The 72089-nt window shown below is 41.8% G+C and overlaps 1 protein-coding gene and 1 pseudogene across 1 annotated transcript; both read left to right on the forward strand.

The window, feature by feature from the left end:
- Window positions 1-1376: 1376 nt before the first annotated feature.
- ACBD3 (acyl-CoA binding domain containing 3) lies at window positions 1377-34851 on the forward strand. The gene is made up of 8 exons (XM_068541738.1): window positions 1377-1728; window positions 17287-17428; window positions 18073-18213; window positions 21080-21238; window positions 22969-23143; window positions 26974-27160; window positions 29096-29380; window positions 32959-34851. Exons 1-8 carry the CDS (start codon window positions 1443-1445, stop codon window positions 33168-33170), a joined length of 1587 nt encoding a protein of 528 aa, XP_068397839.1. The 5' UTR covers window positions 1377-1442; the 3' UTR covers window positions 33171-34851.
- On the forward strand, window positions 33412-34851 carry LOC137760760 (uncharacterized; annotated as a pseudogene).
- Window positions 34852-72089: the final 37238 nt, after the last annotated feature.

A 72089-nucleotide genomic window follows, 5' to 3' on the forward strand; every position in this document is an offset into this window, starting at 1 on the left:
TGATGCCATGGGCAGCAGAGGAGAAACAAGATTTGAAAGAAAAGGAGAAACTAGCCCATAGAAAATCCTTCCGACTATCAGAAGTAAAAAATCCTTCCAACTCTAAGTAGGGGATCGAATCTCTCAATGCCTAACCTAAAATGGAGGTTCTCACTCATCAGGAATCTAAGTAATGTCATATATACAATTATAAGTGCACCATACTTACTTTTGTTTGTATGGAATGGAATGGAATATATTAGAATTCTTGTATTTGTGGGACACAAACTTGCAGTTGTACTGTAGTGAGTCTTTATGTGAAGTCACATGTTTTATTCATCTTAATGGAGGAGATTCTGTCTTAACATAGCAGATAAATCTTGTCCTGAAAATCGCTGGAGATCCAGTAAAAACCAGGCAAAAAAATTGCCATTGAAGCAGCCAGACAGTCCTGAAATATTATAGCTCATATGTGAGAGAAACTTGACACGTTTTCCCAAATTTGACAATAACCCTAAAAACATACACAGTAATTCAGTAATAAGTTGTGAAGCTAAAATTTATAAGCAATTAATAATAAAAAAAAGGATCACCATGCTAAAGATACATAATGTTGTCAAGAGCTTTTTCAATCTTTAAAAAATAAATAAAATAATGATGTTCTGGATTTTTGGACGCCCTGTAGAAGTGTGTCAGGCAGTTAATAAAAATGTTATGGTTATCTGTGTGATGTTTGTGAGTTCTGTTAACTTTTCAAAATGTCCCTTGTGAGTTCTTTCTCATTCTAAATATATATTCACTTTCCTACCTCTCTGCTCGTAATTTTTGTGTTTTTTACTTAATGAGGGCCCCACAAATTGTAGGAGCTTCAGTTCCCGAAAAAACCAGGATGTGCCCTTCCACGACAGTCTCAGAAGCCACGGAATTTCTCTGCAGCCTCAGTTTCTTCTTAAAAAAAAAAAAAAAAAGAAAAGGCATTTGCTCGGCATTTCTTTAGAATTGCCAGAGTTCCGCCAACCACACAACTCTCTACAAATGCGGAGGGTCTGACCGGAGGGGTAGGGCGCTCACCAGCAGTCACCCTCCCAGCACAGACCTTACTCGGGGTCCCTCTGACCCCGCCCGACCCCTCCCCTGCCGGACACCGCGAGCCGCCGGAAAGAACGGCGGGGCGGGGGCCGCTGGGCCGTAGTACCCTCCCTCCGGGAGAAAAGAGGGCCGGAGGGGGACCGGGCGAAGGTGGGCGCGGGGCGCTCGGGACCCGCAGGGCTAAGGCTCGGGGCGAGCGATGGCAGAGCGGGGCCGACCGACAGATCGGGGTGGGGGGCGGGGCACCATGCCCGGGAGCCCTAGATCCTACTCAGCGGCGGAAGTTCCGGTGTCGGTAGGCGGAGGTCAGAGGTCAGCAGGAAGTCGATACGTGGCCGCCGCCTGTCCCCGCCGAGGAGGCGCAGCAGGCGGAGATGGCGGCGGTGCTGAACGCAGAGCGACTCGAGGTGTCCGTCGACGGGCTCACACTAAGCCCGGACCCGGAGGAGCGGCCCGGCGCAGAGGGCGCCCCGCTGCTGCCGCCGCCGCTGCCGCCGCCCTCGCCTCCCGGGTCCGGCCGGGGCCCGGGCGCCGCAGGGGAGCAGCCGGAGCCCGGGGAGGCGGCGGCTGGGGGCGCGGCGGAGGAGGCGCGGCGGCTGGAGCAGCGCTGGGGCTTCGGCCTGGAGGAGCTGTATGGCCTGGCGCTGCGCTTCTTCAAAGGTGAGCCGGGCAGGCCCCACCCCCGCCGCCTCTGCCCGGCCCCGGGGAGGCTGGACCCGTCTCGTCCTCACCCACCCGTGCGGGATCGCGGTGACCGGAGCTGGGCTCTGTCCTTGGGGTTACCCGAAGTTTGTCACTACCCGCTTGGCCACTAGCTCCCACCCGTAGGGGCCTGGAACCTTGGTTTAGCAGTCCGGGTCCCGCCTCCCCGAGGTTACCGGGGCATCTTACCTGATTTAGCTTCTCGGTTTTCCAGGAGCCTGGGTGGAAGAATGAGCCCTCTCTCTCTTTCCCAGAGGTTCCCGTTCTGGAATTTTTTTTTTTTTTTTTTTTTTTAACTGTCGCATTCCTTTTCCTGTTTCTTATGGCTTGGCACGTCAGAACCACCAATTTTTGCCCTTTTTCCACAGTGGAAGAAATCTTTCCATGGGTTTCATACATATACTTTCCATTCATTCTGGAGAGCCTAGGACTTGATCACCTGGCAGTATTGAAGTGGCAGAGAGGAAGAAGTAAAGTATTAATCCCCCTTGGCTTGTCAAACTCTGAAGAGAAGGGATGCTCACCATGTAACTAGTAACTTCTAGATGGTTAAAATTTTACCTTATAAGCAATGTCCAAGAGTGAATTCTCAGATTAAGGCGTAAAAGTACCCTCTGTACTTCTCACAGAATTAATTGTAATAAATCTTGTCTTAGAGCTAGATTGTGGTGTGTGGGTTTTTTTAATTGGGTGATTCACGTAGTCAGATGGTGGTGGTACCAGTCACATGACCTTGTCAGTGGGAAAAACTGATGAGAAGAGATACTTAGATCTTGTGGGGTAGATGAGCAAGGAGAAACATCGGCAAATGAAACTTTAGACGTGGTTGCTAGGTTCCGTATACATTCCAGAACAGCATATTTATGACACTTTTCCCAGAGGGATTACCTTTTGGAGTACATATTTTACTAGCTGAAGTTGAGTCGTTGAAAGTAGTGATACATTCGAAAGTTATTTGTTTTCTCTGAAAATGACTCTAATTGTGCAAACTAATGAAAGTCTTTTATAAATTTTCCAGAATATTTGGTCATTCCCTTTCATTGCATTTTTTATTAAAAAGTTTACCATTGAAATATTCATCGTCATTGCACGATGAGTTCAGCCCTCCGTGCCAGCTTGGGGAATTGGTAATGGCTAATGGGTTTTGGATCACTTGACCCTTAGGTCACTGGCTTGAATTTAGAGTTTCCTGAGGTGATGATATACTACCACTTATGTAAAAATCTGGTGGTTTCTGTACAATTCATATAACTACATTTTACTTAATTTTTTTATTCTTGGAACTTACTTTTCCGGTGTACAATAAGATTAAAGTATATTGTAGCAGAATAACGGGTAAGAATAGAAAAGAATGAACTTCTAATCCTAACTTTCGCCATATAACTAACAAAAAAAAATCAATGGATAATTTTATCTTCTGAGCCTGTCTTATTTGAAGATGGTAGTAATGTCTTCTTTGAAAGATTAAAACACTCTTAATGTGCAGTAAATTTAGCATTGCTTGGGAGTCAGGAAGCTCTGGATTCTTTTTTTTTGGGCTGTGCCGCGCAGCCTGTGTGATCCCAGTTCCCCCAGCAGGGATTGAACCCAGGCCACGGCAGTGAAAGCGCCAAGTCCTAACCACTGGACCTCCAGGGAATCCCTCTGGATTCTATTTACCATGTACTCCTAGACAATTAACTTTTCTCTTCCAGACTCAGTTTGTTTATATATAGAGATATAGTATGGCTGGATTAAATGAAATTTGACATCTCAGATTTAAGGTTTAGTGCTCTAAACCTAACATTATTTTAACATGTTTGTTGAGTGGTAAGACTCCTAGGGGAACCTGTAATTTGGGACCTAGTTATCAGTCACCTTAAAGAAAAAAGCTACATTGATAGTTATGATTTACTAAGTTCCTAAGTTAAGCTCTCAAAGCAATATCCAAGTACTTAAAAGGAGAAATAACAGTCTAGCAATCAAAAGCTCCCTTTCTGCATGGATCATTACATGTTAGCAATGAAGAAGCTATTAGTATATGAGGTTCCTGAGTTGGGGTGGAGGAGAAGGATCTAAAAACAGTCAGAAGAATTATGAAAAGTAAGGTGAGTCAAGTGTTGCTGCCTTTGTTTTAATGTGTGAATTTTTCCTGCATAATACTTGGCATTTTTATCAGTCTTGCAAGGACTTTAATAAATCACTGTTTTGTGGTTTTGTATCTCACATGAATTAGAAATAACATTACACTTTATCTTTTGCTGTGGAATAAATATGAATCTTGAAAGCATGGGTATCTTTTTCCATTGACAATAACTTGGATTGGGAATTAGGAACCCTGTTTCTCATTCTATCCCTGTCACAGTGATCATAGGCCAGTGACTGAACCCATTGTGTCAGTTACCTAACCCTCTTAGTTTTTGAAGGTAAAAGTAAAATAATAGATGAAAATACTGGAAAATGTAAGTTAGCATTTTACCATCTAAGCTCCAGACATTGTTGAATCCTTATTATGGATCAAGTTTTATATAAGGTTACCACTGTAAATGAATAGTATATTCCCTGTTGCTATTATGGAACTTAGAGTCCAAAAGAGGAGTTAAAGACCCAGTGGGTACTGCAATACAATGTGGAGGATCCAGAGAGCAAATGTCATTCCAGAGAAGGGGGGGAGGCCAAGAGCCATGAACGGGCAAGGCATGTGTGTCGGGGAAATGGCAAATAGGATGTAGGTACTGTAGTTTGATGGAGAGAGCTGGGAAGGTGAGTTGGTGTCAGATCCGTGGAAGGACTGGAATGCTATTGTAAATAGCCTTTTTGACAGCAGACAGTGAGGAACCATTGAAGGTTTTTAAAAGGAGGAGCAGAGTTGCCCAGTTCTAGTTTAGGAAGCTTAAGCTGGTTTTCTTATCTCTTTGGGTTGAGGAATGAATCAGCTGGCTTTATTGTAGCCTTTATACTTCTTGGATAGAGTTAACCTGGGGAGTTGTGTTTTGGTTTTTAGAGTTCTTGGGGGTGAGTTTTTCCTCCTCTAATACTTTGTAACCTCACTCCATTAAGCTGGTAGATGGTTGCATTAATTTAAAATTCCAGAGTGATAATTGCCACTAGTTATTGAGCAGATGTTCACTAAATATCAGGTACTATTTTGAGAGCTGTATATATACTGTTTTGTTTAATCCTCTACAAGCCCTTCAGTGGGGGTGTTATCCTGGCTTCTTAGTTGAGAAACTTGGCCTAGGCCCATTAGTTATTAGTAGTAAGAGGCAGAGCTGGTCCTGGGTCTGTCTGATTCCAAAGGCAGTTCTTCCCACTATAAGAGATGAAAAGCAAATAGGAACCTTGCTTTTTGATGGTGTTCCTAGGAAAATATTCAAAACTACCTACCTTGTTGCCTTATCACATTTTAGAACTTCTTTAATATATTTGCTTGAAAATGTTAAGAGCTAATGGAAAGATATTGTTTTTCTGCTCATGATCACTTTATCGAGAATCTCTTCAGGTATCTGGAAAGGTAAAGTGTGGGAGAATCATCTACTCTAAACTCCTACATAACATTGTTACCCGGTTTCCAATTTTGGTGGTTATGAAAAAATCCCCTCCAAAGGACTGAAGTAAATGTGCCCATCAAAAATATTGATAAATGCTAAATCTCATTGCTACTAATACATTATTAGACCTTTTGAGAGGCCTGCATTTAGCCGACATAATGATTGTGTTTTACTCTTGGTAAATTGAAAATGGATGTGTGATTCATTAGCAATTGAAAAATGGTAATATTCTAATTGTCTTTCCTTCACTGTAATACTTTTCCTCACATGCTATTTGGTTTGGGGTACAGCTTAAATAAGAAAGAAAAGATAAATGCTTCTTTCCCATTATTAGTTTTCAAAATAATGAGTTGTTTCCCTTAGCAGCCTCAAAAGGTGACAGGTTTCAAAATGTTATATACTCATGCATGTAAACCTTTTTTTTTTTTTTTTTACTTAGGCTCTTATTATTGATGCTCAAATTGTACCATCTTTAGCAAGTGGTAGCCTCTTAAGATTGGCTCCTAAGTTCCTTTGACATGACTAGTAGTCTTCTATAGCTTCCTTGGTATCTGGTATGATGAGACGTTCCAGATTCATCTTATGCATTTCCTGCCTCCATAGGAATCAGCCATTTCTCCAAAGAGACATGGTTCCTTTAGTGGGAAGTGGCATTTGAAGAGCCGTAATCTGGGTGTTAGCAGTGGGCACTCATTGCTACTGGATTGGTCGTTATTTCAGTAGACAGATCTAGGGTGTGTGTGTGTGAGGAGAGTGATAAGTTTTTGAGGGTGTGATATGTGAAAGGAAGCTGTTGTTGAATTTGGAGGAACTTAAGTCTAGGACTCAGTTTCTCTGTGGAATTGTTAATGAATTTCCACTAGCATTGCTGTCGATGACACTGTGTTATGTTGCTGATAGCAGAGAAGCAATCATATGGACATACTGAATAGTTCCATTTCCTTTTGTCCTCTTGAAACATACGCATCTCCAAGAACTTTTATAAATGGCTCCATTAATGTTTTAAAATACTGTACAACTGTAATTTATTCTTTGGTAACATAATAAGTAGTGTGTGCCTCCTGGACGTAAGTGGACTAGCTTCAGATAATTTCAAGTTTAATTGTTACTATTGAATATCTGTTAAACTTTGAGTTTATTTTTCCCTTCTTTCTTTATTGTCTTTATCTTTAGGTATACATGTATAGCGTAGGAGGATGTAATAGATCTAAGAGACACTTATAAGAAAGAAAATTATAGCCACCAAGAATAGTAATGCCTTTTAAACATCTACTTTTTTAATTTGCTATTTCATATTAGATTTGAGCTGAACTAAAATTTTCCTTTGAATACTGGATTCAAGGATATGTTTATATATGTGTTTGTATATGTGTATTTTTGGTATATATTTTGTATATGTGTATATTTTAGTGTAACTGATTTTAACATTTGCCTGAGGCCTCCCCTTTATTTACTGCACGTGCAGAAAAGTACACAAATCATAAGTGGTGCTTGATGAATTTTTACAAAGTGAGTACACTTTGGTAACCAACAACCAGAAGGAGGTAATGTTTACTTTCATCAGTTAGCTAAAACAAGAGCTACTCTGGCTCAGTATTTAGGAAGTTGAGTTCAAGAGTGAACACTACCTGGGGCACTTTTTCCTAGTTTTGCCACTCAGTTGTTTAAAATCTGCCTTCCTTTACTCAAATTGTTGTAAGAATTATAAGAATTATATATATATATATATATATATAAACTCTTAGCAGAGTACCTAGCAGTTGGTATTCTGTGACTGCTTATATTGTTGAAGAGGAGAGATTACCAAGAATTTATTAGAGAGTATGTTGAATTAATGGAGGGGAGATCAACTTTTATTAAGCACTTTGTACATGCTAGACAGTTTCCAGAGTTTCATACTCATTAACTCAGAAATACTGCATTTATTATACTTTCTTATAGGTAGTATAAGAATGTATCAGTTTTTTCCTCAATTGAACATGGACGAGATGTGGTTTTAATTTTAATATTTCCAAAAGACGGATTTTATTTAAAGTGTATTCTCTGCCAGGCAACAGTGATAGGGCCATGAAAGAAAACAGATTTGAGCTTAGGCTGCTTTGGGGGAAATTCTGTATCTGGAATGAGAGAAGGGAGAGGTGGTCCTGCTATCTTCCACACAGTTCAGACAATCCCTGGATACTGCTTTCAGTTTGAGGCATCATTCTTTAGGGTTAAAGACAAAATGGAGCTCATTCAGAAGAGAGCAACTTGTATAGTGTGGGAATTCGAATCCCTGCCATCATTATCATAATAGCTGCTCTTTAGTAAGTGTCTGCTCTACTCAGGCACTGTATCAAGACTTTGGAACACATTATTTCTAACCCTCACGAGAAATGTGAGAAGTTATTATCTCCATTTTATTGATAGCAAAACTGAGGCTCAGAAAGGTTATCTGTGTCTGTGTTATATACTTAGTAAATAGCAGAGCTGGGTCTTTAGGAGGTATGTATGAGTGAATAAGCTGGGAATATTTAGCCTAAAGAATAGAGAACTCAGGGCAAATATGATGTACAGTATTTTGTGGCTTTTTTTGAGGTCTGATCTGTTAGATGTGTTTTATTTAATGCCAGGGACTAGAAATAGACCCTGTGGATAAAATTGAGACAGATCTACTCAGAATAAAGAGCTAAAATAAAAATCACAGCTATCCAAACATGGAATAGGCTGTTTGAGACAATGAATTCCCATCACCAGGAAGTGTTCAAGCATACGTTAGCAGTAACTGGGTGGGTATGCTTTGATTTCTTTATCTTAATCTTTTATGTATCTACTTCAGGTTTTTTCTTTGTTGTTACCGTGAGGCTTATATGATATAGTTATACTATAAAATACTATACTGTAGTCTAAAAATACACTATAGGTTAAGCTGATAACTTCCATAGCATACAGTAACTCTATTCTTTCGCTTCTCCCTCCCTCACATTTTAGATTATTGATGTTACAATATACATCTTTTTATATAGTGTGTCCAATAACAAATTATTGTAGAGCAAGTGGTTATGTAGAGAGGATTTGAACTTTGGTTGTGCAGTTCAGTCGTCTATCTTTAATATCCTTTCCAACCCATAGGTTTTATTGGCTTTCATTTCATCAAATAAAGGCTAGAAGGAACATTGAAATAATTTGTTACCTTCCTCTATCTTTACCTCCAGAGAGAAGAGAAAAATATTTCAGATTACCCTTGATAATCTTGGTAACTGTGATTATAACGCTATTATCAAATTATTTATGCTGTCTTACTAGAACTGTAAAGTTAGATACTTATGAATTTAATAGAAGTGTAATCTAGAAGCCATTTCTGTCTTTACTGGGAAAATGTGTTACCACAAATTTAGTGGCTTAAAGCAGCACATACTGTTTTATAGTTCTGGAGGTTAGAAGCCCAAAATGGGCCTCACGGGGTTAGAATCCAGGTGTCAGCAGAGCTCTGTTCCTTCTGGAGGCTCTAGGGGAGAATCTGTTGCCTTTTCCAGCTTCAGGAGGCCAGCTGCATGCTTTGGCTTGTGGCCCCTTCCTCCATCTTCAAAGCTAGCAGCATAACATCTTCAAATCTCCATCTGACTCTTCTTGCTCTCCCTCCATTTATAAGGACTCTTGTGATTACTTTGGGCCCACATGGGTAGTCCAGGATAAGGTCAGCTGCAATCTTAATTCCCCTTTTTCATGTAACCTAACATATTCACTGGGATGTAGATTCTGGGGATTAGATGTGGATATCTTTGGGAGGGTGGTATTACTATGCCTACCACATGTTATAATGTCTTAATGAGCTGATTACTGAAATTGAGCATATGAGTTTCCTCCTTTTACCTTTTTATCAAAGTGAAAACCAAGGCAATTTAAAAGGTCAAGTTGTACTATAAAATTTATAAGGAAAAATAGCCAACCCCGTCTCTCTCTTTTCCCATCTCCCCAAGACCTTCTCCCCCAAGGCAACCACTTTCCATTATTTTAACTGTTTCTTCTGGTATTTGTCTCCATTTTCCTGCTGCTGCTTTTAATTTATTAATTATCATTATTATTATTATTTAAATATTTATTTATTTGGCTGCGCCAGGTCTTAGTTGCGGCATGAGGGATCTAGTTCCCTGACCAGGGATCAAACCCAGGCTCCCTGCATTGGGAATGTGGAGTCTGGACCACTAGGGAAGTCCCTGCTTCTTTAATTTAAAAAAAAAAAAAAGAAAAAGAAAAAAAGTAACTCACACATGTATGCCTCTCTCTTCCTCCTTCCCAAACTCTTAATTTTATAATATCACATTTGTGATTAAATCAGTGTCCGTTGTTTCTATTTGTGTTATTCATACCTGAGACAGATCATGCACTTTGATTATATTTTGGTTCTTATGCAAACTCTTTGTCTTTTGTGTAGTTAGAGGTAATTATCATTTTTTTCTCTGTCCTCAGGTAAACTCTTTTTTTTAAGAGACATCTCTCCTAGATATCCTTAAATTTTTGATTCAGTCTTAGCTTTCTACCTTCTGAGTCTCTCCCCACTGTCATCCTGAAAATTACCTTCACCTCTCTGTGGTGTTGGAATTCCTTCTCCTGGAATTCCTTACTTTCTTTTAGACTTTCTTTTTTTCTGTTGGGAAATTTCTTTCAGCCTTTTTTTCCCCCCATGTTGGGAGCTTTCTCAAATGTCCGGTGATCCTTGGGTATTCATTCTTGTTAAAGGGTGAGGCACTGGAGAGCCAGTTGTAACCTTGAGTACAAGCTTTTATTGTAGATAATGAGGCAGAAGTTTCATCGGGGAACCCTCAACATCAGTATCTTTCAAACTAGTATGTGTAGGTCTTTTATTTTGGGCCAGTTTTTCATGAAATATTCCTGTCTCCTGCCTGGAATGTATGAATCTAGTTGGCCAGCATTTAGGCACTAGACAGGAGAAGGGAGGGTGGGTGGAAGTTGTTTACCATTTACTAGCGTAACTTTCATTTCGTTTCTCTTTTTAGTCCTGCAGTTCACTCTCAGGCTGGTGTTCTCCCACCTGGAGTATCTGTGATTCGTGTTCTCTAGTATACACATCCAGACCTCTGCTAAGTAGGGGCAGGTAGCCATCTGCCTGCTTGGGATTGCCAAACAAAATGGGAGGTAGGGGTACCTGTTTTTTAGATAGTTTTTATTTATATACATATATATATTTATTTATTTGTTTGTTTGTTTTACTTCTTGGCCACGCCCCGAGGCATGTGGGATCTTAGTTCCCCAACCAGGAACGAATCCTAGCCCCCTGCATTAGAAGCGTGGAATCTTAACCACTGGACTGCCAGGGAGGTCCCTAGATAGTTTTTAAACCAAAACCCCTATTTTTATCTAGACTTCAGCTTTTAAAGAACCTGGTACCTTCAATTCCTGAGCCTTTCCAGGGTTCTCTGAATTGGCTTCCTTTTTCCTTTTAGTGGGGTTTCATTGAGGATCAGATGTAATTGTGCGTGTTCAATTCACCTTGTTTAACGGGAAGTTGAATTTTATGTTTTCAATCCTTTTAATTATATTCGGATTTTTTAAATATTTAGAAATCATTTGGCTTTTGCATTTACTTCTTCCTTTAGTCCAGGGTCAGTAAACGTTTTCAGTAAAGGGGCAGATAGTAAATATTTTAGGCATTAAGGACCATATATGGTCTGTGTTCGTATTCATTGCTTTTTGTCTATTTCTGCTTGTTGTTGTTTAACAGTTCTTAAAAAAGATAAAAACCATTCTTAGCTCACAGGCCTTAAAAAACAACTGTGGGCAGAGTTGGTCTAATTTGCCAATCCCTGCTTTAGTCTGTCTCCTTTAGGTAAAATAGATTTTTAACCTGACTTTTGGTCTTCAATTTTATAGAAAATAAACTTTTTAATATAATTGTTACTGGACAGATGCCAACAAGTGATCCCTTTTAGTCCATTTGATTGAAAATGGCTAGCTTTGTACTCACGCTTCTCCAGGCAATAGAGATGGTAATTTTCTGCTTTTCATTGATGTGTTTTCACACACTTGCATCTGAAAAATAGCTCTGCAGCTTCTTTCCAGCATAATTTATATTTGTCTTTTTGGTTGCCATAGAAAGCACCTTTCCAAACTGATTGAATTGAATGACTTTGTACTAATTAACTCTGTAAGTGCAGGGACCGAGGATGATGCCGCTCTTCCTTACCGGCAGGACTGAAAGAGCTTTCCTTTAGGAATACGGTCTTGGCTAAAGATCTTTGAGTTTCAGCAAGGCTTTTCTGTCTATTGTAGTTATGGTAGTTATAACTTCTTTCCTGCTAACTAAGTTTAATGCCCTTGGAACCAGAAATAATTTTAGGAGAGGGAATTCCCTGGCTGTTGAGTGGTTGGGACTTGGTGCTTTCACTGCCAGCACCTGGGTTCCATCCCTGGTCAGGGAACTAAGACCCCGCAAGTCGTGAAACAAGGCCAAGTTAAAAAACAATAATAATAATAATAAATAAAATATATTTTTGAAAAAAGAAATAGTTTAGGAGAAAATTATTCTCATCTAACGCAGAAAAACTAAATAAACCTTCATGGTGTGTGAACTAGAGCCATCTGAAGAGTAGGAGAAAAGTAACTTTTTTGTAATACTATAATAGTCTGCCTAATGATATTGATTGTGAAGGGTTTTCATTTTCTGTTTTCGTTGAAATTTAGAATGTCAACATGATGTGGGCTGTCCTGTACTAAAGGTGGTTGGGATTCTTAGTATATCCTCCTGGGTTTTGTATATTCCTCAGGAGAGAATAATTGATCTGTTAATCTCGTCCCAAAGGCTGAAAGCTAAGTTGCCTTGACTTTTTAAAAACGTTTGTTAAAAAAGAAAAAACATATGTGTATTTGATATAAAAGTACATATGCACACCGGAAATCTGAGGAAATAAAAAATGAATAAAGAAAAAATCTGTAATCCAATCTTTCAGAAATAATTATTAGAGTTAACATTTTGATGTGTTTCCTTTTCTTTGGTTGTGTGTGTGTGTGTGTGTGTGTGTGTGTGTGTGTGTGTGTGTGTGTTTTAAGACAGATTTAGTTCCCAGCTAGAATAATGATGAATAATTTGAAGATTCAGTAATACGTATTAAAGGAAGGATTATAGAGCAAGTCTTAAAACTAGCAAATGCATACAAGATTCTATGGAAAGGCCAGTAAAATTCACAAGATTGGATGTACTGTTTTGCTCATTTTCACAGAACTTGACCTGTACAGTCAGTTTCTTCTTTAGAGAGATTTGTTGGGCGTGGTTTTGGTGTGGTGAGTGCCTGTTAACAAAGCGTGTGCTTAGTGCTGGCGTTCATGGTGGTGAACAAATTTATGTGAGTGCTTGACAAAAACTTACACTTAAAAACATATTGCCCTTTTGAAAAATTAATTCCGTCAGGCATAAAAAGGGCAGATGTTAAAATGACATCCAAAAATCCTGAAACCCCCCTCCCTCTGTTGATGAGTCACCTTTTAGGGTCAAGGTTAGACTAACACCTTGCTGAATAACGGGTACAGTTTCCTTGTTGACTCACCCTCTCCCATGGTCCCCGATTCTAGTTTGAAATAAAGGAGCAAATTTATCACCTCATAAGAAGTGGACCCTCCCTCCATTAGAATAATTTTATAGTAGTCATATTTTTAAAATATTTTTTTCATACCCACTAGTCCTATCTGTTAGCTTCAGATCATCTCCCTAAAGCAAATAAGAATTCTTGTGTGTGTATGTTTGAAAATTGCTGTGTTACATGACTACTCAGAAAAGTGTTTGGTCTTCCAGTGAATAAAGTTTCTATCTGATTTTATCTTTATTGACGTTTATTTGGGTCAAAGCAACCACTTTCATAGAATTTAGACTTTTTTTTTTTAAAGGAAAAAACAAAACAAAATCTCAGGGATCCTGATTGAACAAAACAAGGAAGTTATGTTCTGCTATGCACTCTATCTATCCCCACTGTACACTACACCTTTTTTTTTCTTGAATGATTCACTATACCTTTTTTTTTCTTGAATGACCAGCAGGATATTTTTCTTTTATAAGGCTCAAGATAAAATGAATAGTTAGGGTGGTGCCATTTTGGTTTTAAAAAACAAAAACTTTCTAAATAATAATCTTTCAGTTAATAGGCTGAGATCAAGGTTGGAGCTGTTTTTCAGATCATCACTTTTGGGGGAAGTAAGAAGAAAGTTGTTTGTGCTATGTTTCTCTGAGACATAATTAGCATAAGAAAACTTTCGGTGATTAATATGTACAAAATTAAGGTAGATGGTAAAGGTAGCTTATGGGCATCTTTAAAATTGGAGAAAGGCTTTTTGGTAAAAAGTTGCCACCATTGTTTCACACTTTTTAGCACCCTAACATCTTAGAATACAGAGTTCTGGCAAGCTAATTTTATAAGAAAAAATCTTAACTAATTTTTAAAAAGAAAGATCTATATGTGTAATCACCCATTTTTACATGGTTATAAACCTAGTATCTAATTTTTTATTCTACTTATTTAAATTAATACATCATAAATATATTCTCTGAAATGCTATATAGCCCTTATATTGTCATTTTAATAGCTGTATAATCTATTCAGTGGATTACTATAAGCATTGCGTTATTGTTGAATAATTAGATTTTTAATTTTAAATAATGCAGCAGTAAACAGGTATAACACCGTGTTTCTTGCTAAGATAATTGTTCAAGGCTGTATTTAGAAAAGATTCATTGGGAAGTGAATGAAATAAAGAGCACCTCTTTTAGGCTTGTTTTTATTTTTTTTTTATTTTTAAAAATTAACTTATTTATTTATTTATTTTTGGCTGCATTGGGTCTTCGTTGCCGCACGCAGGCTTTCTCTAGTTGTGTCTAGCAGGGGCTACTCTTTGTTGCAGTGCGAGGGCTCCTCATTGCTGTGGCTTCTCTTGTTGCGGAGCATGGGCTCTAGGCACATGAGCTTCAGTAGTTGTGGCACACTGGCTCAGTAGTTGTGGCTCACGAGCTCTAGAGCACAGGCTCAGTAGTTGTGGCACACGGGCTTAGTTGCTCTGCAGCATGTGGGATTTTCCCAGACCAGGGTTTGAACCCGTGTCCCCTGCATTGGCAGGCAGCTTCTTAACCACTGCGCCACCAGGGAAGTCCCTAGGCTTGTTGGTTTTTACATGAAAGATGTTGTAAAGATGTATTTTGGTTTTGTAAGCTCTCATCTATTTTGCTTTATTTTGATTATATACTATGTTGGAATTAAACGTAACTACTGGCCCAACCTAAAAAGTTGGAACGAGTCATTTTATTACCTCTCTGACATAATTTTATTTTTTCCTTAACTCTAAAATAATCGTTCCTTTATCTCAATATAATTTTTAATAATTTGTTTGCAGTATATATACCTGAAATATGCACCTAAACACAATTGTATACTGTATTGCCAAGCTATACATCTTTAATTGAGCTCAGTAGTTTGTAAACTCCAGGAGGGCGATGAATCCTAGTGTCTAGCACAATGATTTGCATACAAGGGCCCAATAAATATTTATTAAGTTGAATGAATGAATGTAAAAAAGGGCTTATAATTTCCATCATTGATTGCAATAGACTTCTAAGAGTTAGATTTTAAAATGAGGATTGCCTTTTAGTTGGTAAATATAGACCTATGGATAATCCTGTTCTAAAAGCTTTAGGGGAAATTCCTACTCTTCGTGAATTGTTTAGTGATACTGTTTGCTCAGTAGCCAAGACAGATGGCAGGTCCACAGGTTTCTGAGTTGTTTTGATTTTTATTACATAAGTAAGGTCAGTGCCACAGTTTTGTCTTTTTTCCAAATATTACATGAGTTTGTTCTTGTTGAAAAAAATGCAGATAGAAGTACGTATGTATAATTCTCTTCAGTTCCCACCCGCAGTTTTGCCAATCACTTCCCCAGAGGCAGTACCTCTTAACAGTTTAGTTTGTTATTCCACATATTTTCCTTTGAAAGATTAAAATGTTTCTAGTTTGGGGACTTCCCTGGCGGTCCAGGGGTTAAGACTCCACACTCCCAATGCAGGGGACACGGGTTTGATCCCTGGTCCGGGAGCTGAGATTCCATATGCCACACGGTGTGGCCTAAAGAAAAAAAAAAAGAACTATAAAATGTTTGCAGTTTTCAATTTTCTGATCACCACTCCTGATCTTAGCCCCTCCCACTTTCCCATTCTTATCTTTTTAGTGTGACTCCTTCTAGATCTTTTTCTTTGCATTTACATTCATATAAATGTACCTATAGAATATATATGTGGTATGTTGACATGATGTATTTCATCAATTCTGAGACTTACTATTATGTAATTTAAGAAAGAAAAACTGCCAATTATAGCTAAAATACAGTAGATTGTAAAAGCTAATCTGATTTTAGAGATGTTAAAAGTGTGGGTGGCAGAAGTACTTAGAATTGAGGATATATATTTTGTGTATGATTGTATGTAGTTTTCTGCAGCTTGCTTTTTTCATTTAACAGTGTTCCCTTTATGTGCTTCATTTATACCACAGGCTGAATATGACACATTATTTAGCTGTTCCCTTACTGATGAACTTTTAAGTTGGTTACAGTAACAAGAAAAGAGTGCTGCAAGAATATCCCTATATCCACCTCCTTCTGTGTATGTGAGAGTGCTTATCAAGGGTAGATGATGAGATTTGGAATTATTGGACCATAGGGCATCTACGTTTATAATTTTGGAATATATTGCCAAATTTCCTTCCAAGATAACTGTAAGTTTATACTTTCAACATTAGTGTATGAGAATGGGTACCTGTTTGTCCTGTTCTTAACAACTCTTGATGTTACTTAACTTTTTTTAACCTATCTGATGGCAGAAAACGTCTTAGTATCTAATGGTTTCACTTTCCATTTCCTTGACTAGGGAAATTGAGTATCTTGGCATGCTTATTGGCAACTTCTGGTTTTTTCTTCTCCTCTGAGTTTCCTGTTCATATCCTTTAAACCATATTCTTCTCCCATCATCAGTGATTTTCTTTTGGTGACCTCTGTGTACATGGATAAAATTTGTAGGCAATATATACTACTTTCTACCTCCTTTCTTGTTTGTTTGTTTTGAAATTTGGTAATCTCTTATTATCATTAGAATCAACCAGTAATTAGTCCTGCCATTTATCAAAGAAGTAGAACTATTCTGTAAGGACTTCCCATTTACCCAGTTTCATACTACTTTGGAATGTTGTTGGTGGTAGTTAAGTCTCTACAGGTCAAAGTGGCTTCTCTCGTAATTGCCCATTGGAAATCTGCCAGAGCCAGCCATAATACGAAGGAAGTAAAGGGATCTAACAGTTATTACCATTAATACTATCCTATTACCTCTGAAGTGTCAGGGGACTTTTCAGTTTATTGGTAAACAGACTAAGAGGTTAAATGGTCCTACAGCTAGGAAGTGTCTGAGATGAGATCTAAACCTAGGCTGTCTGATGCCAAAGCCCCTTCTACCACATCATAGTGCCTCAGTGGGATGGATACTTTTTGAATATAGCCTTTCAAAGTATATGTAATTGTCTCTTATGTTAAAAGTGCTTGATATAAAATTATTTTTTAAACTACTTTAAGAAATGATTGCTGAACATTTTTAACATTTGTAAAATATGTCAAGTGGTACACTAGTATGCGTGTCCCTACTGTAGCTTGACAGATTGGTTTTTCTTTAGTAGTGGCTTTTTTTTTTTTTTTTTAATTTAACTGTAGTTGATTTACTCTTTGAAGTAGTTTTAACATAAATATCAGTACTTAAGCTTTATTTAAAAAAAATTAATTCAGCATAAAGTGTTTCTATCTTGGCTTTGACTATTAAAATTTAGTACTTGAAATTAAAATCTCCCTATAGTGGTGTTTATATATATCACAGGCAATTTGTGATATACCTTACAGCAAAATTTCAACATATAATGCTGAAAATTAGGTATTTTGCCAGTGCTAATTGTTTTCTTTGTATTTATTTTTCTTAAAGAAAAAGGTGGCAAAGCATTTCATCCAACTTATGAAGAAAAACTGAAGCTTGTGGCACTGCATAAGCAGGTTCTTATGGGTCCATATAATCCAGACACTTGTCCTGAGGTTGGATTCTTTGATGTGTTGGGCAATGACAGGAGGTAACGGTGTTTTATTGTATAATGAATTTAATGAGAGTAATGTTGAAAAGGGTACAAAGTAAATTGATTAAGATGTAAATAGCTGGCTCGTTAGCTTTAGAATAAGAACTAAACAAACATTTTTGCTTGCAGCTTTTGGAGTCTTCAGACGTTTATCTGTTTTTGGCTCGGAGATGTTTATGGCTAAATATTGTGGAAGAAGTTTACTCATCTGTTTATGAACATACGACAAGTACAGCTTCATTTGATTCTTCCTAAATAATATTTAAAAAGCCATTTACAATATAGTAATTGATTCCCTTATTGGGACATACAGAGTTGTGACAAGAAAGAATATATTAAACATTTTATTCAGTTAAGGCTAAACTATGATATAAGAAAATAAAACTTTGTTACCTTTTACTGGTATGGAAATTATCAGCAGTGCAGTTAAATTGTGGTTTACGACAGTAAGTTTGGTTTGTATGTGGCATATCTAATTTAGTAAATCAGTACATGCTTGTTGAAGTTTTGAACCTTTTGTTTATAGTAGAATCATTCTTCATTTTAGTTATAATTGAGACTTGTTCATATTTAGGTTTAAATGAAATCAAATTCTCATTCTATTAAGAAGAGGAAGTAACTTTTCTTGTTATTCTTTACAGGAGAGAATGGGCAGCCCTGGGAAACATGTCTAAAGAGGATGCCATGGTAGAGTTTGTCAAACTCCTAAATAGGTGTTGCCATCTCTTTTCAACGTATGTTGCATCCCACAAAATAGAGAAGGAAGAGCAAGAAAAAAAAAGGTGAAGTTTGAGGGCACAGAATACTTTATCCTTGAGCAGCCTACTGCATAGTATACTGATGCTTTTGCTTTATGGAATGTCTGTTTTAAATCAGGTGTCTTACTTCCATTGGATCCCCACTTCTTATGGCAATTGCTCAGACTTTCCAATGTGAGCAGGTGTTTTTATTATGAGTTTTGAGGGGAGCGGGTTTGCTGCTTCCGTCTGGCTGTACCTTTAAAATTAACCACCCATCCATCATGGCAGCATTCCTTTTGTGTCACTACACTAGGTTTCTGAGCAAGCACAGTAAGCTCAGCCACCCCCCTCCTCCTTACCCTCTGGTCTGATACACCCTTTGCTGCTGCCTCCCTTGGGTTTCTAGAATATTCATACTCCATATCATGGTTATCAGCTGTGCTACATGGTAGACTTTATATAGGCATTTCATATTGGCTGTGGCTTCCAGATGGCTTATTATTTCCAGAGGTTGCATGGGGAGCTGTTGAATGTGCTGTTTGTATGTTTATGGGATTCTCTGTCATGATTGTGAACTCAACAGAATTATAGTTAGCCCTTTATTTATTTATTTGTTTGTTAATTTGGTTGCACCAGGTCTTAGTTGCAGCAGGCGGGCTCCTTAGGTGTGGCATGCAAACTCTTGGTTGCGGCATGCATGTGGGATCTAGTTCCCTGACCAGGGATCAAACCCAGGCCTCCTGCATTGGGAGCATGGAGTCTCAGCCACTGTGTCACCAGAAAAGTCCCCCAGCATTTTATTTATCTAGAGGTTATATTTTCAAGAACTTTGACAGTCCAAAATTTCTAGGTAATGAAAATAATGCTGTAACACCAATTTTCCCTCAGATTATATTATACTTACTTTAGAAACAGTTGGTTCCCTGGTTTCCCACCCTAACCTGGATTGGAAATAACATTAGAAGAGAAAATAGCCTAACAGTGAGGCAGAAGACAGAAACCATGAAAAATAGATGCAAGAATGATAAAAGTGTGGCAGTCAGGGCTAATGTGAAAGTAAACTCTCTATCACTGTATTATGACGTGTACAATTTTTATGCTTGCAGTTATAACTCCTGAGTTATCAAGAGACAGAGTATTAGGTATAATTTATTTCTCTTTAAGAGAATAGAAAATATCTTAATACATTTCCAGAAGATACTTATCCAAAGGAACATAGTTATAAACTATGCCAGAGAAAAACTTTTGATTCTTATGAGAATGGAATGAGGTTCCTTTACTGTAATCGATTTATGTGCTGCAGTCCATTGTGTAGTGATATTGGATCATTGAGGTGTAGCTGTGTCTTTGGAAGTAGGATATATTGCTTTTTAAGGTCTTTTTTAAAAAATTTATTTATTTATTTATTTATTTATTTATTTATTTATTTATTTAGCTGCGCCGGGTCTTAGTTGCAGCATGTGGGCTCTTTTAGTTGTGGCATGCAGGATCTAGTTCTCTGACCAGGGATTGAACCCAGGCCCCCTGCATTGGGAGCACAGAGTCTTAACCACTGCACCGCCAGTGAAGTCCCTTAAGTTCTTTTTTACTGATAAATTGAATATTTAAGTTACTACTCAACATGTAAAACTGTATTTTTCCTTTTAAAAATATACCTTTGTCATGAGATGAGGTCCATGTAGAATTCTTTTAAAGCATTTAAGACTAGACTTCCTCTATCCTGAAGCTTAAGCTCTGGTTTATGGAACATCTTGCCCCGTGTACTATCTGTGACATATAAAAAGTAGGTCGTGTTATATTGCTGTAGTTTGAGACTTGGTCGTGGCTCTGGTGTGTTAATCACGTATAGAAGTTTGGGGAGAAAAGTGGGGTAACCCAGACACTTCTCATGGTAGGGCCATGAAATGGTGTCTTCTCTGAGACCCCTCAGAAGTCTTCTCTTTCATCCCATCTTCAACCTCCCTGCACTCCTCACAACTCTCAGCCTATATGGCATCCATTCCTAGTGCAACCGAGTCTGCTCTCCCTCGGGAGAGGGGCTGTGGGGGTGAGCAAGAGCTGGCTAAGGGCTGCACCTAGATCCCCAACTGTTCTTTTCTTTTTTTAAATTAAAAGCTTTAATTTTTTTTTTAAATTTCAGAAATTATACAGGAATATAAGCAATATAAATGATTTTCCATTTATGTCAGTATATGAAGCACAAACTGAAAACCTTCCTTCCCACCTTACTTTCAGTCTCACTCTTCTCTCCGTAGATAAAAGCGGACAGATTTAAGGTATATCTTTCCAGGCCTTCTTCTATTTATTTACCTGCTTTTTCCATTAAACATATATATTAAATGTCTTTACATATTGGGCCATGTAGTCCTATTCTTTTTGTATGGCTACATGGCATTTCAGGGTGGATTATTCATTTCTCTACACATTTATTGCATGCGTATTCTTTCCCACACTGTGGTAAGCCCTGAGGATATAGCAGTGTGAGATGGGCAGTCTCTGCCCTTACGGAGCATGTACTTTAGTGAGTAAGGCAGATGTATTGCTAGCTTTATCACACAAATTTAATTTCAACCACAGCAGGTAGTATGAAGGAAAAGCTTGTGGTGCTGTGAGCATATCTTAGAAGGGAGGTTTCAGGGTATCATAATGTTTTAAGTGGTACCTTACTGATGGACTCCTTTTTCTGTTGCTGTGCAGCAGTCATTGTTTTTGCTGTGATCTGTGTATTTTGAGATTGACTCCATATGATAAATTTCTCCTCATGAAGTATGTGTATTTCAAATTGTGATAAAATTATCACATGATTCTCTAAAAAGCTTGTGTCAGTCTTCACTGGGAAATAGTCTTAAATTATTTTTAAACGGGATTCTTTGTTTAGGGTTCATTCTGTCTGTCCTTTACCTTGTAGGAAGGAGGAGGAAGAGCGAAGGCGGCGTGAAGAGGAAGAAAGAGAACGTCTGCAAAAGGAGGAAGAGAAACGTAGGCAAGAAGAGGAAGAAAGGCTTAGACGGGAGGAAGAAGAGAGGAGGCGAATAGAAGAAGAGAGGCTTCGACTGGAGCAGCAAAAGTACGCATGTTGTGTGGCCTGTGTTTAACAATGAGTAATGGATTGCCACACTGTTGTGCTTGACCGTTTACCATTGTGTGCCTTGGAATAATTCTCTGATTTGTTTGACTGGGAAGTAGACCAGCATTAGCTACTTGCCATTTGTACCAATGATGTGTTACCAAGGAAGGCCTCATCTTAAGCATCATTTGGTTGTGAATGAAGAATGTATTAGAAGGATTTGGGATTTGCTCCCAGAACCCAGGCACTAGAATAGGAGCTGAGGTTGCTTGCTTGCTCTCTGTCTTTGGATCCACACAATCTCTTGTCTTTGCTTCTCTCAGCTATGTCTCTGTTTCATTCTTCCTGTTCTCTGCAAATTGTCACTCTGCTTTGGCATATGCAAGGCTGTCCTAGCCAAGATTTATGTGGTCTTTGTTTTCATGCATCTGACAGAGACTGGCTGGCATATGAGAGACCCAGTTACAGATTCCAAGGCCAAAGGATCTGGTTGGGTCAGGCTGTGTCGGGTGTCTGTTCCTAGTCTCCTAGTACAGAACTTGGGAGCTGAAGCCATTTCTTATTCAGTAAGGGCTGTGAGAGCAGCTGTCTCAGAAGGGACTGGTTCTTCCAGAGGGAGCCGTGGGAATAGGAGGAAGGGATTAATGCCCATAAAACACCATGGGAGGAAGGCCTAGGGTTCTAGAGGTGGCGTGGCATATAGATTAAACCAGAGGACATGCGGGTCCATTGTTTTCTCCCCATTATTTCTGAGTGGTTCCTCAGAAAAGCTTCACACTGCCCCAGGGCCTCAGTCTACCTTGGAGAGAGACTACAACTACTACTCTTTTTGAGGGGAGAGGGGTGCCCTAGATGGACCCAGTGTCATGTTCTATTCAGTAGTTTGTGAGATTCTGCTTTGTTATTATCTGTTAACAGATGGCTTTGAGGTGTTTATGTTTGGTCACATGACTGAGTTAAGCATGTGGTTCCTCTGGAAAAAAAAAAAAAAGAAAAGTAATAGTTTACAGAAATCAGTATCTCTAAACCAAGTGTGCCCAGATATTATCTTCAGTATTCCTCTTTAAGGCAGGCTTTACATTCAATGCCAAGGGCACTCAGATTTTCACTCGCTTTCGTTATACTTACCAGAGCCATCTGTAACATCTTTTAGCTATTCTGCCTTTTCATGTATTTAGGTAGAGAAACCATGGCCAACAGTTAAATATCTCATCTCTGCCATAGATGACAACCCATCCTCTTACAACATCATGTTTAAAGAGTGTAGGCTGGAGCCAGACTGCCTAGACTTGAATCCTGGCTCTGGCATCTACTAGCAGTGTAATCTCAGGCAAGTTACTGAACTCCTCCATTTCCCGCTTTGTGAAACCCTACCTCAGAGGGTGGTTGTGAGAACTAAGTGGGTTAGTGCATGGAAGTGCTCTGAACACTGCATGGCACATAGTAAGGGCACAATAAATGTTAGCAGTTACGATGGTGATGATGATATGCTTATTATTCTCCCTCTTCATCCCAAATCTTCCTTGAAAAACCTATGTGAAAAATTAGGGGCCAAGTTTATTTTCTTAATCTTTCTCTGGACCAAGGACACATGTTGATTGGTATACATTACTCCCTTAGTCATTTTTAAGAGTTATGCATTATAAAAATCAATAACAAGGACATTCTATTTTGTCATGCGCAGTCAATCTCCTGTAGTCAGACTAGTGTATATTTTTTAATGTTTTTAGGCAGCAGATAATGGCAGCTTTAAACTCGCAGACTGCCGTGCAGTTCCAGCAGTATGCCGCCCAGCAGTACCCAGGGAACTACGAACAGCAGCAGCTTCTCATCCGCCAGTTGCAGGAGCAGCACTACCAGCAGTATATGCAGCAGCTGTACCAAGTCCAGCTTGCACAGCAGCAGGTACGACAGCTGACCCCGAGCGCAGCCTCACACAGGGTTTCACTTTCACTGGAACGCAAGATCTTTTCTAACAGTTGCTGATGGATTTTGCTTTAGTCAGCCTCTCAGGTATAACGTAACTTTTAGATGACCTTTATTAAGGGAGATTTTAACATTGCACTGGCAGTTACGAAAGGAAGCATATGATATCGAAGCAACAAATGATGTGGCCACTATTATATTGTCATAAATGTATTTGGGATTTGTATGGACCTAGTGTTATTCCAGTGAGTTTGACATAGATTCTAATAGTGGTCCTGGAACCATGAGGACTTGGGTGAGGGTGATTCGTGCCCCCACAGGCTTTGCTTCCACATAGGAATATGTGGTTGAGGGGAAGGACATGCGACTGGAGGTCACACACCACTTGGATTCTGTCCTGGCTTCGCCATTATCTTGTTTGATCTCAGGCAAGTTACCTATTGCTCTGATTTTTCCACCTTTTCTCCCAGTCAGTAAGAACGGGCTATAAAATCCTGGTACTTGTCTTGTTAACCTCACAGGACTATCAGAGGAATGAAATGAGAAAATAGTTACTCTGTGAAAGTATTTGGTACATAGGGAAGATAACTGATTTTACATTCATTTTTTTACATCTTGCAGAGGCATAAAATGCCTCCTTAAAGTTAACCGAGCTAAGTTTACGTATTTAATTAATTTTCACTTATAAAGCAGTTACTACCTGTCCAAATACCTGAGTGAAGTAAAGTGTTGCAGGGAATTGCCTGGCGGTCCAGTGGTTAGGACTCGGCACTTTCACTGCCAGGGGCCCAGGTTCGATCTCTGGTCAGGGAACAAAGATCCCGCAAGCCACACGGCATGGCCAAAATAATAATAATAAAAAAAACAAAACCAAAAAACACAAACTATGTTTCTCTGTAACTTTAATAAAATGTTTTAAAAAAAAAAAAAAAAGGAAGAGAAGTGTTGCATTATAGTTGCTCCACATTTCTTGTTAGGTGAAGTAATCTTTGTTGTTTTGCCAAGCTCTTTAAATTCCTTGAAAATTAATATCCTCACCTAAAATACATTTTCCCCTGAGTCTTTAGCATTTAGTGAGCAGCTAAAAGGCACTGCAGGTTTTGTATAATCCATGAGAAGAGGAAAAGGATGTCAAACTAGAGTTACAAGATAATAAGTGGTATTTTGGAGGGATTTCTTTTCTGTCCTCTAAAGCCTGTTTCTACTTTAGCATATCACTCCCTGTTTCCTGCTTCTTTGTTGGGCACTGAGATAATTTTTTAATAGGCTAGCTCATACACACTGTCCTGCTTATAGGTTGCTATCACTTAGTCATAACAAAGTCAGTCATATAGGGGAAAACCAAAAATCTTTGGAACGGAATTGGAAAGCCATAGTTTAGATTGCAGTGAACAAACTCAAGCCTGTCAGATTGATTGGTTGTCTCTGGAAAGAGAGAAGGAGAGGGACTGGGGAAGGAGCAAAGGGAACTTCAGTCCCATAAAGTATTAATTTTTGTATAAATACTGAGCAAAATAACAAAATGGGAACACTTGTTAATTTGGGGGTGTGGTTACATGGGTGTTTGTTACATTGTTCCTGTGCCTTTCTGTTCTTTTAAAAACTTCCTGGAGTATAGAAGAGAGATTATGTAAATACATAATTACAGTCTATTACATGTAATAGATATATATTCATAGACAGTGGGATCCCAGGGTAGGGAGTTGTTCATTCTGCTAGAGAGTTTCAAGAAAGGCTTGAAATGGATAGGGACCATTTGAGCTGACCAATTGATCATCAACGGAAATGCTTTTTTTGCTTTCCTGTCATGCAGTGAATGTTCTGAGTGTGCTGACTTGTTTTGGTTGTATGCCCTTCTTCTGGAAGCTGGTACTCTTTTAGAAAACTAATGTGGAAATTACTGAGAATCTAGGCCTTGGAAGAAGGTATTTTAAACTCTTAAGTGTTTTGCCAACCTGCACTAGCAGCAGAGAGAGGCGTTGCTGTTTAAGTAACTGGTTTGTAGATGAGATGTTAAATGAAGTGTATATGCAGATATGCCAAAATATATCATTATCCCTAAACCATGAAATTATATTATAAAGGCTTTTTTTCCTATGTTTTCTTTCTTTTTTTTTTTTAACTGTTGTAAATGTATGCTTACTTATTATAACTTAGTGTTTTAGTTTAAAAAGTTACTGAAATGCCCCAACACTCAACAGTAGATTGGATAAATAAATTTTGTATTCTCACAGTGGCATATCCTGTCGCAATGCGAACAAACAAAATACAGTTATAATTACTTGTGACTTAATAGATGAACCTCACAAACAAATGTTGAGTAAAAGAAGCCAGACACAAAAAAGAGCATATATTATACAATTTCATGTATGTGAAGTTCAAAAACAGGCAAAGCCAAGTCTGTAATATCACAAGTTAGAATAGTTGTTACCCTTGGGGGACTTTCTGGAAAGGGGTACCAGGAAGGGTTCTGACATGCAGATAATATCTTTTTTTTTTTTTTTAATTTTATTTATTTTTTTTGGCTGAGTTTGGTCTTTGTTGCTGTGCGCGGGCTTTCTCTAGTTGCGGCGAGCGGGGGCTACTCTTCTTTGTGGTGCACGGGCTTCTCACTGCGGTGGCTTCTCTTGTTGCGGAGCATGGGCTCTAGGTGCGCAGGCTTCAGTAGCTGCGGCAGGCAGGCTCAGTAGTTGTGGTTCGCGGGCTTAGTTGCTCCGCGGCATGTGGGATCTTCCTGGACCAGGGATCGAACCCATGTCCCCTGCATGGGCAGGCGGATTCTTAACCACTGCGCCACCAGGGAAGTCCCACAGGTAATGTCTTGATCTGGGCGTTGGTTACATGTGTATGTTTGGCTAATGAAAATTGATCAAGCTGTACATTTATGATTTGTATACTTTTCTATATGTACATTATAATTCACAGTTCCCCCAGAAGTTACTCAAGTAATATTTAGGCATTTCTTATAGTATTAATATTTATTCATCTTGATAGGAGAGGAATGTCCTAAAGTAGTTGTCCTTTAGATTTAAGATGTTTTTATTCTCCATTTTGACTCAGAGGACATTTTGATTTCATGTTTATGAATATACATATTTTAATCATAATTATGTAAACAGTGATGAATTTTCATTAAGAAAGTATTTTGACCTCAAACTCCATTTTATAAGCTTATTTAATTTTTAGGTCAATATTTTTTACATGATGAACACTTTTTAGTTTAATCGTGATAAGAATTTTTCTGTATATAGTTCAGAGTGAAGATTTACTTTATTGATTATTTTTGTCAATATTTGATTTGTTGGTTACTTTGGGGGCCCTTATCAGGTTTCACCAGTTATAGCTTCTGCCTTTGTGAATTTTCTTCTGTGACCATTTATTTCTACCAAGTTTAATTTTTCTGATTCAAATTTTATGTATCTGAATTTTATCAAGATTTTCTTTTATCAATTTTAAGAACAGATGTTACTGTGTTCAGTTTTTACCTATAATAATTTTATTTTGGGTTGATTATTTCTACCTACTTTAATTTTTCCTGGTTAGTTTTTCTAATGATCCTCAGGTCACAAAAATGTGATCCTCAGTTACAGTTTTTTTGTCCACGTTAATATTTTGACATTTTTAGCTATCAGTTTGATATTGTGATACTAATATTCATTATAGATAGGATAAAAACTGATAAAGTTTATTAGTAATTTCTTGGAGCTACTTGATGGGGCAAAAACATAGGGTCAGAATGCATTTCAGGGCAAATGTCTGGTTTATTAGCCTTCCTGGTCAGTGTATCTTCACTTTTTCTTGACTTACAGGCAGCGTTACAGAAACAACAGGAAGTAGCAGTAGCTGGGGCTTCTTTGCCTACATCATCAAAAGTGAATACAACTACGCCAAGTGATATGATGTCAGTGAATGGACAGGCCAAAACCCACACTGACAACTCTGAAAAAGAGCTTGAACCAGAAGCCGCAGAAGCAGCCCTGGAGAATGGACCAAAAGGTATGGTTTGGCATATGTGCTCTTCCATCCACATGCTGTAATTCAGACTTCATGAAAAGCAAAAGTCAGGAAGTCAGGTTAATTAGCTTTTGAGAGCAATTACATATTTGTGAGAGTTGAATGCTTTTGCACTCTTTAGTCTGAATCTGGTGCTTCTGGTGACTCTTTGAATAGTTTAGAAGAGCAAATCGATGTCCTTTGGGCACTTGGGGTTGTCTTGTTTTAGATATTGGTTATCTATTGCTATGTGACACACTGTACCTGAATTTAGCAGCTTAAAATAATAAACATTTATTATCTCTCACAGTTTCTGTGGGTCAGGAATTTGAGAGCTGCTTAGCTGAGTGGTGGTGGCTCTGGTCTCTCATGAGGTTGTAGTCAAGGTGTCGGCTGGGACTGCAGTCATGTGAAGGCTTGACTGGGACTAGAGGCTCTGCTTCCACAGTGGTTCCCTCCCATGACTGGCAAGTTTGTGCTGGCCGTTGGCAGGAGGGCCTCAATTCCTTGCCCCATGAAGCCTCTCCAAAGGGCTGCTTGAGTGATCTCAACACAGTGGCTGGCTTCCCCCAGAGCACGTGATGCAAAGGAAAACAAGGCAAAAGCGTCAGTGTCTTTTATGCCCTAGCTTTGGAAGTAATACATCTGCACTTCTGCCATATTCTGTTGGTCCTGATGCATTTTGGGTGGTAACCTTACAAGTACATGAATACCCACAGGTGCGGATCACTGGGGGCCATCTTGTAGATTGGCTACCATATATTTACAATATATTTGTGAGACAAAAGTACCGTGTTACCAATAAGAATTTAGATTTTCAAAGGTCTGCTTACCTTTTCATGGGCAGCTCATTCATTCATTCAACAATTGGTTGAAGATTTTCTGAGTGTTGGGCTACAATGGTGAAGCAAAATAACACACATAGAATGTAAATTGTGGCTATGGTAAGTACTGTGCTGGAGAGAAAGATCTATTATGATGTGAGAGCACATAATATGGGGGATATGACCGAGTTAGAGAGGTCACCAGAGGTTTTCCTGGGGGAAGGGACACTTGAGCTGAGAGATCTGAAGCAAGAGCAAGAGTTCACTAAGTAAAAAGTAAAAGAGAAGTAAGAAGGAGTAAAAAGGAAGAAGAGAACATTTCAGTGATGGTGATCAGAGATGGTGGTGTGGTTCATAAGAAAGTTGATTTCAGAGTTCTTCCTTGTTCTTTTTAGAACAAGTAACAGAAAATAGTTTCAGAAAAGACCTTGAAATACCTTGGTTCACACAGCCCCCCCCTTTTTTTTCCTATTAAGAGTTTATCAGTATTTTCAAATGAATCTTTTGTCAAAGTCTCTGTGAATAACTCTGGAAAACCTGTTGAGTACACATAGACACTGCTCAGTAACAAGACTTTACCCATTTTTACTCAGTCGCTAGCGGTTCCATTCCTATCCAAGTTTTTCTCTTTCTTTGAGTTCTTTTAGAATAGCCCCTCCCGTAGAACTTTGGTTTACTCTGAGGTCAAGACTTTTTTCTGATAGAGAGACTGAAGTCAAAGCCCAGCTTTCTTTGTTTACATCCAAAAATGAATTTATTTCAAGTCCAGATCTCTCTACTTTGTTAGAATGTTTCCCTGTCTCCAGCTAGGAAGTTTCCAAGGTCATTCTTCAATGCCCATATGCAATTAGAGTGTTGGAAAAAATCCTGCTTAAGACTGTGGATTGCATTTGTTACTTAAAGTGGTATGATGACCTCTGAATACCTGTGGCGTTGTTAAATGTAGTAATTTGGGGGGAGACTTCCATGGGGAGGCTTTTAAAGTCCTCGATCTAAGGTAGACCAGATTGCACTTGGTGCCTTCATGTGGCTGAGCAGGTCGTCCTATGCAAATGTTGCTGCCTACAGGCGAAGGCTCATCCTCTTTAGCCTTTGTAATTCCTGTTGCCTTTAGAATCTCTTCCAGTAATAGCAGCTCCATCCATGTGGACACGACCCCAGATCAAAGACTTTAAAGAGAAGATTCGGCAGGATGCGGATTCCGTGATTACAGTGGGCCGAGGAGAAGTAGTCACCGTTCGAGTACCCACCCATGAAGAAGGATCATATCTCTTTTGGGAATTTGCTACAGACAATTATGACATTGGGTTTGGGGTGTATTTTGAATGGACAGACTCTCCGAACACTGCTGTCAGCGTGCATGTCAGTGAGTCCAGCGATGACGACGAGGAGGAAGAAGGTAGAGCCATTGGTCCATATTCAGTAGCTGGGTTGTGTGTTGGCAAACATGGTAGCAGTTCAGATGTCAGCCAGCCATATGCTTCCTAATTAACACTTCCTGGATGGGAATCAGTCACTTCATTAGTGGGACCTTGGGCTGAAAAGATTGCGAGAGAAGCTAGCCTCTTAAGGGACTGGGGCCTGAACGTGAATTTTTTTTAACACCAGGAAGGTCTATTTGACAGTTTAGTTTACCGCTTTCTAAATGCTGTTTTACTTCCAGCCTTGTGTGTTGAAAAGCCAAATGTGCAAGGCCATTTTGAAAAATTTTAAAAGAGCAAGCAAGAAATTCTGCCAGCTCTGGAATTTATTTAAATTTATATTTCTGATATCAGCTTTTTAGGTTGTTATTCTAAGATTTATTTTCTCTAACTAGACAAAATAGAGTGTTTCCAATGACCGTCTAAACTATCTTGGTCTAGGAAGTAGGTTGTGAAATGTATTGCTTACTAATTGAGAAGATGGTCTCTTCAGTTTTGTTACTATCCAGAAAAGTTAGAACGCAGGGCTTTTGTACACACCTAGTAAGCACGTTAAGTATCTGTTGACTTGACTGAGAGTAATATGGAAAGAGTGCCCTGACTGGGAGAATGGAAAAGCACCTTCAGTTCTTGGCCCTAACTAACCTTTCAGGTGACTTGTACACAAACTGCTTATTCTTGAAGAGTGTTGGTAATCACAGAGACTCCATTGGGATACGTTTAAAGAGGTAGTTGTTGAAGGTGCATGGAGGGGGGCTAAAAGTTCAATCAGCTTTTGATATACAAGTTCAGTTATATCACCAAGACAGTCTAGGCCCTTTAGGGTCGTGTATGGCAACACACACACATGGGCCAGTGTCATTTAGGAGCTACTTTGTCTTACATGGTGTTTTGTTTTCAGCTATCTTTATTTCTAAGTACCACCAGCAAGGTAAAGCATTGCCCATAAATACTACTAACGGGACCAGAAAGAAAAAAAAATGTAAGAATGGGGGAAAAAAAAGAAGAGGTGAGAGAGAGACCTGAGATTGCAGGGCAGGTGCGACTACCATTGTCTTACGTGCCCTTCAGCAACATCAGGACCAGTAACTAAGCCATTTACTAGCCTTTCTGATGCACACGGGGACTCATTAAAATCAGATGGTTTGCAAATGTTTGGGAAGGGAAGTTTGGGGTTTTTTTTTCTTTTTAAATTTAATATTATTTATTTTTTATACAGCAGGTTCTTATTATCTGTTTTATACATATTAGTGTATACATGTCAAGGGAAGGGAAGTTTTTGTTGCATGTGCAAACTACTGCACTTTGTGAATAATAAGAGAGAATTCTCTGTTAAGAAATGGGTTGAGGTAAAATATTTCTCCTGGCTTGTAAGCTAGGTAGCTTTTAAAGGAGATTACTTCCTAGTCTGAGCCCTCAGCTGATTATCATTTTGGGGTTATTGCTGTTGGGAAGAGCACTGGTAAAAATGGCTGGGGTCCAGTGCCTGACTAGAGGTAAGACATCCTTGACCTTTGCTCTAATGTATGATAGCCCTCAAATGGAAAATGGCATTACCTATCCTTGTGCTGTTCCTAATCATAAAATGATTTGCAACTAAAACTAACCCATTAAAACCTCTACATTAACAGTAACGACAGTGAGGGGAGTTCCCTGGTGGCCTAGTGGTTAGGATTCCGGGCTTTCACTGCCATGGCCCGGGTTCAGTCCCTGGTCAAGGAACTGAGATCCTGCAAGCTGTGTGGTGTGGCCAAAAAAAACCCAAAAAAACCCCGCAACACTGAGGATTTATTGCTCCCCAGAATTGTTTCCTAAGAGTGAGCCTGTCTCCTTTTTGAAGATTTATCTCACAAATGGCTTTTGGTCATATGCCTCCTTATGGAGGCTACTGTGCCACCATGTCTTATCCACATTGTGTATTTTATTTTATGGGGGGTCCTTTTAGCTTGGTTTAAGATGGAAGAGGAGTCCAGTTTTTTTGTTTGTTGCTTTAGTTTTTCTCCATTAGGTCTTGAAAGATTGAAAGATGGAGGAGTTTGTTTTCTCTGAAGAAAACATAATGGTAATCCATCCTCCTGCTGTAATTCTCCACTTGATTGTTTCCAGGTCTCAGGTCTTTGCTTAGATTGATGAAAGATGCATTGTTCATCTATCCCAGTAACCTTTAGTTTTATAGATTTTGAACAAAATTTGGATCTTGAATTAGTGGGGCCTGATAATCTGTTTCATGGATATTCTTATGGGCAATAGTCTATAATTTGAATGGGTTGTGTTTCTCATTTGCAAATGGAGGACATTTAATTTTCAAGTAGTATTGCTGTGATAAAGCAAATCTGACTTGGGCCCGTTTATAAGAGTGTCATCTACTTTTTTTAAATAAACTTTTCATTTTAGAATAGGTTCAGATTTACAGAAGTATTGGAAAGATAATACAAAGAGTTCCTGTATACCCGACAACCCAGTTTCCTCTATTATTAACATCTTACATTGTACTGTGGTATGTTCATCATAGCTCATGGACCAATATTGATATATTATTAACTAAAGTCCATATTTATTCAGATTTCCTTAATTTTTCCTAATGTTCCAGGATCCCATCCAGGATGCCACATTACAGTTATCACGTCTGCTTAAGCTCCTCTGGACTGTGAGAGTTTCCTAGACCTTCCTGGTTTAAATTCCTAATAGTGGCCCATTGACAGTCGTCACATAATTGACTCATGTCTCTCTAATTCATTCTGCCATGTTGTAAACCTGAAAGGCTTTTAAAATCTATGCTGAGTATTCTCTTGATTTATTTTCCTTGAGGCTGTTTATATTTAATATGTTAAACTGAGACTTTTTAACTGGTTCATAGTTCTCATTCCTATAGGTTTCTACAGGTATTTTTTTTTTTCCTAACCTCATATCATTACAGTTCAGAAAACTATTAACTGGGGCAAACCTAGAATCAGAGCTTATTTTTTGCCACTGAGATCATCCCTGGGTTTCACAGGCCTAGTGAAAATAATTGAATTTTCAGAGTGTCTGGGAATGTCTACCTCTCTAGTGTGGCTTTCTCATTTTACTCTTTATATTTCAGATAAATAGAAAATAATAGTCCTCATAAGCTCCCTTCCCACCTTCCTAAAACAAGAGAGGACTTTCATATTGTTGAGAAGAGGAGGATCAGAGTAACATTTTCCCTGGTCTCACTCAGATCAGTGAGATTCCACCTGTTAGGAGGAATTAGGAATTGAGTGGATGTGGAAGGGAAAAAGTGGGGCTCAGAAATAGGAGCAATGATCTGAGTACAGAGAGGGAGAGAGGATGCTGACTGCTGCCACCACCAGCTGTTTGCCACTGGGCTCCCAGGGCCCAGACAGTGCTTGGTACATAGCAGCTGCTCAGGTATAGAAGAAATTAACACGTGTTTGCCTGCACATAAGTTGTAGAATGGATTGAGAGAATTCCTAATGAGCAATTTCTCAAAGAAAGGATGGAGTTTAAGATGCCTGAGGCAAATGTGGTTTTCCTGGATCTGTTCACACTGACATGTCTCCATTCTTTCTCACAGAAAACATCAGTTCTGAAGAGAAAGCCAAAAAGAATGCCAACAAGCCTCTACTGGACGAGATTGTGCCTGTGTACCGGCGGGACTGTCATGAAGAGGTGTATGCCGGCAGCCACCAGTATCCAGGGAGAGGAGTCTACCTCCTCAAGTTTGACAACTCCTACTCTTTGTGGAGGTCAAAATCGGTCTACTACAGAGTCTATTACACGAGATAAAGATGTTAACAGAGGCTGGAGTCTAGGGTTGGGCAGAAGATGGCATTTAATTTGGAAATATCTTTTGACTGTGGTGGAGCATTGCAGCCTGTGTTTACCCTATTGATTTCGGTCTGATGGTTTGTGACTCTTCTTGGGAATCAGGATTTCCTTGAAACTCTTGAGCATTAGTACTTCGGGGTTAAAGGGACTCCTCAGACTCATCCAGCCCTTTGGTCCCGACCAGCAGAGTCACAAGTGGATGCTGATGTTACGTGAGCTACATGTTAAATTTTTAAAGTCTCCGAAATAAAACAGCTCCACATTGACCCCACCTGGCTGATGGTTAGTGCATTGCTGCCTGCTCTGTCTGTGTTTTATGAGAGCACATAGTTCCTTTACAGTGCCCTCTGAGTTGAAATCCTGTGTTAATAGTCTACATGAGGTACATCTGACCTTGATCGAAGGTCACCATTTTTAAAACTTAAAAACTTAAGACCTCACGGATTATAATAGAAAAAGAAATTGCCTCAACTTGATCTTGTTCTGAATGACCCAGATTGTTTTTGCTTTGGGTGCAGCTGTTTAGTTCGGAGTTATATTGCAGATAATTATTTTCTGAATAACCTTAATATAGAAAGTTCAAACCTGATAATTGAAGTATCAAGATACATAGAACACTTCAAACATCCATCTTAGCACACCTCCACAAACTCTTGGCCCTTTTCTCTTCATCTGGTATTCATAACTACCAGTAGCAATGCAAAATTGATTCATTTTTGCCTTGATTTGGCTTTATAGAGCATCTCAAATTGAAACTGTTTTCTACACAAGCATATAGTTAGGGATTTTGTAAACTTAAAATGACACCTACTGAATTAAAATATATAAAATCATTTAAATATAATTCAGTGTATGGGGAATAACATTGCACTAATATGGAAATCACTGCCAGAGATAGTCCATTTTCTTTTGATTTGATACTACTTAGGCATACACCCTACATGATTCCAGTGGGGAATTACGAGAAAGAGTTGGAAATGCGTATGCCTGTACTTAAATTTTTTTATAGCTTTAATCTGTATTATGTCTTCATTGATGGAAAGAGGTACATCTTTGTTTTCCTTACTGAAAACAAATATGGATTAATTGCTTCAAATTTGTATAAGTGATTGACTCGTCTGGAGATTCTTGTTTTCAGAAGGGAGGGTGGTATAGATAGAAAAATCACAAAGATGGCAATATACACATAATGCTGTTATTATATGTTGTTACTGAAATACTTAGATTTTTAAAATTTCAAATCACAAATCACTTCTTGTAGGAGGGTTTCCATTGATTAGCTGCAGCGTATACAATTCACTACATATGAGGCTGTTTGTTTTTCGTGTGCTGCATTTCTTTCTGTTTTTCAATACCTGGTTTTGTACATATCTAACTCTGTTGTCTTTTGGTTGTTCAGAAACTGGATTATTTTCTCCTAAGCGATGCTTAATGTGTGTTTTTTAATTTTGATTTCAGTAGTCCCAGCTTATGGATGTCCGTACTGTTACACCAGAAGGTTTGTCAAGCTGTCCATCAGCTCTCATGTGTACATGGTGTAGAAACCTTGGGGTTAGGCACTTCCTGGCTTTTTTTTTTTAATGAGAAAACACTGTATTTAAAATGTAAAATAAACTTTTAAAAAGCAGGCACTAATATATATTTCTTCCAGCCTTTGATTACAGATTTCTCCTTGCACATGTTAAGATGAATTATCCTCTAAAAATATTGTTCTTGGGAGCAGTGTATGTTACTTGACATAGCGGCAATTCCTGTCACATGTTCATGTCAGAACATTTTTGGTTTTAAACTTTTTTATTGCCTTTGGCTGTTGATTAGTATATTGCAAGTGCGATTTCAAAAAGATCTTGAAAATAATATATTTAATCAATTAAAATGTTTATCTGTATCTTGTTGATGTTTCATTAATATAGTTACTCTTTGAAGCATTAGTTCTATATTTCATCATTTGGGTAGGACAAGAAATGTTTTAAATGATCTTTTCTGTTTTAGAAAGTTAAACAACAACAAACTATTTCTGGCTAATTATTTAGTTTCTGCTGTGAATTACCCTAGTTTGTTAAAATAGGTTAACAGTTTTTCAGACTTCTTGATGGAAGGGAAAGCGCTGACTTTTCTAATTGACAGTGACGTTATAAAAGTATTTCCCCTTCCAAACCATTTGTGTACCTTGTTCCTTGAAGACGGAATATGCTGCTTTAAAGTATCTCCTGAGGTGTGGCGCCTGGGAAACAGCAATGAGAGGCATGCCCCAGTCAGTGTGATGTGGAGTGCCACAAACTATTCTAAAAATGACCCCCCCACAAATAAATAAATAAATAAATAAAAATGACCCCACTGAAATGCACGGTCACTTGGACATTAATTTTCTTTTTCCCCCTTTGGAAATTTGGAGAGGCTAGATGAGGTTACCGTCTTTTTTTTTTTTTTTTTCCTTTCTGTGTAGTTTGTTGCTACCGTGAAGGCAGATCATGGAACAGTTAAGGAGAGTTGTTGATGTGTGAGCACATCTTAGAAACCATGCTACCGAGTCTTGACCATCTGTTTTATGGAAGAGAAGAAACAATTAGTTCAAAATAGCAAATGATTGCTAATAGTTCCTTGGGACTTAGAGTGCAGTAGTCTATAGCCAAAGCCATCTTTGTTTGTGTCCCCAGCTTCTTCACAGTTCAGCAACCTAAAAATGTATGCATGGATTCTTGGGGTAGCACAAATCCTAATTTCATTTCCATTCACTAACTTTTCAAAATGTGTATGAATCAATATTGGACTTTTATCTCCATACATTTGCCTAGGGTTCCTCAACTTTCTTATTGAAAGTTTTTTAAGACCAAGTCGATTATTGTCCTTTCAACACCCTTATTTTGAGTTTATTACATTTTTTCAGTTGCTTATTATATTGCTTGATTTGTTTTGTAATTAGAGATGTAAGCACTAGCTCTATTTTTATTAGTTGACATGTCACTTGTAAGTTGCAAATTGATTAGGGTACTTAATTTAGTACAGAAAACTAAGTGGCTGACTTTTTCAGAACTGACATTGGCATTTGGGCTCAGGCAGTCCAAACATGGGGTGAACGTGTAAACTGAGCAGTTAACTCATCTCTGTTGAAAGCTTGTGTGTGGTTGCTTAGTTCAACCCTACGGTGAACTGGTGATTTGCAAGTCTATTTCTGAAAAGAGCAAGTACAAATTTGATTACAAATGCCGATTTTTTTTAACCTTTCTTTATGGCATATCTGTACAATTATAACAATTTTTACGCTTTTCTAAGATCATTAATTTAAATATATATATTTTCTAAGATCATTAATTTACATATATGTTTGAAGATAACATAACTTTGGGGGGGGGGCCTGGCAAAATGCAGAAATATAAACATGTTTTTCAAAAGGTCTACATTTTGCAACTTAAAATTTCAGGTTGCATTTTGGAGAACATTTCCTGTTAGTAGGTATGGGTCTACTGTGTTCTTTCAATCTGCTCTATGTTCTTCTGTGGAGTGGCTCTTTGGCCGTTTTTTGTTAGTGAACATTTTTGGTTACTTCTGATTTTTTTCTTATAAATGGTGTTCCAGTGAACACTCTCTTATATGTCTCTGCATATGTGCATGACTTTTTCAAGAGTAATACCAAGTAGTGGAATAGTGGAATTGCTGGATAAGTTCTGTGCTTTTTTTTTTTTTTTTTTTTTGGCCGCATCGCGTGGCATGTGGGATCTGAGTTCCCCGATTGAACCTGCGCCCCCTGTATTGGAAGCATGGAGTCTTAACCACTGGACTGCCAGGGAAGTCAAGTTCTGTGCATTTTTAATTTTAATTGTCCTCCAAAGTGGCTGAACTAATTTTCCCTCTAATACACTATGGTGGGTAGCGTCTGAGAATACTGTTTTTTTCTCTTTTAACACTTGATATTATCAGACTTAAGTTTTGGTTAATCTGATGGGTGAAAAATGAAATTTCATTTTGTGTGTTTCCCTGATAACCAGTAAGATTAAGCATCCATTTTTATTGTTATATGTATTTCTTCTCCTATAAATTGCCTGTTTATGTCCTTTACCCATTTTCAGCTGGGTAATCTTATATTGATTTATTAGCATTTAAAAAAATAGTTCGTATACTAATCATACATTATATATAAGTATTTTCTCCCAGTTTATTGCTAGTCTGTTCATTTTGTTTATGGTGTTTTTGGTGTGTGTATATGTCTGTTTGGTCATAGAAGTTATAAACTGTGTTGTCAATTTTATTGAGTTTTTTCCTTTATGGCTTTTGCTTATTTCCATATATATATGAGTTTGTCTGTGAACTTTGTTCCATTTATCTGTTTGACCATGTATGTGCTAATACTACACTTTGAATTCCTGTAGGTTTAAAATATATTTTGATACAAGGCAAATCTCCTCTGTTCTTTCGATAGTTTTTCTTGGCTATTTTTGTACGTTTCTTCCATATGAATTTAATCATTAGGTTGTCATATTGATATTTCATGAAAAATCTTGTTGGGATTTACATTACAATACTGTGTTGAATTTCTGGATTAATTGGTGGAGGTTCAGCCACTGATTTTTAGTGTAGTTTAGATTGCCTTTCTAAAGAAAGACGGATAGTTCTTTGTTCTTAAATGGTAATTTCAGTAGAAGAAATGGAAAATACAACCCTTAAGTGGTCTTTCCTGCCATAATTAATTAGAATAGTGGCTAATCTGGGACAACAGAGACTCAAAAATAAAGTAGTTCAGATAAGATAGTTGCTGTCTCATACAGGCCAAAGGAGGCAAGTGTTGCAGGGCAGGTGGGCTGCAGTACTTGATGAAGTGATTGAGAGCCCCAGGTTCCTAAAACGTTACTGCTCCACCGTCCTGGGGGATGGTATTGTTTCTGTGTGCATGGTTAGGCTCAGGCTTGCTGGGATTACCTTCCCCATTCAGCTAGGGTGGGGGGGAGGGGTTCATGACTAGTTTTAAAGAGAAAACCCCTATTTCTTTTCATCTTCCATTAGCAAGTACTTAAGTTACATGGCTGTCTCTAGCTGGGCGGTCTTGTGCACAGCCAAAACTTGGAGCTTGGAGAGGGGTGAGTGTGTTTATTATGAAAAGGAAATGGGTTCTAGTAGACAGCAGACTTGGCTTTATCAAGTGAGGTTTTTTTTTTAACAGTATTTTATTTTTTTTAATTAACTTATTTTATTTTTGGCTACATTGGGTCTTTGTTGCTGCATGCGGGCTTTCTCTAGTTGCGGCGAGCGGGGCTACTCTTCGTTGCGGTGCGCGGGCTTCTCATTGCGGTGGCTTCTCTTGTTGTGGAGCACGGGCTCTAGGCGCGAGGGCTTCAGTAGTTGTGTTGTGCAGGCTCAGTAGCTGTGGTGCACGGGCTTAGTTGCTCTGCGGCGTGTGGAATCTTCCTGGAGCAGGGATCGAACCCTTGTCCCCTGCGTTGGCAGGTGGATTCTTAACCACTGCGCCACCAGGGAAGTCCCTAAGTGAGTTTTAAAATATGTAACTTTCACTGATTTTTTTTCCATTATAAAAGCCATACCCATTTGTTATAGAAGATTTAGACAGTATACGTAGGTGAAAAGAATAAAATTATAAACCTACCACTAGGAGATCATAGTTATCATTTGGGAATTTTCTTTCTGGTCTTTTTTTCTAATTTTCAATTATAATATAATTCTAGTGTACATTAAAGTATAGAGCATAACATGACTACTCATGTACCCAGCACCCCCTTTGGTCATATTTGCCATTTTGCCTTACTTGCTTCAGATCTTGTCTAATTAAATAAAACATTAATGAAAGAGTTTGAGCCTTGTGTACCTTTCCCTGATTACCAATCCTCTTTCTTCCTCCCAAAGATAATCATTATTCTGATTTTTATGTTTATCGTTCCATATGCCTTTTTTTTTTTAAATAAATTTATTTATTTATTTATTTTTGGCTGCCTTGGGTCTTCGTTGCTGCGCACGGGCTTTCTCTAGCTGCCGCGAGCGGGGGCTACTCTTCATTGTGGCGCACAGGCTTCTCATTGTTGTGGAGCACGGTCTCTAGGCACGCGGGCTTCAGTAGTTGTAGCACGCGGGCTCAGTAGTTGTGGCTCGCGGGCTCTAGAGCACAGGCTCAGTAGTTGAGGCGCACGGGCTTAGTTGCTCCGCGGCGTGTGGGATCTTCCCGGACCAGGGTTCGAACCTGTGTCCCCTGCATTGGCAGGCCACTGTGCCACGAGGGGAGTCCCCTATATGCCTTATATAATAATGTATGTTGCCAGAAAAGTTTGATTGCCAGAATAGTACGGTTTCACAGAATGCTTTTGAATTGTATATAAAATGATATCATTTGATAGTTTGTTTTTTCTGATCTGCATTGTTTTCAGTGATTAGCTTCATATAGCTCTACGCTTAGAGTAATCCATCATGTGGATACTATATAACGCCATGTAGTCAATTCTCCTGCTGTTGGATGTTTAGGGTTTTTTCAGGTTTCCACTATTATAAATATTCTTGTACGTGTCTACTTATGCTCATGTGCAAGAGTTTCTCTAGTGTATATCTCAAGAAATAGAATTAAGTCATAAGCTACATGGATCTTGAACTATTCTGGATAATGCAGAATTGCTCTTCAAATGATTGTGCCAATTTAAACTCCCAAAAGCAATATACAAGGGTGCCTCTGTTCCACATCTTTACTGACAGTTGTCAGATTTTGTAATTGGATGGATATGAAACAAAATCTCATGTGTGGTTTAATTGCATGTCCTTAATAATCAGTGAGGATAAGCATTTCTTCATGTTACTGGCCTTTCGTGAAGTGCATATTTATATCCTTTATCCATTCTCTTGTGTTTTTTCTTGATTTGTGAGAGTACTTTAAATATTCTGGATCCTACAGTTTATTTTTGGTCATGTGCGTCACAAATAACTGGTGTCACACTTCAGGTTGTCTTTTTACTTTATTTATAATGTCTTTTACTATTTAGAAGTTTTTACTTTTAATTTATTAAACTTTCATGGTTTATGTTTTCCATATCTACTTTAAGAAGTTTTCCTCAGCCCTGAGGATATAAAGATTCTCCTCTGGGCTTCCCTGGTGGCGCAGTGGTTGAGAATCTGCCTGCCAATGCAGGGGACGTGGGTTCGAGCCCTGGTCTGGGAAGATCCCACATGCCGCGGAGCAACTAGGCCCGTGAGCCACAACTACTGAGCCTGCGCGTTTGGAGCCTGTGCTCCGCAACAAGAGAGGCCACGACAGTGAGAGGCCCGCGCACTGCGATGAAGAGTGGCCCCCGCTCGCCGCAACTAGAGAAAGCCCTCGCACAGAAACGAAGACCCAACACAGCCAAAAATAAATAAATTAATTAATTAATTTAAAAAAAAAAAAAAAAAAGATTCTCCTCTGTACTTTAAAATGTGTGTTGCGTTTAGGTCTCAAGTACACGTTAAATTTATTTATTTATTTATTTATTTTTTATTTTTTATTTTTTTTTAATGCTATTCTTGTCTGCTTACATTCTTTTTATGTATGTATGTATGTATGTATGTATGTATGTATGTATGGCTGTGTTGGGTCTTCGTTTCTGTGCGAGGGCTTTCTCTAGTTGTGGCAAGCGGGGGCCACTCTTCATCGCGGTGCGCGGGCCTCTCATTATCACGGCCTCTCGTTGCCGAGCACAGGCTCCAGACGCGCAGGCTCAGTAGTTGTGGCTCACGGGCCGAGTTGCTCCGCGGCATGTGGGATCTTCCCAGACCAGGGCTCGAACCCACGTCCCCTGCATTGGCAGGCAGATTCTCAACCACTGCGCCACCAGGGAAGCCCTAAATTTATTTTTGATGTGAAGTAGGCGTTATTAATTTATTTTTCTATAGGGATAACTAAAATTATTCCACTATCATTCATAGACTAGTTAACCCTGTGTGTATTTTTATATTTATTATTTATATGAGTCTGATATATACAAAAAATATATATATATATTCATACTATATATGTACAACAGCTTATATAAAAATTAGCTTCTCACCCTGTCCCCAGCCACCCAAGGATTCAAACTTTGCTCCCTGAAGGCAACCAGTATTATCAGTTTCATGTGTATTATGCATATCCAAGTAAATAAGTACATATTTATAAATTCTTCCCTACTGTATATACTCTACAACTTTTTCCAACTTAAAAACTTACTTTTGTAATATTATATCAATACATAATAGCTTCATTCTTTTTTTTTTTAAGACTCAGAATATTTATCTTTTGCCTATTATTATCTTTTTAAATTTTATTTATTTATTTTTGGCTGCGTTGGGTCTTCGTTGCTGTGCACGGACTTTCTCTAGTTGTGGCAGGCAGGGGCTACTCTTTGTTGCGGAGTGCAGGCTTCTCATTGCAGTGGCTTCTCTTGTTGCAGAGCACGGGCTCTAGGTGCGTGGGCTTCAGTAGTGGCACGCGCGCTCAGCAGTTGTGGCTTGCGGGCTCTAGAGCGCAGACTCAGCAGTTGTGGTGCACAGGCTTAGTTGCTCCGCGGTATGTGGGATCTTCCCGGACCAGGGATCGAACCCGTGTCCCCTGCATTGGCAGGTGGATTCTTAACCACTATGGCACCAGGGAAGCCCCCATTCTTTTTTATAAATATATATGTCATTGGGTAGACCAATGCATCTTTTTCTCTTTTTATTAGATGAAGATCACATAACATACAATTAATCATTATAAAGTGTACAATTCAGTGACATTTAGTGCATTCACAGTGTGCAACCACTGCCTCTAAAATATTTTCATCTGCCCAGCAGAACACCCATACCCTTTAAAAATCACACCATTTCCTGCTCCTCCCATCCCTTGGTAACCGCTAATCTGTCTTCTGTCTCTATGGATTTGCCTATTCTGGACATTTCATATATAAGGAATCATATAATATGTGACGGTTTGTGTTTTTCTTCTTTCGCGTAGCGTAATGTTTTCAGGGTTCATCCAAGTTGTTGCACGTATCAGTACTTCATTGCTTTTTATGGCTGAATGATAATCCATTCTTTGGCTAGACCACAGTTTATCTCTTCATTTGTTGATGGACATTTGGGTTGTTTCTACAGTTTGGCTGTTGTGAATAGTGTTGTTATGAACATTTGTGAACAAGTATTTGTTTGCATACTTGTTTCGGGTTCTTTTGGGTATATATCTAGGAGTAGAATGGCTGTGTCATATGATAATTCTATGTTTAACTTCTCGAGGAACTGCCAAATTGTTCTCTGCAGCGGCTACACCATTTTACATTCCCATTGACCACAAATGAGAGTTCCTATTTCTCCACACCCTCTCCAACACTTGTTGTTTTCTGTTTGGGGATTTTTTTTATGGACTCATAGTGGATGTGAAGTGGTATCTCATTGTGGTTTAGATTTGCATTCCCTTAACAACCAATGATGTTGGTTATCTCTTCATGTGCTTGTTGGCCATTTCTATATGTTCTTTGGAGAGATGTCTATTCAAGTCCATTGCCCATTTTTAAATTGGGTCATTTGTCTTTTTGTTGTTGAGTTGTAAGAGTTTGTTATGTATTCTGAATATTAAACCCTTACTAGATTTGTAAATATTTTTTCCCATTCTCTAAATTGTCCTTTCACATTGTTGATAATGTCCTTTGGATACACAAAAGTCTTTCATTTTTATGAAGTCCAGTATATCCTATTTTTTATTTTGTTGCTTGTGCTTTTGGTGTCAAATCTAAGAATCTACTACCAAATCCAAGGACATGAAGATTTATCTCTATGTTTGCTTCTAATAGTTTGATAGTTTCAGGTCTTACATTTGGGTTTTTGATCCATTTTGAGTTAATTTTTGTATGTGAAGTGAGGTGGGGTTCCAGCTTCATTCTTTGGCACGTGGTTATCGAGTCGTCCCAGCACCATTTGTTGAAGAGACTATTCTTCATTGAATGGTCTTGGAATCCTCGTTGAAAATCAGTTGGAATCCTTGTTGAAACCATAGATGTTTCAGTTTATTTTTGGCCTCTCAATAAATGGATTGTACACCTTCAGTAATAAAGGATATTTAGGTTTCCAATCTTTGCCATTAGAATTTTGCAGTAAATGATCATGTACCAACATCATTTTGCATATGTATCCCAGGGTAATTTCATTTGTTTCTTAAGTAAATCTTTAAATCTCTGATACTTTTTTGGTGCTATTATAGATTATCTTTTTTTTATCTTTGTCGTTTTTTAAATATCAAGTTTATATTGAGGCTTATTGAGGTATAAATTAAAGGCAGTAAAATGCACCCTTTTGAGTTGTACTGTTAGGTGTCATGATGCCAAATTTTTTTACCTTGTCCCATTGGAGTCAGTCCCCTTTCGCTGCCTCCTGGCAACCACTGGTCTGATTTCTGACCCTGTAGATTTGCCTTTGCCAGAATGTCATATAAATGTCAACAAGTGGAGCTTTTTCTGTCTGGATGTTTTTATTAAACATAATACATTTGAGACTCATCCTTGTAGATATACAAGTAGTCTATTTCATTGCTGAGAAGTATTCTGTTGTATACCATAGAAGTATTCTATTGTTTATCCATTCACCTGTTAGTGATATTTGGGTTTTTCCAATTTTTGGTAATTAGGAATAAAGCTGCTGTAAACATTCATGTATAGCTATCTGTGTGGATATATGTTCTCATTATTCATGGATTAATATTTAGGCGTGGGTTTGCTAAAGTTGTTTAGTAAGTATATGTTTAATTTTTTTTTTTTTTTAACAAACTGCCAAACTGCTTTTCAAAGTAGCTTTGCCATTTTGCATTCCCACCAACACAGTTCTGTCTAGTTGCTTCATATCCTCACCAGCACTTTGTATGTCATTTTAAAAATTTTAGCCATTTAATAGGTAGGATCTTACTGTGATTTTCATTTGTAGTTCACTAAGGACTAGATGTTGAGCGTCTTGTTCATGTGCTTATTTTCCATCCATATCTATCATTTGATGAATTATCAGTTCAGATCTTTTGCTCTTTTTTGACTGGGCTCTTTTCTTACTATTTACTTGTAAGAGTTCCCTATATTTCAGGATACAAACCCTTTACAGGAATGTGTTTTGCAAATATTTTCTCTCATATTTTGGCTTGTCTTTTCATTTTCTTAACAGTACCTTTTGATGAGCAGACATTTTAATGTAATGAAGTTTAGTTATCAGCTTTTTTCTTGTATGATTTGTGGTTTCTGTGTCCTAAGAAATCTTGGCCTAACTCAAGGTTTTCTGCTATATTTTCTTGCAGAAGTTTTATAGTTTAGGTTTTATATTTTAGTTTTATGATCCATTTCAAGTTGATTTTTGTATATAATATGAGGTAACAGTTTTTTTGTCTTTGTACATAAATGTCCACTTATTCTACCACCATTTATTAAAAAGATTCTTTCCTCTTTTGAATTACCTTGGCACCTTTGTCAAAAATTAGTTGACCATATACAGGTTTCCCCCACTGAAAGTAGAGCATTCCTGTGAAACCTTTCATAAGCCGAAGTGGCATAAAGTGAAAAAGCAGTTATGTTAGGATATAGCTTACTAACATGTGCAAAATAAATCGAGGTAAAGTGCAGATGTTCACAGACACAGTTCACAGCTCTGGTGGCTTGATGCTGAGTATAGTTTCCAAGGAAGGAGCTTGGCAGTGCCACTGTCACAGCTTGGGGTGCACACTGCCTCTATAACAGCTCAGCTCCCTGCAAAACACTCCTTTTAAAAGGAGTAATAAGAGTAGACATCCTTGCTTTAGTCCATCTTAAAGAGAAGACATTTAGTCTTAACCATTAAGGATGATGATAGCTATCGGTTTTTCTTTATCAAGTTGAGAAAGTCCCCTTCTCTTGGTTTGCTGAGAGTTTTTTTATTTTTTTTATTTATTTATTTTTGGCTGCATTGGGTCTTCGTTGCTGTGCTGGGCTTTCTCTAGCTGCTGTGAGCAGGGGCTACTCTTCATTGCGGTGCACGGGCTTCTCATTGCGGTGGCTTCTCTTGTTGTGGAGCATGGGCCCTAGGCGCACAGGCTTCAGTAATTGTGGCACACGGGCTCAGTAGTTGTGGCTCGCGGGCTCTAGAGCGCAGGCTCAGTAGTTGCGACACATGGGCTTAGTTGCTCCGCGGCATGTGGGATCTTCCAGGGCCAGGGCTCAAACCCCTGTCCCCTGCATTGGCAGGCGGGTTCATAACCACTGCGCCACCAGGGAAGTCCGAGAGTTTTTATTATATGTTGAATATTGCCAAATGCTTTTTCTTTGTCTATGGAGATGAGATATACATGACTTTCCTGTATTGGCCTATTGATATATTGAATTATATTGATTGCTTTTCAAATGTTGAGCCAACTTTGCATTTCTGGGATAAACCCTACTTGGTAATGATCCTTTTTATATATCACTGGATTCAATTTTTAATATGTCTGTGTTCATGAGGGATGTTGATATGTAGTTTTGTTTTCTGATAATATTGTTATCTGGGTTTGGTTTCAGAGTAATGGAGGCCTCATAAAATGAGTTGGGAAGTATACTCTCATCTGTTTTCTGGAAGAGCATAAGAGCATGTGTAGGCTTGTTATTATTTCTTCCTTAAACGTTGGTGGAATTCTCCAGAGAAGCTATCTCAGCCTGGAATTTTCTTTCTTTTTAACTGTAAACTTACTTTTTTGATACATACGTAGAGCAATTCAGGTTATCTGTTTCTTCTTAGTGAGCTTTGGTAGTTTGTCACTTTCAAGGTGTGTGTCCATTTTACCAAACTATCATTTACTGACATAAATTTATTCATAATATTTCCTATTGTTCACTTAATGTCTGAGGATCTGTATAGAGTTGTCTCCTCTTTCATTCCAGTTGGTCTGTATCTTCTCTCTTGAGCTGATTGGCTAGTGATTTATTTATCTTTTTAGAGAATCAGCTGTTGGTTTCATTGATTTTTTTTTTTTAACATAATTGATTTTACCTCTTACTATTACTTCTTTCCTTTTGCTTGTTTTGGGTTTAATTTGCTCCCATCTCTCCACCCCCCCCAGTTTCTTAAGGTAGCTTATTAGGTTTTTAATTGGAGATCTTTCTTTGTCTAACCATTTGAAGTTATGAGTTTCCCTCTAAATGCTGCTTTATCTACATCCCATAAATTTGGTATATTGGTAAATTTGGTATTTTTGCATTTATTTAAAATATTTTCTAATTTTCTTTGTGATTTCTTCTTTGATATATAAGTTATTTAGAAGTGCATTGTTTCATTTCCAAATATTTGGAAATTTCCCAAATGTTTTCTGTTGTTGATTTCTAATTTAATTCCATGTGGCCAAAGAACATATTTTATATGATTTCAATCCTTTTTAATTTATTGAGACTTGTTTTAGATCCCAGAATAGTCTCTCTTAGTAGATGTTCCACGTTCACTTAAATAGAATGTGTTATCTGCTCTTGGTGGGTAGAATGTTTTGTAAATGTCAAGCAGGTCAAGTTGGTTGATAGTAGTATTAAAGTAGTCTATATCCTCACTGATTTTATGTATGCCCTATCAATTACCAACAAAGGAGTATTAAAGTCTTCGACTAAATTCTGAGTTTGTCTATTTTGAATCCTTTTTTTTTGGTCGATTTTTGAATTATGTATTTTGAAGCTCTATTATTGGGTGTCTACATTTATGGTTGTTATGTCTTGATGGATTGACCTCTTTTTTATTATGTAATGTATCTCCTCACTCCTAAGTTTTATTCCTTGTCCTAAAGTCTGTTTCATCTTGTATTAATATTGCCACTTAAGCTTTCTTTGGTTAAAGTTTACAGGGTATATCTTATTCCATGTTTTTACTTTTAACCTGTCCATGTCTTTCTATCTAAAGTGGGTTTCTTGTTGATAGCATATAGTTGGATTTTTTTTTTTTCACACACACACACTGTATTTTATTTTTACAAGAGATAGACTGACACCAAGCATTGTAAATGGGTGACCACAACAAAAGCAACAATGATTGCAATTACCAAACACGAAACACACTCATGCTATGTCATAATATTGACGTTCAGTCCAGTAATCCTCCACTATAACAGCTCCTTTACTTTGCAGTGAAAATTGATTTGTATATTCTTTGCCTCTGAGTCCTTGTGGGATTTTTTTTTTAATTCAAACAGAAAGTCACAAAAATTATAATCATCCTCATCAGTTCACTCAGTCCCATGTAATTAATTTTTTTTTTCATCTTGATCTTTTCTTAGCACTTTTATGAGTTCATCAGTTTTTCATTAGAGTTCTGAAAATGCTTATTCATTCAGTTCAGCAGTACAGTCAGTTACCAGAAACCTGTACTTGTCAGAGTCTTTTCCGTGAATTCCTTGAAGATGAAACCCTTTTATAGGAACATATTTGGAAAAGCATCACATCACACCCAGAACTGTCTGTAAATGACAAAAGACTTAAAAATGACCACGGTTAAAGATTTGATGAAAGTTCATAATAATGCAATTGACAAGGAAATTTAGTTATGTCTGAGATATGCATTTTAAAGTAATAACTAGAATTATGACATAACATTATACCAGAACATATAAGATTTTTAGAAATTTCATGTAATGTCTGAAACATTTATATTAACATATTTGCATACAAATAACCCAATAAAAGTTTAGTATTAGTTGTTTTGTTTATTTGTTTGTTTTATACTGCAGGTCCTTATTAGTCATCAATTTTATACACATCAGTGTATACATGTCAATCCCAATCGCCCAATTCAGCACACCACCATCCCCACCCCACCGCAGTTTTCCCCCCTTGGTGTCCATATGTCTGTTCTCTACATCTGTGTCTCAACTTCTGCCCTGCAAACCGGCTCATCTGTACCATTTTTCTAGGTTCCACATACATGCGTTAATATACGATATTTGTTTTTCTCTTTCTGACTTACTTCACTCTGTATGACAGTCTCTAGATCCATCCACGTCTCAGCAAATGACTCAATTTCGTTCCTTTTTATGGCTGAGTAATATTCCATTGTATATACGTACCACAACTTCTTTAACCATTCGTCTGTTGATGGGCATCTAGGTTGCTGCCATGACCTGGCTATTGTAAATAGTGCTGCAATGAACATTGGGGTGCATGTGTCTTTTTGAATTATGGTTTTCTCTGGGTATACGCCCAATAGTGGGATTGCTGGATCATATGGTAAATCTATTTTTAGTTTTTTAAGGAACCTCCATACTGTTCTCCATAGTGGCTGTATCAATTTACATTCCCACCAGCAGTGCAAGAGGGTTCCCTTTTCTCCACACCCTCTTCAGCATTTGTTGTTTGTAGATTTTCTGATGATGCCCATTCTAACTGGTGTGAGGTGATACCTCATTGTAGTTTTGATTTGCATTTCTCTAATAATTAGTGATGTTGAGCATCTTTTCATGTGCTTCTTGGCCATCTGTATGTCTTCTTTGGAGAAATGTCTATTTAGGTCTTCTGCCCATTTTTGGATTGGGTTGTTTGTTTCTTTAATGTTGAGCTGAATGAACTGTTTATATATTTTGGAGATTAATCCTTTGTCCGTTGATTCGTTTGCAAATATTTTCTCCCATTCTGAGGGTTCTCTTTTCGTCTTGTTTATGGTTTCCTTTGCTGTGCAAAAGCTTTGAAGTTTCATTAGGTCCCATTTGTTTATTTTTGTTTTTATTTCCATTACTCTAGGAGGTGGATCAAAAAAGATCTTGCTGTGATTTATGTCAAAGAGTGTTCTTCCTATGTTTTCCTCTAAGAGTTTTATAGTGTCCGGTCTTAACATTTAGGTCTCCAATCCATTTTGAGTTTATTTTTGTGTATGGTGTTAGGGAGTGTTCTAATTTCATTCTTTTACATGTAGCTGTCCAGTTTTCCCAGCACCACTTATTGAACAGACTGTCTTTTCTCCATTGTATATCTTTGCCTCCTTTGTCATAGACTATGTGCGTGGGTTTATCTCTGGGCTTTCTATCTTGTTCCATTGATCTATGTTTCTGTTTTTGTGCCAGTACCATATTGTCTTGATTACTGTAGCTTTGTAGTATAGTCTGATGTCAGGGAGTCTGAATCCTCCAGCTCCGTTGTTTTCCCTCAAGACCGTTTTGGCTATTCGGGGTCTTTTGTGTCTCCATACAAATTTTAAGATGATTTGTTCTAGTTCCGTAAAAAATGCCGTTGGGGGGCTTCCCTGGTGGCGCAGTGGTTGGGAATCTGCCTGCCAATGCAGGGGACACGGGTTCGAGCCCTGGTCTGGGAGGATCCCACATGCCGCGGAGCGACTGGGCCCGTGGGCCACAACTGCTGAGCCTGAGCGTCTGGAGCCTCTGCTCCGCAACAAGAGAGGCCGCGATGGTGAGAGGCCCGCGCACCGCGATGAAGAGTGGCCCCCACTCGCCGCAACTGGAGAAAGCCCTCGCACAGAAACGAAGACCCAACACAGCCAAAAATTAAAAAAAAATAAATAAATAAATAATAAATTTTAAAAAAATTAAAAAAAAAAATGCCGTTGGTAATTTGATAGGGATTGCATTGAATCTGTAGATTGCTTTGGGTAGTATAGTCATTTTCACAATATTGATTCTTCCAATCCAAGAACATGGTATATCTCTCCACCTGTTGGTATCATCTTTAATTTCTTTCATCAGTGTCTTATAGTTTTCTGCATACAGGTCTTTTGTCTCCCTAGGTAGGTTTATTCCTAGATATTTTGTTCTTTTTGTTGCAATGGTAAATGGAAGTGTTTCCATAATTTCTCTTTCAGATTTTTCATCATTGGTGTATAGGAATGCAAGAGATTTCTGTGCATTAATTTTGTATCCTGCAACTTTACCAAATTCATTGATTAGCTCTAGCAGTTTTCTGGTGGCATTTTTAGGATTCTCTATGTATAGTATCATGTCATCTGCAAACAGTGACAGTTTTACTTCTTCTTTTCCAATTTGTATTCCTTTTATTTCTTTTTCTTCTCTGATTGCCGTGGCTAGGACTTCCAAACCTATGTTGAATAATAGTGGTGAGAGTGGACATCCTTGTCTCGTTTCTGATCTTAGAGGAAATGCTTCCAGTTTTTCACCATTGAGAATGATGTTTGCTGTGGGTTTGTCGTACATGGCCTTTATTATGTTGAGGTAGGTTCCCTCTATGCCCACTTTCTGCAGAGTTTTTATCATAAATGGGTGTTGAATTTTGTCAAAAGCTTTTTCTGCATCTATTGAGATGATCATATGGTTTTTATTCTTCAGTTTGTTAATATGGTGTATCACATTGATTGATTTGCGTATATTGAAGAATCCTTGCATGCCTGGGATAAATCCCACTTGATCGTGGTGTATGATCCTTTTAATGTGTTGTTGGATTCTGTTTGCCAGTATTTTGTTGAGGATTTTTGCATCTATATTCATCAGTGATATTGGTCTGTAATTTTCTTTTTTTGTAGTATCTTTGTCTGGTTTTGGTATCAGAGTGATGGTGGCCTCATAGAATGAGTTTGGGAGTGTTCCTTCCTCTGCAGTTTTTTGGAAGAGTTTGATAAGGATGGGTGTTAGCTCTTCTCTAAACGTTTGATAGAATTCACCTGTGAAGCCATCTGGTCCTGGACTTTTGTTTGCTGGAAGATTTTTAATCACAGTTTCGATTTCATTACTTGTGATTGGTCTGTTCATATTTTCTGTTTCTTCCTGGTTCAGTCTTGGAAGGTTATACCTTTCTAAGAATTTGTCCATTTCTTCCAGGTTGTCCATTTTATTGGCATAGAGTTGCTTGTAGTAGTCTCTTAGGATGCTTTGTATTTCTGCGGTGTCTGTTGTAACTTCTCCTTTTTCATTTCTAATTTTATTGATTTGAGTCCTCTCCCTCTTTTTCTTGATGAGTCTGGCTAATGGCTTATCAATTTTGTTTATCTTCTCAAAGAACCAGCTTTTAGTTTTATTGATCTTTGCTATTGTTTTCTTGTTTCTATTTCATTTATTTCTGCTCTGATCTTTATGATTTCTTTCCTTCTGCTAACTTTGGGTTTTGTTTGTTCTTCTTTCTCTAGTTCCTTTAGGTGTAAGGTTAGATTGTTTACTTGAGATTTTTCTTGTTTCTTGAGGTAGGCTTGTATAGCTATAAACTTCCCTCTTAGAACTGCTTTTGCTGCATCCCATAGGTTTTGGATCGTCGTGTTTTCATTGTCATTTGTCTCTAGGTATTTTTTGATTTCCTCTTTGATTTCTTCAGTGATCTCTTGGTTATTTAGTAACGTATTGTTTAGCCTCCATGTGTTTGTGTTTTTTATGTTTTTTTCCCTGTAGTTGATTTCTAATCTCATAGCGTTGTGGTCAGAAAAGATGCTTGATATGATTTCAGTTTCTTAAATTTACTGAGGCTTGATTTGTGACCCAAGATGTGATCTATCCTGGAGAGTGTTCCATGCGCACTTGAGAAAAACGTGTAATCTGCTGTTTTTGGATGGAATGTCCTACGAATATCAATTAAATGTATCTGGTCTATTGTGTCATTTAAAGCTTCTGTTTCCTTATTTATTTTCATTTTGGATGATCTGTCCATTGGTGTAAGTGAGGTGTTAAAGTCTCCCACTATTACTGTGTTACTGTCGATTTCCTCTTTTATAGCTGTTAGCAGTTGCCTTATGTATTGAGGTGCTCCTATGTTGGGTGCATATATATTTATAATTGTTATATCTTCTTCTTGGATTGATCCCTTGATCATTATGTAGTGTCCTTCCTTGTCTCTTGTAACATTCTTTTTTTTTTTTTAATTTTTATTTATTTATTTATTTATTTATTTATTTATTTATGGCTGTGTTGGGTCTTCGCTTCTGTGCGAGGGCTTTCTCTAGTTGCGGCAAGTGGGGACCACTCTTCATGGCGGTGCGAGGGCCTCTCACTGTCGTGGCCTCTCTTGTTGCGGAGCACAGGCTCCAGACGCGCAGGCTCAGTAATTGTGGCTCACGGGCCCAGCTGCTCCGCGGCATGTGGGATCTTCCCAGACCAGGGCTCGAACCCGTGTCCCCTGCATTGGCAGGCAGATTCTCAACCACTGCACCACCAGGGAAGCCCTCTTGTAACATTCGTTATTTTAAAGTCTATTTTATCTGATATGAGTATAGCTACTCCAGCTTTTGATTTCCATTTGCATGGAATATCTTTTTCCATCCCCTCACTTTCAGTCTGTATGTGTCCCTAGGTCTGAAGTGGGTCTCTTGTAGACAGCATATAGATGGGTCTTGTCTTTGTATCCATTCAGCAAGCCTGTGTCTTTTGGTTGGAGCATTTAATCCATTCACGTTTAAGGTAATTATCGATATGTATGTTCCTTTTACCATTTTCTTAATTGTTTTGGGTTTGTTTTTGTAGGTCCTTTTCTTCTCTTGTGTTTCCCACTTAGAGAAGTTCCTTTAGCATTTGTTGTAGAGCTGGTTTGGTGGTGCTGAATTCTCTTAGCTTTTGCTTGTCTGTAAAGCTTTTGATTTCTCCATCGAATCTGAATGAGATCCTTGCCGGGTAGAGTAATCTTGGTTGTAGGTTCTTCCCTTTCATCACTTTAAGTATATCATGCCACTCCCTTCTGGCTTGTAGAGTTTCTGCTGAGAAATCAGCTGTTAACCTTATGGGAGTTCCCTTGTATGTTATTTGTCGTTTTTCCCTTGCTGCTTTCAGTAATTTTTCTTTGTCTTTAATTTTTGCCAATTTGATTACTATGTGTCTCGGCGTGTTTCTCCTTGGGTTTATCCTGTAGGGGACTCGCTGCGCTTCCTGGACTTGGGTGGCTATTTCCTTTCCCATGTTAGGGAAGTGTTCGATTAGAATCTCTTCAAATATTTTCTCTGGTCCTTTCTCTCTTCTCCTTCTGGGACCCCTATAATGCGAATGTTGTTGCATTTAATGTTGTCCCAGAGGTCTCTTAGGCTGTCTTCATTTCTTTTCATTCTTTTTTCTTTAGTCTGTTCCGCAGCAGTGAATTCCACCATTCTGTCTTCCAGGTCACTTATCCGTTCTTCTGCCTCAGGTATTCTGCTATTGATTCCTTCTAGTGTAGTTTTCATTTCAGTTATTGTATTGTTCATCTCTGTTTGTTTGTTCTTTAATTCTTCTAGGTCTTTGTTAAACATTTCTTGCATCTTCTCGATCTTTGCCTCCATTCTTATTCCAAGGTCCTGGATCGTCTTCACTATCATTATTCTTAATTCTTTTTCTGGAAGGTTGCCTATCTCCACTTCATTTAGTTGTTTTTCTGGGGTTTTGTCTTGTTCCTTCATCTGGTATATAGCCCTCTGCCTTTTCATCTTGTCTGTCTTTCTGTGAATGTGGTTTTTGTTCCACCGGCTGCAGGATTATAGTTTTTCTTGCTTCTGCTGTCTGACCTCTGGTGGTTGAGGCTATCTAAGAGGCTTGCTGGGAGGCTCTGGTGGTAGGTAGAGCTGACTGTTGCTGTGGTGGTCAGAGCTCAGTAAAACTTTAATCCACTTGACTGTTGATGGGTGGGGCTGGGTTCCCTCCCTGTTGGTTGTTTTGCCTGAGGCAACCCAACACTGGAGCCTACCTGGGCTCTTTGGTGGGGCTAATGGCAGACTCTGGGAGGGCTCACACCAAGGAGTACTTCCCAGAACTTCTGCTGCCAATGTCCTTGTCCCCATGGTGAAACAGAGCCACCCCCCGCCTCTGCAGGAGACCCTCCAACACTAGCAGGTAGGTCTGGTTCAGTCTTCCCCGGGGTCACTGCTCCTTCCCCTGGGTCCTGATGCACACACCATTTTGTGTGCGCCCTCCAAGAGTGTGGTCTCTGTTTCCCCCAGTCCTGTCGAAGTCCTGCAATCAATTCCCACTAAGCTTCAAAGTCTGATTCTCTATGAATTCCTCCTCCCGTTGCCGGACCCCCAGGTTGGGAAGCCTGACGTGGGGCTCAGAACCTTCACTCCAGTGGGTGGACTTCTGTGGTATAAGTGTTCGCCAGTCTGTGAGTCACCCACCCACCAGTTATGGGATTTGATTTTACTCTGATTGCGCCCCTCCTACCGTCTCATTGTGGCTTCTCCTTTGTCTTTCGATGTGGGGTATCTTTTTTGGTGAGTTCCAGTGTCTTCCTGTCGATGATTGTCCAGCAGCTAGTTGTGATTCTGGTGTTCTCGCAAGAGGGAGTGAGAGCACGTCCTTCTACTCTGCCATCTTGGTTCCTCCCTAGTCGGATTTTTTTTTTTTAAAATCATTTGCTCTTAATGGGAGTGTTTAGACAATTTACATTTAATGTAATTGTTGGTAGATATGCATTTAAATCTATACTCTTGCTGTTTTCTCTTTGTTGCATCTGTTCTTTGGATGATTTTTCCCTTCTTTTACTGCCTTCTTTTGGAATTCTCCTATTGACTTATTCTTTTGTTTTTACTTCTTTGGGTTTACTTAGTGTTTGTGCTAGAGTTCATAATATATGTCTTTAATGTGTCACAGTCTACCTTCAAATATATTATACCACTTCATGTACAGTATAAAAACATTGTAGCAGCATACTTCATGTCCTCCCTAGTGGCTTTAGAATAGATTTTTGCCTGGGCTGTGGAGGAGAGAAGGATTCCTGGGAAGGAGGTGGGTTTTCACATCTGTTCCCCCAGAGCAGACTATCACTCCTGCATGCATGTGCCGCCAAGGGTGGCTCTCTCCATCCTCCTGGTCTGTACCATTGGAGGCCCAACCCAGAAAAGAGCTTGCAAGTGAGTGTGAGTTCTCCTTTTCTGGTCCTCTCTGCTGTCAAAATTGACACACTAGCCCACACTTGGCCTTTAAAAACTTGTTAAAATTTTAGTTCATTTCTTCTTCCTTATCTCCAATGGCACCCACCTTTTTCTTCCATGATCAGCATAATATGACATGCTCAGTGCATCCCTTTCTCTGCTTGGATGGGTTTATTACCCTTTGGAATTCAGTTTATTTGTTTCCTTTGTAATAGCTCTGAGATGGGCCCAAGGAAAGTTATGATTTTTGAATGTTATTCGGTTTTTCTTCCATTGTTAATGTATTTCTACATCTTAAGAATGGTGAACCTAGAAAATATACTTTTAAAATACCTTTTTTCGTGATTTGTTGCTACTTGTTTTGCATATTGATCTTGCATCCAGGAGTCTTTTTTTTTTTAATATTTATTTATTTGGTTGCACTGGGTCTTTGTTGCGGCAGGCGGGCTCCTTAGTTGCAGCAGGTGGGCTCCTTAGTTGTGGCATGCGAACTCTTAGTTGCGGCATGCATGTGGGATCTAGTTTGCTGACCAGGGATCAAACTTGGGCCCCCTGCATTGGGAGCACGGAGTCTTAACCACTGCACCACCAGGGAAGTCCCCAGGAGTCTTTTAGAATAAGTTATTCTATCCTGAAAAGATTTCACATTTTTTCTCTCCAGCCTTAGAACAAGATTATTTGATACTGGTATTGAGACATGACAGTTGTACCAATCTGGTGACAGATTGATTTTTTATTTATTTTTATTGTAGTAAAATATATATAACATAATATTTACCATATTAACCATTTTTAAGTGTACATTTCAGTGGCATTAAGTATATTCGTGTGTTGTGGAAACATCACCAATATCTCTAGAAATTTTTCATTATCCCAAATTGAAACTCTGTCCCCATTAAACAGTAACTCCCCCTTACCCTCTGCCCCAGCCCCTGGTAATCACTGTTCTACCTTCCTATCTCTATGAATTTGGCTCCTCTGTATACTTCATATAATTGGAATCATGCAATATTTGTTCTCTTTGTTTCTGGTTTATTTCAGTTAGCATAATGTCTTCAAGGTTTACCCATGTTGTAGCATATGTCAGAATTTCATTCCTTTTTAAAGCTGAATCTTACTCCATTGTATATCTGTGTATACTACATTTTGTATATCCATTCATCCATTGATGGACATTTGTGTTTCCACATCTTGGCTGTTGTGAACAATGCTATGAACATGGGTGTGCAAATATCTCTTCAAGACCCTACTTTGCAAATCTTTGGGGTATATACCCAGAAGTGGAATAGCTGGATCTATTTTTCATTTTTTGAGGACCATCTGTACTGTTTTCTACGGTGCCACCATTTTACTCTCCCACCAGAATGCAATGCACAAGAGTTCCAGTTTCTCTCCAATGCCTGTTTTATATATTTATGAAACAGCCATCCCAATTGGTGTGAAGTGGTATCTCACTGTGGTTTTGATTTGTATTTCCCTAATGATTAGTGACCTTGAGCATCTTCTCACATGCCTGTTAGCTACTTGTATGTCTTCTTTGGAGAAATGTCTATTCAAGTCCTTTGCCCATTTTTTAACTGGGTGGTTTGGTTTTTTGTTGTTGAGTTGTAGACGTTCTTTATATATTCTGGGTATCAATCCTTTAACAGATAAATGGTTTACAAATATTTTCTCCGATTGTTTGGGTTGGACATACTGATTTTTTGAAGGCTTTTGCTTTCTTACTTGTGGCATAAGCAAGATTGCTGAACCTTTTAAACAGTAAGTGCAGAGGGGATAGAGAACAGATAACACTCTCCACATCCATCCACTGGGCTTCAGGATTATATTGAGAACTAGCTTCAGAGTCCAAGGTCTGATGAGGACAGATTTGTCACAGCCAGCTGGTGATTATACTTTGAGCTGTGCATGCAGTAAGCCTCTCCTCTGTGGTCTCAAAGACCTTTATTTGGCTAGTCCTCCGGAGTCTTCTGTCTGCCTTTTTTTTTTTTTTTTTTTTAAAGGCCCTTTCCTCAGCGATCTGTGAGGAGACTTGAGAGGTTTCTGCCTGCATCGTCCCCCCAGAGTGATTGTCAGGAACTCCTCAGAGTTCAGCCTTTTCCAAATAAGGCAACCAGCAATAGCCTGGAGGCTCAATTAATTGTCTCTGGGGAGAGCTGCCTGTCCCCAGAAACCTTTTGCCGTGAACTGGCTGTGAAAGGGGAACAGAATCTTTCCTGGAACAGATTCATTTAGCTCTTTAATATAATTAAATCCCTTAAAGGATTAAAACTTCTGTGGCATCTGTGGCAAACACTGTCTTTATGTTCCATTTATTAATATCCTGTGAATACTATTTCTGCCTAAGGGATTGTATACCTGTGTAGCATCTTGGGGAATGTCTTTATATTACACAACAAAGCACTGAGTACACATACAGACAGGCAATCCATGGGGATCACAGAAAATTAAAGTGAAGATTTTTGTTTCTTCTGGCCCAAAAATGGGTGTACCACAGAATCTGTGTAATGCTTTCTGGCTTCGCGTACTAACTGCCAGTATCTGAACAGGCTGCCTCCCTCTTTTCTCAGTTTCCCTGTCTTTCCAAGACAGCCCTACCCACCTACCCTGCCCCCAGTGTGTAGGGCACACACGTGCTGCCACCAACTGTGAGGTTAACAAAGACGCAGCTTTTCTGGGCTGACTTGTATTTCTTATCTGTGAAATGGGAGGTTTGGACCAGATGAACTGATCTCTGAGATGTTTTGTGACAGAATTTCTTCCCTCCTGGGCAATTTTTTCATGCTGGGAGCAGACATATTTCCTCCTGGTATCCCTACTACGAAGATCTCCATCCTGGCCAGAAAGAGCCCCAAATTCTGGAGACAAATTTAAAGGAAGAATGAGTGGCTAAAGCCAAGCTCCAGACTTACAACAGTCCCCAGAGGGGGAGTGGCCACTGCTGGTGGAGGCCTGCTGCCAGGTCAGGGCAGCATGATTGGGGTCAGAGCCGCCAGACTGCATCCCTGCGGCTGTCCCGAGGGTTGCTGACTCATGGAAATCTCTCAGGCTCAAAGCCTCAGAGCCCAGGGAGTCTGCAGCTCTCTAGTTCCACTCCCTTTTAACAATAAGTTAAAAAAAAAAAAAAGAAACGGCGCACCTACATAAAAGCATATAATCATTTGCAGCAGAACCAAAACTAGATTTGGAGCTACCCAGTCATCTTACTTGGAAACTGTGTTTTAATACTCTTGGTTTCTCCAGTCATTTTGCGAGAGGCCTTGGTATGTATGCTTCAGTGGGACTGTACTATTTTTTTTCACCTGTAAATGTAGACCCGTGACACTCTCCCCCCCTTTTTTTTTTGGATAGTATTTTTGGTGGCTTTTATGGAAGAATTTTCTTCTATCCAGCGGGTTTTATTGTTAAAGCCAGCTCTCGTGGAGCCATACATGCTAACCAAAGTAATGACAAGACTGTTGCCTCCGTAAAATGAGGGTTTGGAGGAGGAGGAAAACAAAACCCTCGAATCTGTTTGTACACTTGGGCTGACAAGTGCTTCTGGAGAGAAAGTCTCCTGCTCCCTCTCGAGGGTGTTGGTCCAGGTCACGTGGCCTCAGGGCCCTCCACTTCTTTGCACAACCCACCCTCGCTCCCCTACAGCAACAATTACGGCCCTGCCGCTGCCCCTTGACCCCCAACTCCAGCAAGTGAGCTCGCTTCCCGCCAACAAGTGAGAAGGCCCTTCATCTCCGCTCTGCATCACCTCACGTTGCTGCCTTGCTTCCCACCAATCCCGTTCCATCCCCTGTCCCCCGGGGCCTCCCTGCATCATTTAGGTTCTCTTCCTGGCCTGGCCGCCTTTCTCTTCCCATGTAAGTATGCTCACATCCCATCTCAAAAGGAAAAAGGCTCATGTCCCCTGAGCCCTATGAGCTTTTGCCCAATCTCCCTTCCATCACAGGCACAAGCTACTTAGGAAGAAGTTCCAGGCTCCTTGCGTCTACAACGCCTGGCTAGCTTCTGCCCTCACCAGAATCACCAACAATCTCAGTGGTTAACCACTGACACCTCTGCAACCCAGACTGCTTGGCAACACTGACCCTGTTTACTACTTCCTTCTTGAAATGCTTTGCTCCACTGGCCTCCAGCGTCCTCTCTGGACTCCCTTCTGAGCCTCTGGGCACTTTCACCCTTGCCTTAGCCTCCGCTTCCTCCCATCTGTCTCCTGAAGGCCAATGTTCCCAGGATTCTGGCCGAAGCCCTCCTTCCCCACACACCAGGGGAGGCGCCCAAAAAACAGGAGCTCCTCCTGCAGGGCTTTCTTAGGTTTAATGAGGGCCTGTGTGTAGTAAACCATGTTAGCAGTTTAGAGAATCGGAGGGAGGCTCCTGATTCGGTCTTTGGACCCCGTGGAGAGGCCATGGTGGCACAAGGACACTGGAAGCCTGTGTGCGAGATGTGGACTCACGGCTGTGCTCTCAGCTCTCACCCTGTTCTCCAGTGACTGACCCAAGCTAGCGCCGCCGCTCTGCTCTGGACGGCCTGTCCCCCTCCTCTAGCTCCCACCAGCTCGTGGCTTCACCGCCAAAGTGGAATAGGAGTAGGGGTTCCCTAAGAGGAGTGTCCTCTCCACAGGGCAGGACGTGGAGCAGACTTGGGCACTGGGAGAGGAGAGAGGTGCTGGGGGACCGGCGGGGAGGGCCATGCAGGAGGAGACTGGCACGGAGAGCAGGCTGTCAGAGTCTCACTCCTCTACCTGACCCTTGTCACTAGGTGCTGTCTTCAGGTCAAGGGAGGTCACCAGGCTGCCCAAATGCCAGGGCTCAGAGGCAGTTTGCACCAGGGGCCCTATAGCATTAACAGTTCATCGAACAGATGCTCCTCGAGCACCTATTCTCCCGGCGCCAGACGCCGGTGATACTGGGCCATTGAGCCCAGTAAGGGCCCTGCTGTCAGACAGCTGACATCCTGTCGGGCAGAGACAGACCAAGGAAGCAAGGAAACAAGATAATGTCAGATAATGAAAGAGCGACAAAGAAAGTAGAAGAAGGTGATGGGATACTGAGGCTGGGGCCACTAATCTAGCTTCGGCGGGGGGGGGGGGGGGGTCAAGAAGGCTTCTCTGAGGGGATATTTTGTCTGAGGCCTGAGTGCTAAGTTAGCCCATGCAGATAGAGGGGTGTTAAACCAAGGTGTGACATGATCTGGTTTGTATCTTGAAAAGATTTCTCTGGTTGCCATATCGAGAGTGGGGAAGGCAGAGCAGAGGCTGGCCGACCAGTTAGGAGGCAGTGGTCCAGGTGAGGCGCTGGTGGCTTGAACTGCGGTGGTGCGGTGGAGACGGGAGGGTTGAGTTCAGGATAGATTTTGGAGTCAGAGCTGGCAGGTGACAGGACCTGTTCTGAGTGGCAGTTTGCAGAGGACTGCGGGGCCATGATTCATAGCGAGGGCCACCCCACCGGATGTGCTGGGGCCCTGAGCAGTGTTAGCAAGTCCTACGGGACTCACAGCTGCAGACAACAGTACCCACCCCTTTGGAAAACTAATTTATTTATGGCTGTGTTGCTGCGCGCGGGCTTTCTCTAGCTGCCGCGAGCGGGGGTCACTCTTCGTTGCGGTGCGCAGGCTTCTCACTGCGGTGGCTTCTCTTGTTGCGGAGCACGGGCTCTAGGCATGCGGGCTTCAGTAGTTGTGGCACGTGGGCTCAGTAGTTGTGGCACACGGGCTCAGTAGTTGTGGCTCGTGGGCTCTAGAGCGCAGGCTCAGCAGTTGTGGCATGCAGGCTCAGTAGTTGTGGCACGTGGGCTCAGCAGTTGTGGCTCACGGGCTCTAGAGCGCAGGCTCAGTAGTTATGGCGCACGGGCTTACTTGCTTCGCGGCATGTGGGATCTTCCTGGCCCAGGGCTCCAACCCGTGTCCCCTGCATTGGCAGGCGGATTCTTAACCACTGCGCCACCAGGGAAGCCCCACCCTTTAAACTGAGTAGGTTTGCAGTCTTAGTCACATGGGAGAAGGAGGATAAGGTATTGGGGGAGGAGGTTTGAGTGACATACTTAGAAACAATGGGCCTGCTACTCCTGCTCAAGGTGGTAAAGGGAGACGCCGCAGTTACACGATGCTATCCAGGTACCTTCTGGATTCTACTGTGGATGTGTCGGAAACCTTCCCCAAATCTGCCCTCCTCCTTAATCCCCCATGTCAGCAAACTGTGTCCTCTTTAGAGTCTCCCCTCATCAGCCCCCAAGTCCTGTTGGTTCCCACGCCAACACTCTCCTCCCAGGGCCGGCACCTGTTCTCCTTCCGCCGTTCTCCCGGCCTCCCCATCCACCCATCCATTCTCTGCAGCGCAGCCAGAGAGCTTTCCAAAAGGCAGATCTAATCATGTCCCTCAGCTTAAAACCCTTTGGATCCCCAGAGGATTCTAGATAAAAGCCAAACTATGAAAGCCGGCTAATTACAAAGCTCAGCACCATTGGCTCCACCTCCCCACTTCTCCCCACTTGCCTCCAGGACACACCCCCAGAATTCATCTCAGTTACCCTGCAGGGCCTTTCCTCTGGGGACACTTCTACTTCCCCTGGCCAACTCCCGGTGACCTTCAGGACTCTGGAACCCCCTCTGCTGCCCCTGTCCTTGCATAGCCTCCTACCATAGCCCAGGCACTGGGACCAAATCGGCTCTTACCGCCCCTCCTCTGCAGACTGGAACCGAGAATCCTAGAGCGCCTTTCATCTGTGTGTCTCACGGTTCCAGCACAGCCTCGGGGATCCATCACGGGATGAAGGTCATCCCTTCCCAGGAGGGCAGGAGGCAGGATGGCAATAAGAGAAGAGAGCAAGTCTTTTCAGGAGAATTGACAGACTTGGGACGTCGCGATGGGTTTGCTGGGTGACACTGGGTGGCATGGCTGAAGGGGAGTCGCGCCCAGCAGGAGCCACCTGGCAGAGCTCACTGCCACCGGCACTCCAGTGCACACGCAGTCACTGGTCCCCAGCCTGTGCCCACAAGCTGCTTTATGAGCATGAATTTGGGCGGGGGGTGGTGTTGGCGGGCGAAGGGCAGAGGTGGTTCCTCCATCCCCTCAAGCCAAGTTTCCATGCGGCGGCCCAGCCTGCCCTGTGCTCCTGGATCTCCATTCCCACGTACGAGGCCTCTGGGATCGCCCTGGTGGCTCCTGGCGGTGGGGAGAGGAGAAGACCCGCGGGTTAGTCGGTGTGTCCACTCTGGTAGGTATCCCTGTGAGTCGGGGCTGCAGCCAGGGAAGCAAAGAGGATCAAGCTTGACAATCTTGCTCGCTTGGGGCCCTGAGGCCTCCCCTAGCCGGGCGCTTCCTGCCCCAGGGCCACGCGCTCCCTGCCTGGCTCACCTCCTGTTCCTCTCCCCACACCCGCCCCAGGCTCTCCCCAGCACCCCATAGCTCCTCCTGGATTTTCTGAGCTTCACTGCAGGAGGGGTGGGTGGGGAGTAGGTACAATCCCATGAGAGGCAAGGGGTCCCTGCGGAGTGAGGGAGGATGGTTATAGAAGCCAGTAAAAAAGGAAGTGGAGGGAAAGACTAGGGGGAGACCGTCCGTGAGTGGAAGCTACCGTCTGAAGTTCAAGTGCACCTGACAGAAGAATAATAATGGCTAATGCTGAGTGTTCATTTGCTTCGTACCAACTATGGTGTTAAGTGCTTTAAGCATGCGCTCATCTACTATCCCCATTTTACAGGGGTGAACACTGAGCCTAAAGAGGTGAAGTAACTTTCCCAGTATAGACAGCAAATACTTGGCAGAGCTGAGATTCAAATTCAGCCGAATGTAATTAAGACTGTGGTTTCCAGAGTCAGGCACTGCCTGAGGTCAAACCCCAACTCCGACCACTCGCTCTGTGGAAACTTGGGCAAGTTACTTAAGTCTCTGTACTTCTGTTCCCTCATTTGTAAAATGGTGATTAGAACCTACCTCAGGTCCCCACTGAGGAGTGAAGTTAATACCCGAAAAGTGCTTGGCAAAGGGCCTGGCACGTGATAAGTAATCCACAAATGTGGTTTCATGATTCGTCATTGTCAGGCTGCAGCCCTGGAAGTGGCCAGCTACTGTTCTGCTGCGCTAAGTGGACCTTAGCTTAGTCACCCTAGTCCAGACACAGAGGGAAAGGCCCTGCTAGATTTGCCTTCTTCCTGGAGCCAGAAGATGACACATGTGCGTTCTTCTTATCCAGTCACTTGTTGGGAGACTGAGTGGATGTCACTAGATCCTCAGCCCCGGGACCGAGACCTCCCACACTCCTGGCGGGCTCTAGTATTGCTATCAGGACCAGTGTTACTGATTTTCCCTTTTGCTTCAGGCTCCAGTACGGTTCAGACCGTACTGAGCCTGTCTTTATTTAAAAATTTGATATTTTGGTCATCACGGGTTTTTTTGCATGAATTTTCATTTTTAAAATATTACTTTAAAATGTCTATCTTGATAACTGACTTTATTGGCAACCCCTTAAATTCTGAGCCTGAGGCAAGTGCCTCACTCACCCTCATCCCAGCCCTGGCCCAAAGGGCTGATTGAGTGCCTCACAGTATGGCATCTGGCTCCCCCGGAGCCAGTGACCCAAGAGTGAGCAAGGAAGAAGCTGCAATACTTCTTAAAGCATGACCTTGGAAGACACTCCATCACTTCTGCAATATCCTATTCATCACACAGGGCAGCCCTGTTCAAAATAGGAGGGGTACATAGGTACATGAATACCAGGAGACAAGAATCATGGGACCGTCTTGGAGGCTGGGTGCCATACCAGGCAGCCTGACTCATATACCACATTTGCAGGTCTCCTGCCCAGAGTCTCAGTGGTTGGGAGAAGCCTCCACAGACTGGAACCAAGACCTCCCTTCTTTACCACATTTCCCTCTCTCAGACCCTGAGCAGTACTGACCAGTCTGGGCAACTGGGGCCTGTGTAGGATCCTACTCGCTGGTCCAGGGAGAAGCACCTGACCCAATCAGCCCTCCCCCAGAGTTTCTTAATTTGGGAGAGTGAGTCGATCCCCTGGTGGAAGGTGTGACCTGTGGGTAATTATGTCCAGCTGGATGGAAAAATTAGCCATGAGAATCAAGAGAATTCATCCCAGGCCTCAGCTCCCACTGTCCATGAGGCCAAATGACATCCTTGCTCTGCTTTGTCTATTGTCTGGGTTTTAGAACGAATAATAAATTCCGGCTTCCTCCCAAGTGTATTTGAGTCAGGTTTCTGTCACTTCATCAACTCTTTGTCGGTGGTCTTCTGTGGAAGACGATGCTAGGGGGTTGCTTCTCAGAGTCTGGCCAACGCTACCTGCATCCAAATCACGTAGGGCTCTTGTCGAAACTGTCGGTGCCTGGGCCCCATCACAGACTCTCGGGGGTGGGTCCAGGAATCTGCAGTCTTCACACTGAAGCTTGGGGCCCTGCAGTAAGGCAGCAGCCGCTTTCTAGCTTTCCTCTGCCCGGGCCTGCAGCTCCTGGTGGCTGGTGCTGACGTGGACTGAGACGCTCAAGATGTGGAGGGCGCGTGAGGGGGATGTGGGTTCACAGCGTAGGACCAAGTTGGGTGAGGAGCTGTGGGCATCCAGGCTGAGCTGGGGCCAGAGTCTGAGGTAGGAGGGAGCACGACCCAGGAAGGTGGCTGGGAGGGGACAAGCTTCTGACTGCACCTCGCTCTCGACGGGTGGTCTTGGCAAGTCACGTCAACACACAGCCTGCTGCCCTGCTCCCCCCACCCCGCCCAGTTAAAAGAGGAGGTTGGGGCTTCCTTGGTGGCGCAATGGTTGAGAGTCTCCCTACCAGTGCAGGGGACACGGGTTCGAGCCCTGGTCTGGGAAGATACCACATGCCGCGGAGCAACTAGGCCCGTGAGCCACAATTACTGAGCCTGCGCGTCTGGAGCCTGTGCTCCGCAACGAGAGGCCACGATAGTGAGAGGCCCGCGCACCGCGATGAAGAGTGGCCCCCGCTTGCCGCAACTAGAGAGGGCCCTCGCGCAGAAACGAAGACCCAACACAGCCATAAATAAATAAATAAATAAATAAATAAATAAATAAATAAATAAATAAACCCAAAAAGTTAAAAAAAAAAGTTAGAAAAACTTTAAAAAAAAAAAAAAAGAGGAGGTTGGCCCAATGATGGCAAAGGTCCCCTCTAGCTACAAAACTCAAGGCCCTGGGAGATGGGGGGTTTCCTTTGCAGAAGCTTGTCCTCAGGTTACTCTGGGTTGCTTCCTGAGGGGTGGGGACCTGCAGGCACCCTCCCTGGCCGAGGGCTGATCCCTGCTGTTTGTTTGTTCACTTCGCTCCTCCCCAGGGGCTGAGGCTCCCTCTGGGAAGCAGGTGCCAAGGAGCCTGGGCACTTCTGGGCTTAGCCTTGTTTCCATAGCACCCAGCCACCCTGCCAGGAAGATGTGGGTTTCTCCTGGTTGACACCCAGAGGACCTTGGCCTCCTCCATTTCCTGCCACACTGCTGGATCGCACAGAGGATGAAGTAGTGGGACATGCAGTAAACTGGGATTTGCAGGTCCTGAACTCAGCCTTGCATTCAGGCCAGTCCTTCTGGAAGTTTGGGCTCCAACCAGCAACAGGGAACTTGTTAGAAATGCAAATTATTGGACCCAACTCTAGACCCACTAAATTCTAGGGGTAGGGCCCAGCCATCTGTGTTTTAATAAATCCCTAGGTGTTTCTGATGCACATGAAAGTTTGAGAACCACTGCTTTATCCGTGTGCCTGGGACCCTCCCAGTGTCAGCACTGAATGTCTTGAGTCCCAGAAACCTCTCAGTTCCTGGCAAACCGGGATGGTTGGTCACCCCAGCTTTAGGTCTTGGGTTTCATTTTCTGTTGCTGTGAAACAACACCGCCCCCAGAATAGAGTGACCCAAAACAATATTATTTTGTTAATGAATCTGCAACTTGGGCAGGGCCAGCCCATCTCTGCTCCACTCTGTGTTAGCTGAGCAGCTCAGCGTCTGGGGTTTGCTGCATCATCAGAAGGTCTGGCTCCTGGGACTTCCCTGGCGGTCCAGTGGTTAAGACTCCATGCTTCCACTGCAAGGGGACATAGGTTCGATCCTTGGTCGGGGAACTAAGATCCCGCATGCTGCACGGTGCAGCCATAGAAGGAAAAGAAAAAAAAAGTAAAAAGGTCTGGCTCCTGTGCTGAGACTGGAATAGTGAGGCCCTTGGCATCTCTGGCTACAAGTGGTCCCTCCAGCCTGGTGGCTTCAGGGTAGATGGCCTTTTACCTGCCGATCAGGGATCCCACGGGGCATGTCCCAAAAGAGAGAACACAAATGGGAAGTCTGTTGGGCTTCCCTGGTGACGCAGTGGTTAAGAGTCCGCCTGCCAATGCAGAAGACATGGGTTGAAGCCCTGGTCCGGGAAGATCCCACATGCCGCGGAACAACTAAGCCCGTGCGCCACAACTACTGAGCCTGTGCTCTAGAGCCCGCGAGCCACAACTACTGAAACCCACCTGCCACAACTACTGAAGCCCACGCACCTAGAGCCCGTGCTCCATGGCAAGAGAAGCCACCGCAATGAGAAGCCCGCGCACCACAACGAAGAGTAGTCCCCACTCTCCGCAACTACAGAAAGCCCGCGCTCAGCAACAGAGACCCAACTCAACCAATAAATAAATAGTAAAAATTACAAAAAAAACCAAATGGGAAGTCTGTCATCAGAGAACATCACTTCCGAAGCAGTCACAGGCTCCCCAGATTCCAGGGGAGGAAACAGACCCCATGCTCCGCGGAGGGTGTGACGTCACCCCCGTGTGGTGGGAGATGCTCATCCACAGTCAGGAAACCCACTCGGCCACACCTCGTCTCCTGCCCCAGCACAGAAAGTTAAAGGAAGGGAACTCTGATCAGCCAGGGCCCATTCTTCCTCCCTGCTTCCTTCTTCCGACTCTACAAAGTCCATCGAGAACCTACAGTATGCTAGGAACTGGGGCTGGAGGCGAATGTTTCTCTGCAAATTCATTTACTATTTAAAGAGTCAGGCCTGAGCTCCAGTCCTGGGAGCCTGGGGCAGCTTCAGATGCTGGGAGTGGAGCAGCCTGGACACTGCTAGGGGGGCTGAGCAGCAGGGTGGGCTCTGAACTTAGGGACAGTGAGGGGGTGGGAGAGAGAAGAGGGAGGGAAGGAAGGAGGGAGAGAGAGTCTGCTATTGCTGCTGCTGCTGCTGCTTTGAAGCTTTTCTGGACAAATGGCGAATTATCCACGCGGATGAGGGCTTTAGGTGTTTCAAAGCACCTTCCCTCACATCATCCTATTTGATTCCAAATGGACCATTAGAGCAGTGCCATAACAAATTGCAATTTGTCCAGTGTCTATTTCCTACTTGACGGTGAGCTCCTTCGTGGGGCAGGACTGTCTACAGCCATCTCGAACCTTCAGTGGCCAGCAGAGAGAATCCTTGTGCCATCCGATCCCATATTTTTTCCAGGAGCTGGGTTCCTCTGCAGGTACTAGCAATATGGAACACGGGGCTGTACTACTGGAACTCCCGCCCCGCCCCGCCCCGCCCCGCCCCGCCCCGCCCCCGGCCACTGCAAGCGCTTTCTGAACTTGTAGGAATGAGAAGAAAGCAGCCCCTCCCCTGGGCTGTCACGGCCAGTCCCACAGCCTGAATTTCAGCCCCTGTGTTGGCCAGAGCCCCCGGGCAGGGCTTAACCTGTGCAACCATTCACGGCTGCCCCCTCCCCACCGCGCGACCTCCAAGGTGTTTAAGTGAGGCAGCTGGTGCCTTAGGAGAATCTTCACCTGTCTCCTAGGGGCGAAGGGGTCAGACGCTGGAACCACTTCCCCTGCAGCGATTGGGGCTTCCGAAGCCCAGGCCTCGTCTTACTGGCTTTGGCGCCATCTAGTGGACATGTCTGGGCCCTCCTGGCCCACAGACCTTTCTGCAGCCCAAAAGCAAAACCAGCGACCTACCTGGCCACACGGGTGCCTCTGGACTTTTTTTGAGTCCCAAATCCACAGGCCAGCCGCTCTCCCACGTGGCTTAGCGTGCAGTGGGGTGCCTGCTGGATGCCAAGTCAACACTTTTTCCCCTGAGATGGGCAGGGATTCACACGGAGACTCTCCCCTTCTAATCCCAGCCCTGCACTCAAACGTGTGCACAAAAGTGTGCATAATTAGAGCAGAATGAAACAACCCAAATGTCCGTCGAGACGGTGAACACTGTAGGAAAAAGAAATATGAGGGGCAGAGGGAAAGGTTAGCAGCTGGCAAGAAAGTGGCATCCTGTCAATCAGGGCTCACCTTCTCCTGTTCCAGAAATTGCCTCATGGAGAGAAAAGTAAAATAGGAAGAAAACTGACTTTCTTTTCAAAATAGAAAGGGGAGGGAATTCACCAGCGGTCCAGTGGTTAGGACTCGGCACTTTCACTGCCGTGGGCCAGGGATCAATCCCTGGTTGGGGAACTAAGATCCCATAAGCCACGTGGTGCAGCCAAAAAAAAAAACAAACAAACAAAAAAACCAAAAACAAAACAAGTAAAATAGGAAGGGAAAATATTTTGAATGAGATTAGCACAAGTAAGAGACTATGCCTGCAATGGGAGATGGTGAAATGAGAAACCAATCAGGTGCGCCTTTCATCCAGCAGCCATCAGGAATTTATTGTTGCAGCTGCAGTAATGGGAAGTTCACAGATTTTTAATTTCCTTCTTAGGGAGTGATAGAAAAACCGAATGAGAATGCTCATAGCTCTCTCCATCATAACTTCCCACTTTCATCTCCTTCTCCCTTTCTAGCTTCCCATCCAATTGTTTTTAATATTTAGAAGAAAAGGTAACCACCTTTCGAAGACATCAGTGCAGGTAGACTCAGGATTGGAGAAGTGTGCTGCCAGCTGGCGGGTGGTCCAGCAGGTGCTGGAGGGCGTTCCCAAATGCTTCTGGAAAAACCAATGAACCCCTTTGATCAAGACCTTGTTTGTTTTTGCTTTGGTTTTTGGTTTGGGTTTTAACCCCACCACGTGGCTTCTGGGACCTCAGTTCCCTGACCAGGGATGGAACCCAGGCCATGGCAGTGAAAGCGCTGAATCCTAACCACTAGACCACCAGGGAACTCCCGATCAAGACCTTGTTTTAATTTTAAAACAAAAATACTGATATTTCATCCTCCCAACTCACGGGGATTTTATGGGTATTCAACCTGAGAGGGATAGAAGCATTTTCAAAGGTGGGGGAATTCCCTGGCAGTCCAGTGGTTAGGACTCTTCGCTCTCACTGCTGAGGGCCCAGGTTCGATCCCTGGTTGGGGAACTAAAATCCCATAAGCTGCATGGCGCAGCCAAGCACAAAACAAAACAAAACAAAAAAACATTTTCAAAGGTGGGGCAGAACTGCAAGTAATAAATGACCCAAACAGGGAAGGGGGAAAGTCACTCCTTTCAGAGCATGTCGTCCTAGGATGGCTGTTAAGGGGGTAGAATTATAAAAAGCATCAAGGTAGTGTGAGGACTGGGGCATGGGTCTGGATCTTCTGGTGACTCTCAGTGGCATCTTAAGCAAGGCACTTTCAATTCACTGGCTATGTTTTCCGTAACTTTCAATAAAATCATCTGGTTATAATAGAAAAAAAAAAGATGGTGAACACTGACTCTATGGAATGTTATGCAGTGGCTAAAAGGAGCATGCAGGACTGGAAACATCTTCAACAAGCACATCACAGATCAACATATACAGCACAATGCCAGTTACTAAAAGAGACCAACCCAAACCTGACCTACGGTTTACACATCAGTTTGAAAATGTATAGGAGGACTGGTCAGGACACATGGCCTGGTGAGGGGGGGATGGGGAAGTGTGAAGGAGGCCTTTCGTTTTACACACCTTTACTGTACATCTTCTTCAGTTTTTAAGAGGTAAATAAAGAAACAGACAAAAACCTTCTGTTGCCCATATCTGAGTCCCTGCTGCTCTCGCAAAAGGAACAGCCGTGACCTTCTGATCCAACTCCCAGCCTCCACCTCCCTGGGCCACCAGGCTCCCCAGTGGCTCTGCCCCCCTCCCATCAGGATGTCCTTCTCAGCCTCACACCTGGCAACTGGAACCGCGCTCTGGCTGTGGCTGCCCAGTCCCTCGCCACGACATCATCCCCAGCCAGGGGGCAACTTCAGAAGCTTATGTGGTCCGGCTGCCCCTGTTGAAGACCCTTCACAGCTCTCAGCAGCGAACACTTGGTGGGCTGTCAGCTTCCACACCGCCTTCCCAGTGGGGGCAATCCGCATTGCGCAGGGCCTTTCCTCCCACTTAGCGGCTGAAGGGCTCCAGCGCTCACCTCCCCCTCTCCTGGGGTGCAGAGCACAGACCAGGCTTGGGCAGAGGGAGCTCCGCCAGGAGCAGAGCCTACAGCTGAGTAATGGCAGCAGGGGCTGAGTCCAGCAGCGCTGCAGCCCAGTGGTGGCGTCGGCTGACTAGGCTCCCTTGGTCCCTCTTTGTTTTCTGAGCCCCGGTCCCCTGACCCCCAGGCAGCTCCTCGAGCTGAGCTCCTAGTTCCCTCCCAGTAACTCCTTTTGGGTGTCCCTTTCAAGTGTCACAGGTACCTAACTGTGTGAGGGACCCTGATAAATATGCTAACCTGTGGTCCATGCAGCTGGTGCAGCAAGAAGTTGCATCAGGACCCAGATGTTTAGAGTCAGCAAATGTGCCATTCTAAAGGCAGTTTCTACAACCACAGGAGATGACTTTGCTGGGTTTTCAAGGTATATATGGGGACATGAAGGGCTTGGTGAGCTCCCACTTGGGCCTTTCCTGGCTTGGCAGGGCCTCACCTGGAAAGGCCAACCATGGCCACCACCACTGAGCACCCCTCAGGGAGGAGCTGGAGAGACGAGCAGCCGGATTGGGCAAACATTTGCCGGTGACGTGTCCTCTGTGGGTATTGCCAAGTCAACTGTCACTTTTACAAGCAGTAAGCTCCAGCACTCAGAGGGGCCACTTCCCAGGTGCCCTCATCACCCTCTGAGACCCTCTGCCAGCCCTCAGACCCTCCTCAAACTCATCCCCGCCCGGCCAACCTTCTCCAACCCAGACACAGCCTGGAGCCTCTCTCCTCCAGGCGGCTGGCTCCTCACTGCCCTGCAAAGCCCCTGGGCTGCCAGGCTCGAAACCGTCCCCTCAGATCTTTCCAGTCCTCTCTGCTCAGCCGGAGTTCACGCAGCTCAAGTCCCACCTCCATCCTGCAGCAAACACTTAGACATTTATTTATTGAGCCCCTACCCTGTGCCAGGTTCTGGCGCGTGCCTACTCGTCCCCCATCTCCCCCCGCTCTGAATCTTCCAGCAGCGCCCGGCTTCCGCACCACCTTCCGCAGCTCCCCGGGACAGCCCTGTCTATCCAGCTTCTGTCCCCGGACTGCAAGGCAAGCCCCGAGCGCTGCACTCGCTGAATCCTCCCCTCCCCTGCCTGGGCTGCAGCCGCCCCTCAAGTAAGTGCTTGTCTTCTCAAGGCAGCACCGAGGAGCTGGGACCAAACCCCCAGAAGCAGCAGCAGCAGCAGCAAATCATCCTCTCCCTGTTCTGATTTCACAGTCCAGGAAGCGGCGCCTCTGGCTGGGTTCTGCAAATAAAGGCGATTTTTAAAAACCAGAGGGTGCTGAGGATTTAGCCAGCAAACTGCCTCCCGCACAGCGACTGGGACAGCCCTTCCCCGCCTCCGGGCCTGGACCCCCCAGGGACAGGGCGCGGGGGCGGGAGGGGTGCGGCTCCCACGTCTGCGGGAGGCTCACGCTGGCCCCGCAGACCTGGGTTCAGGTCCTGGCCGTGCCGTGTGACGAGCAACCAGTCACCTCCCCTCCTAGAGAAGGTTTTCTCGGCGGCCGAGACGGGCGATCACATTCCCCTGCTTTTCTCACCCGCGAGGGCCGAGGCGGGCGGGGCGGCGGGCACCGGGCGGGCGGAGTCGCAGGGGCGGAGGGGCGGGGCTCGGCGGCGGACAAAGGGCGGACGACGCGGCGGGCCAGCCTAGCCGGCTGGGCCCGGGCCGGGATGGGGGTGGGGTCGGGGAGAGTCCTTCTCGACCCCCGCCCCGCCCGGGGGCCCCGCGGCCGCGCCCCTCAGCGGGTGGCCCGAGCGGAACCGCGCGCCGCCGCGACAATAGCCACCATTTCCGCTCGGCGCGGCTTCCCCTGGCTTCTCCCCACGGGTCCCGAGCGCCAGGGCGCCTCTCTCTCGT

This window comes from Eschrichtius robustus, chromosome 3 (genome assembly GCF_028021215.1).
Source record: "Eschrichtius robustus isolate mEscRob2 chromosome 3, mEscRob2.pri, whole genome shotgun sequence".
In the NCBI taxonomy this organism is placed as follows: Eukaryota; Metazoa; Chordata; class Mammalia; order Artiodactyla; family Eschrichtiidae; genus Eschrichtius; species Eschrichtius robustus.

Bases quoted from the DNA above. Each gene is read 5' to 3' on its own strand.
- ACBD3 (XM_068541738.1), top strand. From the start codon at position 1,443: ATGGCGGCGGTGCTGAACGCAGAGCGACTCGAGGTGTCCGTCGACGGG. The intron at 17,429-18,072 runs GTAACGGTGTTT...TATTCTTTACAG, and splicing joins GTGTTGGGCAATGACAGGAG to GAGAGAATGGGCAGCCCTGG. The intron at 23,144-26,973 runs GTACGACAGCTG...CTTGACTTACAG, and splicing joins TCCAGCTTGCACAGCAGCAG to GCAGCGTTACAGAAACAACA.